This window comes from Pholis gunnellus (assembly GCF_910591455.1).
Source record: "Pholis gunnellus genome assembly, chromosome: 19".
NCBI lineage: Eukaryota > Metazoa > Chordata > Actinopteri > Perciformes > Pholidae > Pholis > Pholis gunnellus.
Genome location: NC_136546.1, coordinates 3,233,354 through 3,304,627, shown reverse-complemented (window position 1 = coordinate 3,304,627; position 71,274 = coordinate 3,233,354). Strand labels below are relative to the sequence as shown.

Genomic DNA, 71,274 nt, shown 5'->3' with positions numbered 1-71,274 from the left:
TTCATGAGAGATGTAACTTGGTGGAGGCATTTGTGTGCCCCAGTCACCCTGGGAGTTGTGTTTTCTGGGCAATAGCTCCTGTGCTTATGCACCGAACAGAAGTTTGGAGTACCCAGCCAGTCGTGGCGTCAACCTAAGAATGAGGAGGCTGTCAAGCTGAACTGGTACAGCTTGGCCAGAAGGGCTGCAGCTGTGGTTTCCAAAGCAGAAACCCTGTTGCGGTTGTAGTTCAGAGAGATAATGGAGAGGGACTTCCAGTTGGCCTCAAGGAAGTTCTTGCAAACCGTTGGATAACTCAGGAAGCGTAAGCAGAGCTTTGCACAGGCTGTGTTCAGCAGGGGAGGAGAACCACTGCCCTGGACTGGGGACTTTGCAGAGTGGTGGAAAGAGCACTTTGAGGAACTCCTGAACCAGACCAACATGTCCTCGGTGGAGGAGACAGAGTTTGAAGACTCGGGGGGAACACCCATCCATGTGCCTGGTAGAGGTTGCTGAGGGAGTGAAAAAGCTCCTCGGCTGAAGGGCGCCATGGGTAGATGAGATTCGCCCTCAGATGCTGAAAGCTCTGAACATTGTTGGGCTGTCTTAGTTGGCATGCATCTTCAGTGTCACATGGAGGTCAGGGACAGTGCCTGTGGAGTGGCAGACCTTGATGGTGGTTGCTCTTTTTAAAAAAGGGGACCAGGGATGTGCTTCAATTATCTGGGTATCACACTGTTCAGCCTATTGGTAAAGTGTATTGCAGTGTGCTGGAAAGGAAGCTCTGACTCATTGTTAAACCTCAGATCCACAAGGAGCAATGCGGATTCCGTCCTGGCCATGGAATAGTGGACCAGCTCTATACCCTTGCAGGTCTGTTGAAGGGGTCATGGGAGTTTGCCCATCCAGTCTACATGTGTATTGTACACATGAAGAATGCTTACGACCATGTTCCCCTGGGAGTCCTGTGGGGGATACTGTGGAAATACGGAGCACCGGGGTCGTTGCTACGAGCCATCTGGTCCTTGTATGCCCAAAATGAGAGCTGTGTCTGTAAACTTGGCACTAAGTACAATACATTTCCAGTGTGTGCTGAACTCCGCCAGGTTGTTGAGGAGAATGTCTGGTTTGGGGACCATAGAATTGCATCTCTGCTCTATGCAGATGATGTGGTGATGTTGGCTCTTTCAGAACGTCACCTTCAGCATGCACTGGGGCGCTTTGCAGCAGAGTGTGAAACGATCGGGATGAGAGTCAGTACCTCTTAGTCTGAGGTCATTGGTTCTTTGCGGGAAAAAGGTTGATTGCACCCTCTCGGTTGGGAGTGAGTCACTGTCCCAAGCAAGGGAGTTCAATTTTGTCATGGTCTTGTTCTTGAGTCAGGGTGTAATGGAGCATGAGATGGACAGGCGGTTTTGTGCAGTGCCAGGAGTGCCCTGGGCATTGTTATGCACTGTTGTGGTGAAAATGGAGCTGAGCCGGAAGGTAAAGCTCTAGATTTACCAGTCCATTTACATTCCGAACATCACCTATGGTCATTAGCTTTGGGTTGTAACCAAAAGTACGAGATTGCGGATACAAGTGGCCAAAATGAGCTTCCTTTGTAGGGTGGCTTTGCTCAGCATTTGAGATAGAAAAGGGACCTCAGACATCCGTTCGGATCAGAGCTACTGTTCCTGCACGTTAAAAGGGGCCAGCTGAGGTGTTTCGGGCATCTGATCAGGATGCCTTCTGGACACCTCTCTTTTGAGGTTGTCCGGGCACGACCAATTGATAAAAGGCCATGGGGTAGACCCAGAACACGCTAGAGCAGTGGTTCTTAAGCTGGGTTCGATCGAACCCCAGGGGTTCGGTGAGTCACTCTCCGGGTTTCGGCAGGGGTCAAGACACATACAGTATAGCCCGGTTCGCACTAGCAATGTCGGGCCGTTTTTGTCGGCCGTCAAATTGGCAATTGGCAACACACAATTTTTCTTCGCCGTGTTACGCCGGGTTTACACCGGACGCTGAAGCGCCGCTCAGCGCCATTCTCAAGCGTTGTGCGCCTGGCGCGCCTGCCTGGCTGTTCACATTGGATGCGCATTTCTCCGCGCCGGTCAGCCCGCGATTCTGCTTTCTCCACTTGTTGTTGTATGTAACCCGTTCAATGTAGGGGTTCGGGGGTAAATGATGATGGTCTTCATAGCCCCCCTGTCTGTTTGTAGTGGATGGGCAGATGGGGAAAGTTAATAATGAGAGGAGAAATATTGGGGAGATTGAAACTGCAGGACAACAGAAGGGGAATACAAAGTATGGGATGCATATTTGATCATTTATATAATATAAAATATGTCATTTATATCGTTTAAATAATTTTTCAGTGTGCTTCCTGGCGCGATACACTCGCGGCGAGCGGAAAAAATAGACTCAACGCCGAAACCATCGGTGCTTGGCGCGGTGCGGCGTGGCGCAGCCGATGTGAACAGCACATTTGTGTAACAGGGGGGCGGAAAGGAGGCGCCTGGCTTTCCTTGGGCGCTGCGCGGTGTGGCGCGGCGCTTCAGCGTCCGGTGTAAACCCGGCGTGAGATAAATTCAGTCCACTCGTATTATTTGTGACGTCACGCTCCAAGCTTCAACAGCAACTCTTCAGAACAACAATGCTCTCAATGTTTTGGTGTCACCAAATCGTACCATACCCTCTTATTGCTAAGAAAGCCCTTGAGATACTCACACCATTTGTTACAACGTATCTTTGCGAGCAATCTTTTTCGAGGATGGTAGACATAAAAACTAAGAAAAGGAACACTTTGTTGCGAAAATGATCTGAGAGTGGCACTTGCCAAGGTGAAGCCGCGCATTTCTGAACTTGTATCTGAAAGGCAACAGCAAAAGTCACATTGATTTGCAGTAAATATTCATTGAGTTATGTTTTTGTGTGAAATTCATGTTTTGTTGGTTTTGTTCTTTGAACACAGTGATTTTGTGTGCAACTGATGCATGGTTAATTTTGTGCACTAATAAAATATATACCTATGTTTTGAAGAAATCATATTTTATTTTTCCAATTACGAAGGGTTCGGTGAATGCACTGATGAAGCTTACAGGGTTCAGTACCTCCGATAAGAACCACTGCGCTAGAGGGACTCTATATATCTCGTCTGGCCTCGGAACGCCTTGGGGTTCCCCAGTAAGAGTTGGAAAGCCTTGCTGGGGAGAGGGACGTCATATATTAAACCTGCTGCACCCACGACCCATAAGCAGAAGACGATGGATGGAAGTAAAGTTATAAAGAATAAAGTTTTTGCAATCAGTTGACTGTCTTCTTTCTCTGAAGGTTTTAATGTAGCTGCATTGTTGGGCCACTTTCAGATGTGGTATTCATTCCTGAATCCAAAACGTTCTCAATGCATCATATATGTCAATGAGTTTGCTACAAACAAATGTATTCAAAATGGAATGAATTACAAGGGACTTGTTTTAAAATAGTTTGTATGAATTTTCAGCTGTTAAAAGTAAATAATGGAGATCATTACATTAAGTTTTCCACATACTGGGACAACAGACAAGGAGCCAGGAAAAATATTTGATGAAGCACATGGTGTGAAAGGTGCCATTTTTATTATGAAAGAAACATGTATTTCATAGCAGGGGTGCATGTAAGCAGTAGATTCTGGTTCCTTGCTCTTACATTCTCATTAACCAATAGTTCTTAGACAGGTTACAGGCTTTTCAAAACTGCCACACGGATTTACTTTTACCAGACAAAAAAAGTGATCAGTTTCATTCTGAAAAGTCTGCTTTTGAAAAACCAACATGGCTCTAGTTGGCATCCTCTACTTTTTCCTTCACTTCAAACAAAACTTCAATCAATTCTAGTTTATTCACTCCAAACCAGTTGATGGAAACATACCTGCTGTTTTTTTGTGTGAAAAAAGTTAGCTTCAAAATTGCTAGACAATTAAATTACAACACGGCTACTGTCAGAGGCAGGCTTTGGAAACACCTGCCTGAGAAGGTCTTTGGAACTTTGGAAAGGATTTTGCAAACCAATCTTTAATAAAGTTTTCAAAATCACATCCTTGTGTGTGTCATGTTGTACCAGTAATTAATCAACTTTTTAACGATAACAAAAGAAATGTTAACAACAGACTTTCATTGATTAAGTATTTCAAAGGATTTATGCAACGTAGTTTTTATACTTTTACATCAGGCACAGTACAATCTATAGAATAGTGTGTGTATATTGTGCATACATATTTGTGTATGTTTTTTCATGTGGATGTTCCATACATTTTCATCATAGACACTTCTACACAATACATACTGTGTTTCAGCACAGCTAACGACGAGTCAAAAGAGTTTTGAGTTTGTAAAATCACCCTGAATTATTTTTCCAGAAATGATCATTCTGAAAGCTGATCTAAACCAGCTGTAAAACATAGCATAAATAAACGGATTGAGCATAGAATTTGACAGTGCAAACCAATTAAGCAATTCAATCAAAGGAAGCGGCACGTAAACGTGACTGAAAGAAAGAACGGTAGTACAAAGAAAAAAAGGAAGCCAAGACAGCAAGAAAGTCCCCATCACAATAGCCAGAGTTTTGGTGGCCTTTCTCTCCATCTTACTGACAGTGGCCCCACACTTTGTTCTCTGACGGGTTGTGTTCTGGATGCTGCGTGCCTGTCTCTGTGCCACAAGGAAAATCTTTAGGTAGACAAACAGCATTACAATCGCTGGGAGGTAAAATGAGAAAATAAGTCCCAAAATGTTTGCCATTAAAGAAACGATTAAACATGTTCCGGCACATATTTCTTGGTTTATTCCTACAATTATGAAGCCGATTCCAATTACAGCAGAAACCCCCCAGCTCACCAAGATCATGATCACAACAACATAATTATTTATCTTAGCTCTGTATGTCAGAGGCTGACACACAGCATAATATCGGTCAATAGAAATACAACACAAGTTTAGAATAGAAGATGTGCACAGTAATACATCAAATGCACTCCGTACTTTACAAAATAGATCTTCATAATACAAACATGAGGTTATAGAGAATTCCATGGTAAGAGGAAAGACTAAAAGCCCAACCAGTAGGTCAGCCAAAGCAAGAGAGAGTATGAGGTAGTTTGTAGAAGTGTGGAGCTGTTTGAAGTAAGTGATGGAGATTATGACAAGAAGGTTTCCACATACAGTTATAGCAGATAATGAGCCAAGGAAAATATGAAACAATAAACATATTGCAGAAGGGTTGCTCGTTAGTACGTAAGAGACATCTATCTTATAGCAGGGATGTATCTCAGAAAGCACATTAGTCCTGTTGATGCTCATATCCATTTCCAAGCTAATGTGTTCATGTGTCATTCAGTTATCCACACATACAGTATGAAAAATAGAGAAATATTCAGTTCTAAGCATTTGATTGACAAAATCTTATGTTCAGTATTAATGCACATTTCAAACATTAGTTTTCTGTTATCCTAGCTCTTCATACATTTTCATACCATAGCTATTGAACCCTCCAGAAACACATCAGGATAGAAGTCCTTGATTATTGTGGCACTCTGCAGGAGTTAGACTTAATATTTATTAATTCCTGTCTCATTACTATAATTAATGCAAACCTCACTTGTCCAATCAAACTTAAGATACAGTGTCCTGTGAAACGCCAAACAACAAAAAAAGGTAACAACTTGCTGAATGTGTGTGTGTGTGTGTGTGTGTGTGTGTGTGTGTGTGTGTGTGTGTGTGTGTGTGTGTGTGTGTGTGTGTGTGTGTGTGTGTGTGTGTGTGTGATGGTGTGTGTGTGTGTGATGGTTTGTGTGTGTGTGTGTGTGTGTGTGATGGTGTGTGTGTGTGTGTGTGTGTGTGTGTGTGTGTGTGTGTGTGTGTGTGAAGAATGCGAAAGTCATTTTTGTATTGATGCAAAACAAAATACATTATCATGAACTTTCCCCTTTTCGATGGACCAAAACAGTCCATGGCTGAGCAAATATTCCATTTTCAGTCTGATTCCATCCTACGGTCAGATAACACAACCCAAAGGTTGGGGCCAAGTTGTATTGTACCATTTTCTTGATCATGTTTCATCCTACTTAAGTTTGACAGTGTTATGTCACCCTACATGGAAATTCATGATTCATCATAATTTAGTATGAAGATCTTACGTTTTTGCAAAACGTTGATTTCAGGCAGGGTATTCCTTGTTAAATGTCATTTTCTCATTTTGAATAATGTAGTATATTAGCATTTCCAAGTTTGAATTGAATTGCATCACATTAATGAAAATCCTATGGCATGCTCAAATTAAAACTGCACTGTAATGTATTCTGATCGCATCATTTGTAGGGTACTGAAGAGACTTATTGAATACTGAGTTTGGGACTGCACTAAATGATGTTCTGAAAGACAGACTGGTGTGTGGCAATAACAATGATATAGAAGCGGATGACAAAATGAAGCTTGAGCGTAACTTCAGTCAGAAAGACTATACTCTTGCATGCCTAAGCCCGTAGTCTATTTCTCATACATCTGCCATTCAATCGTCATGCATGCTCTCTCATTATTTCCTTGCTGTCATTTTTTGGGGCTGTCAAACATGATATCAGCTGTTTAGATCAGCTGGTCTCTTCTATCCAACAGCACAACGTAACAATGACATGGTTAGCCTATCATCTTGTTGCTGTCTCTTTTAAATATGATTGTCTCTCTACCTTCAGTACGTTCATGCTGCTGTTACGCACCCCTCCACCTCCCCATCATCGCCCAGTCTTTGCAGATTCATCCGCTTCATCAACTCATCATTGTATCAGTCTAATCAACAGAAGGAGGTACTTGGCAAGGAAATGCAGCAGCACCAGGCAGTCCAGACAGAGCCAATGAAACGAAACATAAGAGGTGCAACGCCTATAGACTATGATAGGAGAATCCAATGCTTATCCAGGGGTGCATACAATGACAACATTGGCATTAGTGGTGCGCAGATGACATGCATGTCAGTCCAATCAAGCCACCTCAGAAACAGCAGATGTTTACTCAAAGTAGATTGAGGCAAACCGAATGCAGTCTATAACTTCATCCATGACAGTGGAGAATTTGAGAAGCATCTCTGCCCCCCATGTACTCCCAGCAGTCCTATGATTGCAGTCAGTGATAATAGGCCCAGCCTGGTCAGTGCAGTGTTCAACACCTTCCTGAACAGGTGTACAGTGCGTGTTTTTAAGGATGGACGAATAAAGATGGGGGAGGCCAGTGTGGAACCAAAGCTAACCAGGTTCCCGGTCACGTACCGTTCAACCCCATGGACCACAACCGGAGCCATGTCTGTTGATCTGCTCATGAATCAAAGGATTTGGACCCAGCTAGATCTGGTGCATCCTTCACTACCTGGCAAGGTTGGGAAGAATCAAGCCAGACAAAACGAGTACCATGATAAGCATGCCAGAGACATAATGTTCACAGAGTCCAACTCAGTCTATGTTAAAGGGTACGCTGACCAGAAGTAGATTCCCACAACACTCATTGAGAGTACATGTGAGTATCTTGGACAGCAAAAACACACAGGACGGCTGGTGAGACGGCATCAGGATCAGATTTGTCCACATCATGACCAGCTCTACAGACTGAATGCAGCCACCAGGAGAAGAGTTTCCCTGTGGAATTGCACCACAAGAACCTGTCTATCCGGAGCCAGATAATTCAGCACAAGAAACAGTACGGGTTTACCCTTGAACTAGGTCTGGGCAACATTATCCAGTGAGAGTAAGCAAGGCACCCACTTATCTCAACGACTATGTTCCTGCAGGGGCAGAATAATCTCCCCAAATTCAGTGTTCACGGAGAAAAAATAGAACAATCTTTGTGGTTAGATGACCACCACAATTATCAGGTGGTGTCCTATGTTCAGAGCAGCCGAAAGCGAAGGGAGGTGAGCAGTGTTGGTACGGGGAGGTTTTTGAATGTCAATAAATGGAAATAACAGACATCAATAAACTTTTTAAATGGACATTATGGAGTATGTAGGATTTTGGGAACCCTTGACTTTATTACATATGCTGACATAGCAAAATAATGTGGGCCAGGTGTGGCAACCCTTACCTGCTGATGTACCAATTCAAACAGCAGCCCAAAGCTATGCTTTCAATGCTGATAACCTAGCACCACAACATCTGTCGGATGACAAAGGTACCCAATCAGGGAACCTCACACGGGATGGGGAGATACAAATCTCAAAACTTGGGCGACCTCCCTCTGGCCTCCTCCAGTAAAACAAAGCATTTCCCTGTCCTCTTGAAAAGTCAATCAACAAGGTGCTGCCCCCTTGTGAAGGGTAGAATCTTGTTACAGGACACTCTGACTAAGGCTAAATCCCAACTAATACGTTTTCGTTTTAAAACAAAAACGATCTCCGTCCACACAGCGTTTCAGCATCGTTTTCGAAATGATCTACATCCATACTAAAAAGCTTGAAAATGAATATCACTATTCAAGTACACTGGGCATGTGGGTGGGTGCTGGTGTAAACAGGAAGTAGATTGGTTGCTTAGTTAAAAATATACGACAGAGTATTAAAGTAGTCTTTAAGAATGAAAGGTCGGGTTTGATACTTAAAATCGTCCTCTATAAACTCAAACAGACAAATTTCGTGGAAAGTTTTAGAAGTTTTATTTCTCAGACTTAGTTACAGCGCTGCGGGTCTTGCTCTCTCGCTCGCTCTCTCTCTCCGTCTCCCATATCAAATTTACTTTAAAATTAACACTTACACATAATGGTTTACTAGATTATGGGTCAATAAATGTGGTCAACAAACGTCTCTCACTCGTTCCCTCTGTTTCGGTGTCTGTTCTCACTTGTAACTCTGCTGGAGGCTGAAGTCTCTGTCCTACTGGAGAACAATTGACGTTTTGTTCCTTTATAGTTTATGTGTGTGGACTTTACAATAATTGTGCAGAACAAAATAAACATTAACAAGGAAAGTCCTCCGTTTTGTGTCAGTCCTCCTCAAAGCCGCTAACCGTGACTTCAGACGTCCGCTCCGTAGCGCTGATAACGCCGCTGGACACGCCGCTGGACACGCCGCTCGCTAATCGCTCCAATAACAGCTGCTTCCTCCGCAAAAATGCAGACTTTAACTGAACAACAGCTGCTAGTAAAGACAACAAGATCAGCAACACCTGTAATCAGTTGTCCATGTTGAATTAACATCGTTTGTTATGGGAGGCACGCTACGCTAAACTAGCTTACCAGGAAAACCAACAGCAGCACACACGCTACTGTCGAGGCTGGAACTTCACGAGAGGAGGTAGGCTGCAAACTTTCGCCGCTGCTGACTTCCAGCAATGGAGACTAATCAAAAACGAACTGGATCCAATTAAAAGTCAAAAATAGTAATTTAATAAAAAGATAGCCGATACAACTGCAACCACGAAGGTAAACAATGCAAACTGATGCACTCAATTGCAACCTAATGTTTTACAAATGCAATCTGAAATACACCATGCATGGTAATGTTCTCGAGAACAGAGTCCACGTGCAATTTCACTCACAGATCCGACCTGGTCAGTTAGCTGAAAAACGAATATTGCCGAGAACTGAAACTTTTTCTCTCAAACATTCTTTTTATGTTCTTTGATGGCCGGAAAGCGCCCCAAGCCGTCGCAAAACATAAAGGCCGTCATCCGGGGTCAGTGATTGGTTTCCGATTGATCTGACCCCACCTCTATCGATCCGTTGCTCATATCAGTGGCTGGCTCCTTGTGACATCACCTCTGACATCACCTCTGACCTGGGACCGCATGGTCTTACCCAGGAGTCCTCTCTGTTGTTTTATGGCAGTCTGCTTCCCTTCAGTTGTCTCCGGTTCTCCTCCTCCTTTGTTGGCCATTTGTCCAGCACCTCTGTGTCCCCTTTGATGTCTCCTTTGGTGTCCCCTTTGATGTCTCTGAAAAGCCTTGCCTTGAATTCCCTAACTTTCCCTGATGGCTATTCTTTACAGTGTTTAAATCCTCCAGTGTTTATGCATTCATGATTTCAATACATTCAATATGTCAATACACTGTAACATGTAATATCCTTCATGTAAACATATTACAAACATAATTCATTCTTCAGTAAATATTTTGTGACTCTTACATATTTTACATTTTATTATTGTGACACTTCTATTCACCACTAAGGGTGCTACAAATTCTACTACTTCTACTTCTTAATACTGTAATTCTCCACACTACAAACTATCCCCGCAGAGTTTAGGCAGCTATTACCTACTGATTGGAACAGGGCTAAAGGTATATGTATAGCCGCAGATATGAGACCCTACTCTGGAGTGGAAAACACAGGCCGTACAAACATGCTTAATGTTATTGAGCCCTGTGACACTACTCCTTCACGAGCCCATTTTGCCAGACCATAATTCCTGCTTTGTGAAAGAAAACAAAAGCTCAAACAGAGAGTCAAATGACCGAAGCACCCGCTGTTTCTCTGACAACAGACGGACGTACATCACAAAGCTACCTGACTGTAACAACACATTACCTTACTACTGAATGGGAGATGAAGAGCCATGTTCTTCACACACGCCCCCTTGAGAGTCTCATCAGCGAGGATTTGGCCCAAGAGATGACAGAATCAGTGGAAGTTGGAGCAAGCTAATGTAACTATTCCTGGGACTACTGACAATACCAGGAATATAGTAAATGCTGTTAGAGCTGCTGGACTAGGACCACAAATAGGATGCTTTGCCCATGTCATTAATCTAGCATCTCAGAAAGCAACGGCAGTGCTGCAGATCTCTGGCCTCTTAGCCAAGATCAGAGAGAGTATGACCTTCTTTCACTGAAGCACAATGGCTGCCTATGTGCTGAAGACAAAACATGAGTTGCCATAGCTTCCTGTACACAAATGAATCCATCATTGTTCAAAGTTAAAAAAGAACTTACTGTATGATATTAGTTTAATGAATACAAATATTTTTAAATCAAGGAAATTTCTCTGTCATTTCTCTCTCTCTTTTTTGCTGTATTGAAAACGTACCGAACTGTGGTACCACTGTGTCATATCGAGAATTTTGTGAACCGTTACACCCTAATAAATACAGTAAAGTATGAAAATATAATTACAAATAAGCCAGATAAAATTACGATTAGAAGCTACAATCAACTAAATCAAGATCTGAAATGGGCCTTTGAACAGCTGCATTGGTGGCATAAAGTCCAAGCTATAGTCTATTTGCAGACTATTCCATGTACAAGGTGCACTGGAAGAGAGTGCACTATTGAGTAACAACCTATTCTGTGAGTGTGTAAGAATGTGTGAGTTCAGAACAAAAAAAGATTAAATATAGGGTTAAAGCATCTGTAATAAAGCTTTATAGATGAATAGATAGAGCTTTATAGAGCCTTTGGGCCCCACTTGGGTGTGTAACCCCCAGCCAATAAGTAGTATATATTTTGTGTTGGTAAAACACAACCATTTTGTGACGGCTCTCTGCATCTGATACCGAGGCACAATGCCCCCTTTGGCGTTTGTATAACACAAAGTGATGAAGAACGGGTTGTTATGTTTCCTCTGTTGTTTCTGCTATTGGTGTGTCAGTATGACCAAGGGGAGCCCCCCACCTCCACACACACAAAGCAGACACGCCACAGCGACAAGATGAAGCGTGTAGGCTGCATTCCTTCTAAATCCGGCACATTTCCTCAGGATTGTGCAGACATGTTGGTGTGTTTATTTGTGCTTTAGAACGTAAGAATGACACAATCAGAAAATAATATTTAATTCTCTGATATGCTGCTTTGTTCTTACTAATGTCAGTCCTTCTTTTTATTCACAGTCGCTCGCTCGACTACCGCTGCACTTTCTCTCTCTCTGGCTCGTTAAGCCGTGGAGAAAGGGCAAACTGACAATGCTACATGGTTTACCTTTGAGCTAAAACTTTGACAAACAATGCACCTCATCAAATGCTATACCAGTACCAGACTGTCACAGTCGGTTATTTTTGCTTTACTTAATCTAGTTTATGTTGTTGTTTTGTGTTAGTTACTATTGTTTCACATTGTTTCTTGGAACATTTATTTGAAACAAACCACTTCTAAAATGATTTTTATCACGTTTACAAAGATATGCCATTCTGAGTACAATGAAAAATAAAGTTATATGACAAAGTCTGAAGATAATCATCTTTATTGTGACAGATGAATCATAAGCCATTTCAGTAATTCATGTCAAGACAGTTTTGAGTTTGCAAAATCACCTTGAAATATTTTTCCAGAAATGATCATTTTAAAAGCTGATCTGAACCAGCTGTAAAAGAAAGCATAAATAAATGGATTGAGCATTGAATTTGAGAGTGTAAGCCAGTTTAGTGTTTCAATCACAGGAAGTGGTACTGACGTATTAATGAAAGGCAAAAGGGTGACACAAAGAACGATAGGAGTCCAACATAATAGGAAAACTCCTAAAACAGTAGCCAGAGTTTTGGTGGCCTTTCTCTCCATCTTACTGGCATTGGCCCCACACTTTTCTCTCTGACAGGTTGAGTTCCAGATGCTGCGTGCCTGTCTCTGTGCCACAAGGAAAATCTTTAGATAGATACAGAGCATTATGATTACTGGAAGATAAAATGACAATATAGGTCCAATAGTGTTTTCTATGAGTACATCAATTAAACACCTTTCATCACATGTTTCATTATTTAATCCAGCAATTATGATGTACTCATCTAGATCCATCAGATCTAGATGGATGTTGATCATGATCACAATAACGCGATAGCTTATTTTAGTTTTATAGGTCAGAGGCTGACATATTGCATAATATCTGTCAATAGAAATACAACATAGGTTCAGAATAGAAGCTGTGCTCAGTGATATATCAAAAGTGCTTCGTACTTTGCAAAATAAACCCTCGTGATACACACACGAGCTAAGTGAGAATGCCATGCTGAAAGGAAAGACTATGATCCCAACAAGCAGGTCAGCCACAGCCAGAGAGAGAATAAGGTAGTTAGTAGGAGTGTGGAGCTGTTGGAAATAAAAGACAGATATTATAACAAGAAGGTTTCCACATATTGTCACAACAGACAATAACATTAGGAACATATATAACAATACACAAATAATAGAAGGGGGTTTTGTCAATATGAAATAGAAATTATCTATTTCGTAGCAGGGATGTGTGGCAGTCACAACATTGGTCCAGTTGAAAGTGACTTCTGGTTCCATGTTTGAGTGTTCCTACAATTAAAGACATATTAGCAGTAAGCATTGATTTGATATATACCTATAGTACAGTATCTGGGCAATAGGCAGATCTGGTATTTTAACAATTCAATACATTTACATCCATGCATTTTTTTGTTACATTTTGTTTTGCAAAGTTAAGAAGGTAATGTGCAAGTCAAGCCCAATATGTTACCTGACACAAAAGAATGTATAAAAGAATATAAATACTGTATATATATATATATATATATATATATATATATATATATATATATATATTTGACAGTCAACACAAAAACAATTCTCTACATTTTCTACATCATACCTGTTTAACTCTCACGATTGTCCATGCATTAGTGCTGATGTGCAGAACCTTTATACTTATCAACATCCATCTAGATCCATCAGATCCTTGAATCCCGTTAACATAATTAGTTACACTAGGTTGAAAAACCATAGCCTAACAACCAGTATATTGGCACTGGAGGGCCTGCTGTCTGCAGACATTCACCTGTGTGCTACAGTATGTGGTACCACTGGTGGTCAAATCCTGTGCAATGCCAAAATGAGTAAAATATGAGAAAAGCTATCAGAAGGAGTGAGGAAATGACCTGGTCCAAGCCTTGAGTTGCACCTGTTCTGTGGTAAAAACTGTATTTATAAAACAGATAGTTCCCTTTTTTGATTATGATCGTCTGAGCTGCTTTCAAACCCGTTGTAAAATACTCCATTACCAGCTGAGACTTAATTACAGTATCACCGTGCCAATTAGTCACCTATCATAACAACTGAAATTAATGAGAGAGAAACTGAAAAGCTGGAAAAGTTAAGAAAGACGCAGGTGTTATGTCAAAGTCTGCCCCCCCATCGAACAGTGTTTCCCTCCTGTTAAAATGATAGCGCCCCCTCCTGGTGCTTCAGGTATAAACAGTATTCGAAACAACATTAGAACCTGATCATCCGCCTGGACCAGGGGTCGGCAACCTTTACTATCCAAAGAGCCATTTTGCCCTATATTCCACCAAATAAAATTCGTCTGGAGCCGCAAAAGCTATTTGATGTCAAATTTCTCACCACATATCAAGCATACAGGTAAGCCAGCATCGTTGGCAGTGAAAGCAAATGAATACATCCACGCAGAATTAAACTCTCCATTTTCCTCCGTGACCTGTCTTCTTTTGGATTTATCCATTGATAGTTTACCGAGGGTGGACCGAGGGCGGAGGTCTGCAAATCATGATCAGCCAAATACAAGGAAAGGCCCTTTATGTCGTAAGATGCAAGTGGCGGATCGCGTAGCGTGGCCATTTTTGAATATATTACCATTTTGCTCGACAGGGTTCGAATCCAGGTTGATACGATCTTTCCATAAATATATTTTCTTCAATGTATTTCTTTATACGTGGAATGCTTCACTATCATGATGCTCAAACCCCCCCCCCCCCCCCCCCCCCCCCCACACTGACCAACACTGTCATAAAAACCTGTCAGAAATGTTGCACCTGACAAACTGAACTGTTTGTATTACAGTCTACATAGTCCAATTTAACTTAATGCAAACGTGTCTATAACTTCTATAAGTACGATATAAGAATTATATAACTCAGTATAACTTGTGATGCGTGGACGTCGAGGGCAGAGAGACAGTTATGCGCTACACTCTCCCCATGAGCCTGGCTGCTGTTGGCAGATTTAACGCCCGTTGTGAGGCCAGATTGAGCGGGTGAGCGAAACACTTCACATGCAGGAATCCCACTAACTGAACGGCAACGCCCACGTCAGAAGCGTTGTCGGTTACAACCACCAGGTTTTTGTTGACAATCCCCCATTCATGTGCTGCATTTTACAGGAGGTCTGCAATGTTTGCCCCGGTGTGACTTACGTGTACTGCTCTAGTCTGGAGAACGAGAGACATCAGTCGCCAGTCCTCTGTGAGATATCGTGCTGTTATAGTCACATAGGAATCCACTGCGCTTGACGTCAACGCATTGCAAGTTAATGCAACTCTTACTGCTGTACTCAAAGATTCCTCCACTTTAAGCTTCACTTCTCTGTAGAGCTTGGGCACGGCTGTGTCTGTTAAAAAACCCAACGACGGCCATCCTTGTTAAAAAAAAATCCAAATAAGTCCAGACGTCTGATTCAAACGCGGACGGTGCATTTCTGATTTCTTTCTCCGATGTCTCTAACTTTGTTTTGACCAACTTCCTACCAATCACGCTGACCCGGGACCTCTGCTGACCTCACCAGAAAACAACTTAGCAACATCTAGGGGACTGAAAAAGCAATTGATTTTATTTTTCTAGTACCAAAAAGTTTCTAGTTTATATAATTAAAGATTGATACTTGGCTTCGGTGTATCGATACAATATCACCACTCAAAATATCGCGATACTATGCTGTATCGATTTTTTCCCCCACTCCTATTAGCTAGCTTGCATGACACAGGTGCTTTATGCTGCTCCAAAAGCCTCTGTAATTACAAACAGCAAATGGTCACCCATCTTTCTACTTGAACGAATTCCTGCACAGGGCTGCCGCTATCACCTTTACTCGTAGCATTAGCAATAGAGCCTCTTGCAGAGGCCATCCGTACTGATCCTGATGTTAGGGCTATTCAAACAGGGGCCGAGCGGAACAAAATATCATTGTATGCTGATGACATATTACTCTATGTAAGTCTCTTAATTGAGTTAAGAGACACAAGATTAACTACGAAAAATCGAAAGCAATATTTCTCTCCAAGCAGGATCCCTGTGCACCCACTGATGCTTCTACTTTCCGATGGTCCCCATCAAGATCTGCTTATTTATCCACATCACCATCTCTCTACCTGATTTGTACATGGTGACTTTCACATGATCATATATTCAGTTTGAAATGTAATAGGTGACTGATTTTGGTGAAGAAATTAAAGATAGGGTGGTATGATATGTGGCTGAACCTGTCTGTTTTACCACTAAAAGAAGAAAGGAACTTTAAGATAAATCATTGGCTACATATTGCCCTGCGATAGTCTGGCGACCTGTCCACAGTGAACCCTGCCTTCATCCCAATGTGATTGTTTCCGGACAATAACAGCAAAGCTCTGTGGTCTGGTGTGGGGGATGTTTTATTTTCACTGTACTGTGTTTGTACACTGCTGTTCTGTAATGTCACTAACTTTTTCATTTGTCAAATGACATGAACTGTAAACCTGACGATGTTTAATAAAAACGTATTTTTATTGTATTATTGTTAATTTCATTTGTATTAACCTGTAAAAAGTTGAATGTATGTTGATCCAAATGCTCACTTGTTTGTTATGATAATAGTGCCTCCAGTTAGATGATGTGATGCAACTGCCTTCAATTAGAGGTGTGAATGTATGTCGTGGTTGCTGGTCCCTGGGCCACACACACACACACACACACACACACACACACACACACACACACACACACACACACACACACACACACACACACATACACATACTCTCTCTCTCTCTCTCTCTCTCTCTCTCTCTTATTACACAGCATCATCTCACCTCTTCAACCTGGGGCCTTATTGTTTTCTAGCAATAACAATTGAGCAAAACTAATTTGTAGCCTCCTAATGATCTGAATAATGACATAATAAACCCAGTCCAATTAAATGAGGAACAAGAAACTCACTGAATACTGAATTTCAAGCCAAAAGTTTTCTTATGTGTAAAATGTATGTTTCAGAATACATTCAATGCTTCTATTTGCATCATGGTGTTATGTGACTGCATACCCAGATAACAGAAAAATAACAGATATATTAACAGTTCCCATATTGTTTATAATGGAGAACCTTTACTGAGGTAGAGGGTACTCTGGCAAAAAAGTTAACCCCCAACTTTGGAGCCTATATAGAAGCTATAATACTTCCTTTTAGATGGATACATTGTGTTCCAAAGTGTTTCAGGGGAGGCTCAGTGAATAGAAGTGAAAAAATATTACATTTGTAATTGAATTATCAAAAGAAGATCTCATAGAATAGCCTAAATGCGAGTGATGTTGTGAAAGAGACACCGTAGCTTTCGAGAATTTTACTGTTTCCCACTTTCCCAGAGTCAGAAACTAATAAATGTCTTAAGACAGACCTTTGTTATGTATTAAGTGTAGTCTGAAGTTACATCAAACACAATATTTGGCTATCTTGGCTCAATTGTTTGGTGTCTATGGGATCATATAATATAATCATGATGACATAGGCATCCAGGAATTGAGCAAAACTAAGTAAGTAATCTACAGTTGGGGGAGGGGGACTTCAGACTTTAAAAAAAAAAACCTGGTACCCGTTGGACCCTAGCCCCATTTTGAGGCCTCTGCTCGAAAATTGCATTCCCATACTAAAAAGACTGTAATTCTGGAACTACAAGGTCTATTTTAATACATTTTTTGAAGTTATATTAAAGGGAACACTTGTGAGATTTGTTCAGATGGGTAAATATTGTGTGTATGTTACTGGTTTATAGTAAGTGAAGATGGCACACAGCTCAAATTGAACATTTTCAGATTTGCCTGAAAAAAAACGTGAAGCGACGTGTTTCTGATGACGGCGGCTGATCACAGCTGGATCAGCTGTCAGTCGGCTTTAACAGCTGGAGAGACTTTTGAGAAGTTTGAGTCTGTTCACATGATCACTGTACTTAATAATAGTAACTAATAAAGACACACAGTAATCATGACTGTTGAGGTGTTTCTCTCTGTATCCTGTTAACAAACTGTGTCTGTGTTCTGTTTACAAGCGCAGGATAGATTTCTACCGGCAGAATGCGTTTGTCTTATTTATGCATTATTTGCGTCTGTACGTTTTGAAATTCAGATTGTGACATCGACATTAAAACCTCTTGGACCTTAGGCCTTTTTTTAGGCCTCTTCTCGAAAATTGTAACCCATACAAAAGAGACTACAATTCTGTAACTACAAGGTCTATTTTAAAAATGTTGATGCTTGAATAACACTAGGAATTGTGAGATTTGATGAGATGAGTAAATATTGTGTATATGTTACCGGTTAATAGTAGCTGAAGACTGAACACAGCAAACAGGGAAAATTCCCAGGTTCGCCTGAAGAAAAAGCACTGTAATTTATTAAATGAGGCCCTGGCTAGCCTAAAAACATTCCCAATTCATAGCACAAAGGGTGCAGGTGCCTCACAAAAAGTTTTGGTGGAAATAAAGTGAAGCAAACCCCAGTTATAGGTGTTTATCTAAAAACAAAATCTCATTTTCGAACCAGGATTTGCAGCTGTTCCATTGTACTTTTATATACTATATAACTATATATTTCACTTTGTTTATCACTCATATTGTACAATCTATCATAACAGAGCTGTTTGGCATCTGTTTGGCATCATTTTGACCCATTTTGACCTCTCATATCTCTCCTCCATGCATTTTCCTCATCTCTGTCTGTGTGTATTGAGCCCTTGCTCAGCCTATGGTTGGCGCATCTTGTCATGTGACCACTCGTTAGAAGTAGTATGTACAAAGGTACTTACTTTTTGTATTGTTGTGCTCTTTTTCAGTTTTACAAAAATATTATATATTTTACGCCATTAAATCCTGCCAAATACAACAACCTGTCTGTTCCTTGGAGAATACGGTGCTGGGAAATATATTGTCAAGCTGGCTGTATAGCTGAAAACCACGTTTCCTAAAACAACTTTTAGTGAGGACAGCATACTTATTGACTACCAAAAAATACGCTTTTCATGATGTTTACAAATAATACAGTAGAGGTGACACAGTCAATGTGTTCCTGAGAAGGGAGGAGCTTGACATTGTAAATTACTTCAAATACTTTCGGGTCACGTTGGACTCTACATTAACCTTTAAAAGTCATTTGAAAATGATACCGGCGAGTATCTTGGACAGCGAAAACACACAGGACGGCTGGTAAGACAGATTCAGGATCAGATTGGTCCACATCATGACCAGCTATACGGACTGAATGCAGTCACCAGGAGTTTCGCTGTGGACTAAGCACAATGAGAACCTGTCAATCTGTAGCCAGATAATTCAGCACAAGAAACAGGTTCAACATTATCCAGTGAGAGTAAGCAAGGCACCCACTTATCTCAAGGACTATGTTCGTGCAGGGGAAGAATAATCTCCCCAAGCTCAGTGTTCACGTAGAAAAAGAGGAATCATTTTTGTGGTTAGATGCCCACCACAAGGATCAGGTGGTGTCCTAGGTTCAGAGCAGTCAGAAGCGAACAGAAGTGAGCAGTGTTGGCACGGGGAGGTTTTTGGATGTCAATAAACTCATTAAATGGACATTATGGAGTATGTAGTGTTGAGGGAGGACCTTTTCAGGGGAGAGACAGGCCGCTGGACTTCTGCTGCTGCTAACTTTCTGCAGCAAAGTCTCACCAAAAATGAACTGGATCCATCTTACAATCAAAAAGTATTTAATTAACATGAGAAGCTAGAACAGTTGCAAACTGAATTACTCTATCAATATCAATATGTCCCTTGGGGCAGAATCCTCACTTGCCCCACCTAATAGGCCAGCTCAGCTGGTCAACTACAGAGTGGTAACGGCGCGAACAGAACCCAAAAATCTTTGGAACTATCCTATATTTAAAAGTCTCTGTCCGAAAGTTTAAATGTCCAGTATTAGCCTCTGTGATTGGCTGAAATACAATAAACCCCTATTGGCTTTGGCTGTTATCAGCTCAGTGTTTGGTTGAAGTCGTCCGGACTCCTCATGCTCTCTAGGTCATCTGTCCAGCTCCGCTGTGTCCCCTTTGATGTCCATGGTGATGTCTCTGGTTCTTGACCTATTCCCTTATATGGTCGTGAAGAGCCTGTCCTCTGGCATTCCTCACTGACCCTATCTCCCCTGATCTCTCTGCCTCATGGCTCAGAACCCCCATACCTATGTGACTGTACTTTGATTCAATACTTCCAATGATTATGTTTAAGACTCCTACAAGTAAACTTATTGTGAACATATAATATCTTCCATAAGTAAACATCCTGTAAACCTATAATACATTCCATAAGTAAATATATTGTGACTCTTAACATAATTTACATTCTTATCATTGTGACAATTTTATTCACCACTAGAGGTGTTATTAATTCTACTAAATAATGCTTTTAATAGTTAAATTCTTCACAGTAGGGTGTTGGGAACCCTTGACTTTATTACATATGCTGACATTGCAACAAAAATATGGGCCAGGTGTGGCAACCCTACCTGCTGATGTACCAAGTCAAATAGCAGCCCAAAACTATGCTTTCAATGCTGATAACCTAGCACCACAACATCTGTTGGATGAAAAAGTTACCCAATCAGGCAACCTAACGCAGGATGGGGAGATAAAAACCTCAAAACTTGGGCGACCTCCCTCTGGCCTCCTCCAGTAAAACAAAGCATTTCCCTGTCCTCTTGAAAAGTCAACCATCAAAGTGCTGACCAAATTCCTAATTTATGCTAAGGATTATATAATAAAATTGAAGATATTAATACAGTGAAGTATAAAAATATAATAAAAAATAAGCCAGATAAAATTATAATTAGAAGTTACAATCAATTTAATCAATATCTGAAATGGGCCTTTGAACAGCTGCATTGGTGGCATAAAGTCCAAGCTATAGTCTATTTGCAGACTATTCCATGTACAAGGTGCACTGCAAGAGAGTGCACTATTGAGTAACAACCTATTCTGTGAGTGTGTAAGAATGTGTGAGTTCAGAACAAAAAAAGATTAAATATAGGGTTAAAGCATCTGTAATAAAGCTTTATAGATGAATAGATAGAGCTTTATAGAGCCTTTGGGCCCCACTTGGGTGTGTAACCCCCAGCCAATAAGTAGTATATATTTTGTGTTTGTAAAACACAACCATTTTGTGACGGCTCTCTGCATCTGATACCGAGGCACAATGCCCCCTTTGGCGTTTGTATAACACAAAGTGATGAAGAACGGGTTGTTATGTTTCCTCTGTTGTTTCTGCTATTGGTGTGTCAGTATGACCAAGGGGAGCCCCCCACCTCCACACACACAAAGCAGACACGCCACAGCGACAAGATGAAGCGTGTAGGCTGCATTCCTTCTAAATCCGGCACATTTCCTCAGGATTGTGCAGACATGTTGGTGTGTTTATGTGTGCTTTAGAACGTAAGAATGACACAATCAGAAAATAATATTTAATTCTCTGATATGCTGCTTTGTTCTTACTAACGTCAGTCCTTCTTTTTATTCACAGTCACTCGCTCGACTACCGCTGCACTTTCTCTCTCTCTGGCTCGTTAAGCCGTGGAGAAAGGGCAAACTGACAATGCTACATGGTTTACCTTTGAGCTAAAACTTTGACAAACAATGCACCTCATCAAATGCTATACCAGTACCAGACTGTCACAGTCGGTTATTTTTGCTTTACTTAATCCAGTTTATGTTGTTGTTTTGTGTTAGTTACTATTGTTTCACATTGTTTCTTGGAACATTTATTTGAAACAAACCACTTCTAAAATGATTTTTATCACGTTTACAAAGATATGCCATTCTGAGTACAATGAAAAATAAAGTTATATGACAAAGTCTGAAGATAATCATCTTTATTGTGACAGATGAATCATAAGCCATTTCAGTAATTCATGTCAAGACAGTTTTGAGTTTGCAAAATCACCTTGAAATATTTTTCCAGAAATGATCATTTTAAAAGCTGATCTGAACCAGCTGTAAAAGAAAGCATAAATAAATGGATTGAGCATTGAATTTGAGAGTGCTAGCCAGTTTAGTGTTTCAATCACAGGAAGTGGTACTGACGTATTAATGAAAGGCAAAAGGGTGACACAAAGAACGATAGGAGTCCAACATAATAGGAAAACTCCTAAAACAGTAGCCAGAGTTTTGGTGGCCTTTCTCTCCATCTTACTGGCATTGGCCCCACACTTTGCTCTCTGACAGGTTGAGTTCCAGATGCTGCGTGCCTGTCTCTGTGCCACAAGGAAAATCTTTAGATAGATACAGAGCATTATGATTACTGGAAGATAAAATGACAATATAGGTCCAATAGTGTTTTCTATGAGTACATCAACTAAACACCTTTCATCACATGTTTCATTATTTAATCCAGCAATTATGATGCTAACTCCAATTAGAACAGAAACCCCCCAGCTCACCAGGATCATGATCACAATAACACGATAGCTTATTTTAGTTTTATAGGTCAGAGGCTGACATATTGCATAATATCTGTCAATAGAAATACAACATAGGTTCAGAATAGAAGCTGTGCTCAGTGATATATCAAAAGTGCTTCGTACTTTGCAAAATAAACCCTCGTGATACACACACGAGCTAAGTGAGAATGCCATGCTGAAAGGAAAGACTATGATCCCAACAAGCAGGTCAGCCACAGCCAGAGAGAGAATAAGGTAGTTAGTAGGAGTGTGGAGCTGCTGGAAATAAAAGACAGATATTATAACAAGAAGGTTTCCACATATTGTTTTGACGGACAAAAGCATGAAGAAAATATATAATAATATACATATAATGGAAGGGGTCTTTGTATGTATGAAATCGAAAATATTTATTTCGTAGCAGGATATGGCAGTCACAACGTCGGTCCAGTTGAAAGTGACTTCTGGTTTCATGTTTTATGGGTTCCTACAATTAAATAAAACACAATAAGCAAACATAATATATATTATATCAGATATCATTACTTTAATAAATAAATGGTAAATAGACTGTACTTGTACAGCGCTACATGTCATCATTCACCCATTCACACCCATTCATTCACTGATGACAGGGGCTACCATGCAAGGAGCCACCTGCCCATCAGGATGATCTAACATTCATACACACCGTAGGCACAGCTATGGGAGTAATTAGGGGTTAAGTGTCTTGCCCAAGGACACATCAACATGGACTAGCGGAGCATCTGATTGAAGGACGACCCTGCTCTTTCACTGAGCCACAGTCGCCCATATAACAATTCAGTACATTTATATATAGTTAAAGTTATAGTTAAGAAAGCAGTGTTTAAGTCAAGCCTGGTGTTACCTTACACATAAAAGCATGATCCCAGTCTCTTACACACAGTGAGGCATACAACTTATTAATTAAACACTGGTATCAAATTGGTACCCTGCATACATTTGTCATATCATACCTGTTAAGCCCTCATGATTCTCCATGCATTTGTGCTCATGTGCAGAACCTTCATTTTTATCAATATCTATCTCATCACCATATGTGTTGTCCAATCAGGAATGGTAATGCATCCTCTGCAAAAACTACGTAAGAACGTAGTTGACCAATGATGTGTGTGCTTATACTTTTATTACATATTACTTATTTTCTTGTGTATGCCAAAACACAATTTCATTTTCTATTTTTTTAACTTTGATTCCCAAACATACAGTTAAATTGTAGTGTTGGCAGCTTGAGTGGTAAACTGGCTGATTGGAGTAGTTTTCATTAGCTTGAATTGGAAAATAAAGTGTAGTGATTGAAAAATGGATATATGGCTTCACCTGATAGCAATCTCCCAGTGACTGACAATACTACTCTAGTGGTCCAGCTGGACTCTAGACTCACATCAGCCATTGCAGATCATCCATTGCAGATCAGCCATTGCAGACACTTCTGTCGTTCGTGACACGCAACCTGTGCAACAGCTTTTAGGTGAACTCACCGAAAAGGGCTCGTGAAATCAACTTGGCTATAACACTTGAACTGGTGTTGGCCTATGAGATTTATATCATTGTATTGTCTGCCGCGCTGTTCGACCAACTTAAAACAATAGCACAACAGTCAGGACATCTGCATCATTGTACACTGGACGTCCAGGCTTTGTCCACAGTAGGCCCCAAGCTGAACGTGTTAGCCCTCATATACTGGGCGATCAAACCAATGAAGCTTGTCCATCCAGTCTACGTGTCCCCTCTTGACTCGGCTCCCTTGCTCACTGGTAAGGATTTGCTTAATCGCTTCGATCTGCTAATAAAATTCAAGCAACCCAAAATATGGGCCAGGTGCATCAACCCTTACCTGACGATGTACCAAGTCAAACAGAAGCCCAATGCTATGGTTTAAATGCTTATAACCAAGCACCACAACCTCTTCCGGATGAACAAGGTACTCAATCAGGGAAACTCACTCAGGATGAGGAGATAAAGCCCTCAGAACATGGACGACCTCCCTTTGCCATCCTCCAGGAAAACAACGCATTTCCCTGCTGTCTTGAAACTTCAACCAACGAGGTATAATACTGCCCTTTTAATACTGCCCCGTTGTGAAGGCTGGACACTTGTGAAAGGACACTCTGCATCAGGACGCGGTCCTTGCCTTGCGGGCAAACAAATCTGCAATCAACTTGAACCTGGTTGAAGCTCTACTGTGCGACCAGTCTGAATCACAGTTGGTGGGAAAATCCTTTCAGTTCTCTTTGGGCACCAACCTACCAACCGTAGTCACAGGAGTAAGAAGGGGCACAATGCAAGGGGCACAATGCACCTGCAACTATAAGTATTCCAGGATTGTCGTTGGGCTAGCTGATGCTACCGTCCACCCGATCCCATTCAAGGACCTATCAGCTGTGCTTAATCTCAGACACCTCATAACAACCGTCCTCCTCAAGGTATCCAATGATCTCCTTTTAGCAGCCGACAGAGGGGATAGCTCGATTTGAATTGTTTTAGACCTAAGTGCAGCCTTTGACCCAGACGACGTTTCCGGACCAAAAGTGCCACTTTCGGTCCCTACTGCAGTCTCTGAGTTGTCTGGCCCCTTCATGGCGGTGCTTTGGTCCTTGGTGGAGCACCCTTTTGGTTCCTGGGGGGTCTTAGCCCATTCCTCATGGGCGGTGGCCTCCGGCTCTCTGTTGTTCTTGGGTGTGTGTGCTGATACCGCCTTCGGATCCTGCTGGGGATTACCTGTGGGGTTCAGGTCGGGCAACTGTGGTAGTCACTCAGGTTTTTTTTGCAACCTGCCTCCTCAGAAATCTGGTGGCAGCCGTTGGTGGCTTCCGCTTCCTGCCACGTCCAGGTATTGTAGCTAGTGTTCCTCTAACTTTGAGCATGGGGTCCATCAGGGGTTGGTTTCAGAAGGGGTTGTGGAGGGCTCTGGAGTGGCTGTCACGGTCGCCTGACTTGGGCCCCGTCGGGGGTCTCTGGTTGGATTCCGCGGACCCAGGAGTGTCAGGTGCTGGGGCCATTGCCCATGAGGGGTGGACTGAGATTCCTCGGGGTGCTGTTGGGGACTGATGTCTGGCTGTGCGTCGCGTTTGCATCGGGTCGTGGCAGCGGAGGGGTGACCTGCCGGGTACTGGTGGTGCTTGTCATGGGGGGGCATTGGTTGTGTGTTGATCTATTTGGGTTGTCCTTGTTTGGTTTGTTTATTGGGAGCAGCTGGGGGTTTGTAGATTTTGCGGATGGACCTGATTTGCATGGGGGTTGAAGCATTTTGAGTGCAACTGTATATGTGAATATGTATGTATGTGTGTATGTATATGTGTGTATATGTATATACAGTATGTGTCATGGTTTTGGGTTTTTGTTTAGTTGTTTCTTCCGTTTTATTTTGACTTTCCCTGCCTCTTGTGTCCTGTGTTAACTTCACTTCCAGTCCTTTCCACCTCTGTGATCGTCTGCCCCGCCTTTAATTGAACCCTGCTGTGTCTCATCACCTGCACCTTCCCTGTGTATTTAAACCCTGTGTGTCTTCTGTCTCATTGTCGGTTCATCTGTGGTGTATCCTGGTCTGTGATGATTCCTGTTGTATTACCTGGTCTGCTGTTCTCCCCTGTTATGCTCATCCATGGTATGTTCCCAGTGTTGGTCCTTGTCCTGTTGTCTTTAGTTAAGTGGGTTTCCCTCTTGATTGTTTTTTTGATAGCCATATCCCGTTTTTTGAGTTTTGCCTGTTCCTGTTCCTTGGGTCTATCCCCTACCAGTCTTTCCCATAATCCTGACTCTGTCTGTCTGTCTGTCTGTGGTGGAGAGCGTGGTGGTGGACAGCGTGGTGGGTTTGGCTAAAGGTTTGGTAATTTTTCTCAAACAGTTTTTCTATTTTCTTCATAGTTCACTGTTATTGAGTTGTAGTGGTTTATGGTTGTTGTCGGTGTGATTAGTGGTGTTTTGGCAGACAGAGAACTGTGTTTCTTGTCGGGGATGGCCTCCTCTGAGATGCTGTCCCTGTCTTTGAGGCATGGAATTCGGGTTCAGCCTGACCCGTCTGTTCCGGTAGAGGCGGTTCTCCTGGCTGTGGGAGACCGTGTGGGACAAGTTCCTGTCCTATGCCTCCAGGATGAACAGAGGTGTGATGGGTTTTTTTGAAAGAGGAGCGTTAGGTGGCGGATTTAATATCATGCGGCGTCTTGCTAAACAGCATTTTTCTGCAGGTTTCCCCGCTCGCAGTGCCCTCCACCCGGGTCACCGTCTCTGGTCTTCCCCCGTTCATCCCCAGGAGTTGGAATGGGAGCTGCAGTGCTTCGGGAAGCTGGCGTGCAGCTTCAGGACTAGGTCTGGGTTGTAAGAGCAATAAGCTGAAACTTGTCCAGTCCTTCAGGAGACAGGTGTTCATGTTCCTTACCTGTCCTTCACAGACGCTGAAGGTCTCCTTTAGGGTGAAACATGGGGAGGTACACGGTGAACCACCAGATCCTCCTCTCCAACCTCGAGGGGATGGGCATCTGCACTCTCCCTGTTTGCATCCTACCAGGTGACATGGAGGGGGGCTGTGTCAGAAACAAGTATGTTGACTACGGGGGTTCCACAAGTTTCAGTCCTGGGCCCCCTTCTCTTCTCGCTCTACACAACATCTCTGGGTTCTGTTATTCGCTCGCATGTCTTTTCTTACCATACTAAAGAGAGTTTAAATCTCTTACTACAAGGTCTATTTTAATAATGTTGATGTTCTAATAACTGAAACACTTGTGAGATTTGAGCAGATGTGTAAATATCAGTGTATATGTTACTGGTTAATACAAAATAATAATACAAAAGGTTCGCCTGGAAAAAAAGCACTTTTATTGATATTTATTTGAAATAATGCAGCTGAAAGTCTAAAAACTCTCCCAAATCATAGCACAACATGTCAGTAGTCTCACAAAAAAGATTTGGCTTTGATAAAGTGAAGCAAGCCAACGATAGAGGTTTCAGTACGAATAGTCAAGCCAATTTCTCATTTTGGAACCAGCTGTTGCAGCTGTTCTATTCTAATTTTATATAACTATATATTTCACTTGTTTTTTCACTAATAGTGTTCAATCTAACCTAATGCAGCAGTTTGGCATCATTTTGAGAGCCAGAATCCTCTGTAAAGCTGTAAACCATGGATGATTCTCGTCTGAGCTCCAGTCTTCATGTGTGTGTTGGGAGCTCAGGAAGCCTATGATTGGTCAATTTTAGAAAATGACACCATTTTAGATGCGTCAGAGTCTTACGAATGCGGTAATGAAAGCCTGGTGTTGATTGACAGTCTTTAGCCAGTCAAAATCAAAAAAATGCGCCGCACCCCCGAGCCTAAAATTCCATTAGCCAAAAGTCTGACCCCTTCCCCCCGGGTCCCACAAGTTAGGTTGACCCCCCCCTTTCACCAGGAAAAAGAGGAGAGAGACACAGGACATACGTAGGAGAAGTGTTTAGCCGGCAAATGGGGGATTATGCCTGTATTTTTGTGATTCTTCATAAAGGTAAGGTCCTGCTTGGATTTTTTTTTGGGATAAGCGGTTTGTTGTTCTGGCGTTTGTTTGCTCACAGCTCTGCACTCTCTCTGGCTTCTGTGTTGAATTATCATGCTCTGCGATGTATTGCTCGGCCGTGTAGCCATTAGCTTTGTGATGGAAAATCGAAGTGGAGTGCATAGCTCGCCGACTCGTGGCGACAAATACGTGATATTGTGGTACATCTTCTAGTTGCTTATATTAGTTGTGTATAATTGTGTTTGGAGTGTGTAAAAAATGACTTGCATGATAATGTTGCCCAGATGTTGCTGTTTAATCTGGTATATATCATGTATACATGCATTTTTTTATCTCTCGTTATGTACATTTTTTCAACGGTATGTGCTACACGACGCCCCCAAATTTGGGGGCGTCGTGCGCAGGAGGTTAGCACCTTTGTCTGTTTAAGGAAGTTCTCAGCAAGGACATGGACGGCCATTCTATCCTATCGAAAGCTTGACCTGCATGATACGACCAATGTCTTGTCTTTTACTCTAACACCATATTGTAGTATATTTAATAACAGCCTTTTTATGTTATTTAATGAATTACAATTTAATAAATATTTCTCTAGCAATTGACATGCCTATAGAAACGTGAGCATTTTGGGCTACAAATAAAAACATACAAGCTAGCTAACGCTACATTGTTATCTTAACCAAGATTGTTTGTGAAGTTTCTTGAGATAAAATGCCAACGTAGCGACAGGACACAGTGTTGGTTCCCTGGCGGCTCTTTTTTTTTGGGGGTGGGGGGTTTTTGAACATCATTGAATGATAGCGAAGCATTCTCCTGACTATTATCGTCCAGGCGGATGATCAGGTTCTAATGTTGTTTCGAATACTGTTTATACCTGAAGCACCAGGAGGGGGCGCTATCATTTTAACAGGAGGGAAACACACTATTCGATGGGGTAGCAGACTTTGACATAACACCTGCTTCTTTCTTAGCTTTTCAGTTTCTCTCTCATTAATTTCAGTTGTTATGATAGGTGACTAATTGGCACGGTGATACTGTAATTAAGTCTCAGCTGGTAATGGAGTATTTTACAACGGGTTTGAAAGCAGCTCAGACGATCATAATCAAAAAAGGGAACTATCTGTTTTATAAATATAGTTTTTACCACAGAACAGGTGCAACTCAAGGCTTGGATCAGGCTCATTTCCTCACTCCTTCTGATAGCTTTTCTCATATTTTACTCATTTTGGCATTGCACAGGATTTGACCACCAGTGGTACCACATACTGTAGCACACAGGTGAATGTCTGCAGGCCCTCCAGTGCCAATATACTGGTTGTTAGGCTATGGTTTTTGAACCTAGTGTAACTAATTATGTTAACGGATTTCAAGGATCTGCAGTGTTATATTATGTTATGTGTATAATGACCATAAAAATGCAGGATTGTTCTGTATACTAATCTGTCAAAACTTTGCCCGATTCTTAAAGGCCACCCACTACACTTCTTTCCAGCTCAAGCTGATGAAAACAAGCCCAATCGGCCAGTTTACCACCCAACCTGGCAACACTGCAATTTAGTGAAATCTGCCAAGTGGTGCTATTGAGGTTTGGATAACAATCCAAGTAAAAAAACAAAACAAATGGAATTGTATTGAGGCATAGCAAAAAAACAGAAGAGTAGACGCTCACACATCATTGGTCAACTATGTCCTTTTATTGTATCTTCGATGACTCATGCAAACAAACTGCAGTCCCATTCCTGACTGGACAAGAACAATTATAGTGATTAGATGGATGTTGATAAGTATAAAGGTTCTGCACATCAGTACTAATGCATGGACAATCGTGAGAGTTAAACAGGTATGATGTAGAAAATGTAGAGAATTGTTGTGTTGACTGTCAAATATATATATATATATATATATATATATATATATATATATATATATATATATATATACAGTATTTATATTCTTTTATACATTCTTTTGTGTTAGGTAACATATTGGGCTTGACTTGCACATTACCTTCTTAACTTTGCAAAACTAAATGTAACAAATAAATGCATGGATGTAAATGTATTGAATTGTTAAATTATCAGATACCAGATCTGCCTATTGCCCAGATACTGTACTATAGGTATATATCAAATCAATGCTTACTGCTAATATGTCTTTAATTGTAGGAACACTCAAACATGGAACCAGAAGTCACTTTCAACTGGACCGACGTTGTGACTGCCACACATCCCTGCTACGAAATAGATAATTTCTATTTCATATTGACAAAACCCCCTTCTATTATTTGTGTATTGTTATATATGTTCCTAATGTTATTGTCTGTTGTGACAATATGTGGAAACCTTCTTGTTATAATATCTGTCTTTTATTTCCAGCAGCTCCACACTCCTACTAACTACCTTATTCTCTCTCTGGCTGTGGCTGACCTGCTTGTTGGGATCATAGTCTTTCCTTTCAGCATGGCATTCTCACTTAGCTCGTGTGTGTATCACGAGGGTTTATTTTGCAAAGTACGAAGCACTTTTGATATATCACTGAGCACAGCTTCTATTCTGAACCTATGTTGTATTTCTATTGACAGATATTATGCAATATGTCAGCCTCTGACCTATAAAACTAAAATAAGCTATCGTGTTATTGTGATCATGATCCTGGTGAGCTGGGGGGTTTCTGTTCTAATTGGAGTTAGCATCATAATTGCTGGATTAAATAATGAAACATGTGATGAAAGGTGTTTAATTGATGTACTCATAGAAAACACTATTGGACCTATATTGTCATTTTATCTTCCAGTGATCGTAATACTCTGTATCTATCTAAAGATTTTCCTTGTGGCACAGAGACAGGCACGCAGCATCTGGAACTCAACCTGTCAGAGAGCAAAGTGTGGGGCCAATGCCAGTAAGATGGAGAGAAAGGCCACCAAAACTCTGGCTACTGTTTTAGGAGTTTTTCTATTATGTTGGACTCCTTTCTTTCTTTGTGTCACCCTTTTGCCTTTCATTAATAATTCGGTACCTGTTCCTGTGATTGAAACACTAAACTGGCTTACACTCTCAAATTCAATGCTCAATCCATTTATTTATGCTTTCTTTTACAGCTGGTTCAGATCAGCTTTTAAAATGATCATTTCTGGAAAAATATTTCAAGGTGATTTTACAAACTCAAAACTGTCTTGACATGAATTCCTGAAATGGTTAATGATTTGGTTGGCACATTAAAGATGATCATCTTCACACAACTGTACTATACATTTTACTCAGAATTGCATATTTCTGCAAACATGACAAAAAAAATTTGGAAATTTGTTGTTTCAAATACATTTTCCAACCACTGATGAGAAACAAAAGTAACTTATGCAAATGACAAAATAATTTGGAATAATACAATTTAGAATCTTTAAAAGTAAAGACACGTTGAAGTACTTGACTATGGCAGTCTGGTACTGGTGTGGGGCCCAAAGGCTCTGTTCGGTTCCACACAAACATCCCAAGCATGATAAAATAAGAAACAAATGAGGAAAATACAGGAAGAGGGCAGGGTCTCTCTAGATTCAGGCACCGCTAGACATTTCTAGTGGGTCACATGTGATATTGAGAAGCTTTATTTTTGTATCAGTCTTTACATTGTTTTTAAGAAAAAAGCTGCATATTGTACCTTCAACACACTAATTACTAAATTGACAGCAATACTTGGTTTTCTGTCCAGAAATAACAATTGAATCCCTATTTGCCATAGAATTAAAATATTGTAGAATAAATATTTATTTCTGTTTTGTATTATGGGGATGTTGTATGTGCCACCATTATGAAATAATTCCATACTGCCTACAACTCAGCCCATAAGTAGGAATCCTTACGCCCGGGCCACACTGCCTGTGTGAGCAGCGCGGATGGCTTAACATAACATATATGATGAACATGTATTCTTGAGTGAGGTCACAATTACCTTTGACTGAATCAGTCCATTCTTAATCTAAGTGATTGTTTGTATAAATATTGAATAAACAGGAATTACAGCAATAATTGATTCACTCCAGAGGTGCTGATAGGTAGATTATGTTACTTTTGGAAAGATAGCTGCGTGCAGCTGTTTTCAGTCATTATGCAAGCTAAGCTAAAAAGCTGCTGGCTGTGAATTCCATATTAAAATTGAAAGACATGAATGGTATTGAGTTGTGAGTGGTCCTCAGAGTCATACACAAGGAGGTCAATGACAACTGCTATAATAATAATTTATTTATATAGCACCTTTAAAAACAGAGTTCACAAAGTGCTTTAACAGTCAAAGCAGCAAAAACAAGGCAATAACAGAAAGCTCAGTGAGACAGTTGGATACGTGTCACACACAGAGAGAGAGATTTTTTTTACTAAATCTTTCATTGTATCTTTATTTTTTTTTAATATTTGTATTTATTGCAAGACAAGAGACAATACACAGACATAACAGACATAACAACAAGAAGATGACAAGAACAATGGGATACAAGCCAGCAAACATCATATAGTCAGTACATGGGAGAACGGTGCATGTGTGTGTGTGCGTGAGTGTGTGTCCTTGAGCCTTTTGAGATGGGAAAACAAAAACAAAAAAGAAAAACAAACAGGAAAGTACATAAATAAGGGCAAATTACATAAATTATAAAATAATAACGTCCGGAAAAAGAAAAGGCTTTTAACGTAAACAAAGTCAGGGGCAGTATCGCCCCGACCACTGGCAGCAAACCACGACCCATAAATCAAGAATAATAATACTAAATATATAAAAATATATATATACTTATACAAATTCTATATTAATAGGATAGGTGGTGTCACGTTTGTAAAAAGTAGTGATGGATGAGCAGATGGAGTGGTGTTCTGTTGTATTGTATATGATGGAGGAGGTTAGATTTTCCATTGAAATATACTCTGTCATTAAATTTCTCCAGTGTGTGATGTGTGTGTTATTCCTTGATTTCCAGTTCATGAGGATAGTTTTCTTGGCGATAGTTAGGGCCACGAGGAGTAATCGGCGGTTTGTTTTGCTCAGATTTATTGTTGAGATGTCTCCTAGTAAGCACAGTGAAGGGGATAGTGGGACGAGGCAGCACAGGAAGACAGACTGTGACTCAGTTATTTCCTTCCAAAAGTGATTAACTGGTGTGCAGTGCCAGGTGGCGTGAACATCGCTATCCGGGGTATTTTGAGTGCAATATGGACAGATGTCTGACTTGAATCCCATTTTCAAAAATGTTTGCCCAGTGTAATGAATTCTGTGAAGTATTTTGTACTGTATTAGTTGTAAATTGGCATTTTTAGTCATGAAGTAAATAGTATTGCAAATTTGGTTCCAGAAGTCAGCATCAGGAGTGATGGACAGGTCTGATTCTGATTATGATCCTGATGGTATGGATGATGTTTTGTCAGACTGTGATATTACTCTACATATTGATGAGATTAACTTTTTTGAAGAGGGGATATTAATTAATTCTGAAGTTGAGGGGGGTAGTTCTAGGTTAGTGGCCTTAGTGTTAATTTTGGATTGGACGGATGATTTGAGTTGCAGATATTCCAAAAATGGATTGCTCTTCATGCCGTACTTCTGAACCAGGTGGGGGAATGAAACCATGGTGTTATTATTGAAGATGTGTTTCAGATGAGTGATGCCTTTGGCGGACCATGTGTGGAGATTTAGAGGTGACTTGTGACTTAGAAAATCAGGATTGTTCCATATGGGAGTCAAATTTGAAGGTGCAACAGTAATGTTAGTCATTTTGTGGAATTTCCACCAGGCTGTCAGAGTTTCTGCTATTGTTAGTATTTTAAAACGAGGATGGCGTTTGATAGATTGCCTGAAAAATGGTAAGTCAGAAATTTGAATGTCCTTACAAACTGTCTGTTCTATATCTAACCGTGTGTTGTCTGATTGATTGGGGTGGATCCATTTAAGAATGTATTGAAGTTGATTTGCTAGAGAGTAGTGAAATAAATGTGGAGCTTCAAGTCCTCCTTGTGTTTTTGGTTTTTGTAAAGTGGCCAGTTTAATTCTTGGTGTCTTATTTTTCCAGTAGAATTGAGTAATGATTGAGTCAAGCGATTTGAACCAGGAGTGGGTGGGTTGAGATGGTATCATTGTGAATAGGTAATTTATTTTAGGAAGTATTGTCATTTTAATAGGGCTGCAAATAACGATTATTTTAATAATCGATTAATCTGTCGATTATTTCTTCGATTAATTGATGAATCGGATAAAAAAACAAAGCATTAATTTCCAACTGAAAAAAATCGCGTGACGCTGTGGCGCAATAATTGAATCTGTTTGGGCTGTTTTCATTTACAAAGCAAGAATTATGGTCTAGAGCAGTGGTCGCCAACCCGTCGATCGCGATCGACAGGTCGATCTCGGAGACTTTCCCTGTCTCTCTCCAAAATAAAATAAAAATAAATTCAAGAAAAAAAAATCATGTGTTTTTATTTTGAAGGGGATTTTGTCTGCAGCCTGTCTGCTCATCATCTCCACTTGTGTGCACGTCTCAGAACGTGCAACTGGTGGCCCCACCGAGGTGGGTCTATGAAGCAGTTTAGCCAATTGCTTATTAAAGATATAAATGAGTGACATACAATTTAGCCAATCAGCGTCCTCAAATATATTCAGAGTGGGGCATAAACGATTTGGCCCCAAGCTGCGCGTTCTCGTCAGGAGAAGTCTCTACAGGCGAGCATGAGCGCCAGCGCGAGCACTACTCCTCCAAGACCCGTTTGAGAGGAGAAGTTTGGCGGAGATTCTGCAGTTAAAGAGCTGATCCCAGATCAGCCTGACCTCACAATCAGACAGCAGACTAGCGGGAAAGGGAAGCAGAACATGAAGCTTCTCTACTAGCTGTACCAGACAGGTTTGGCTAGCTGGATGCAGTCATGCTAATAACTTATTTAGCTTTTTAAAACAATGGGGACAGATCCAGCACGGACAGTTAGTGAGTGAGGGAGGAGGAGGTAAGGAAACATGAGAACACCAGGGTAGGGAGTGAGGGATGAGGAGGTAAGGAAACATGAGAACACCAGGGTAGGGAGTGAGGGATGAGGAGGTAAGGAGACAGACACCTCACAGACTGCCTCAGACTGGCTGTCTGTGCTTATGAGCTGAACTACAAGGCACTCACAGACAGTGTTCAGTCACAGCCATAACACTGACTTGAGTCACATGACTTCTGATGGCATTGTGATGGGACACAGAGCTGAACTGCACTTACATTAGTTGCACTGACTGAGAATTGTGTCAGTGTTGTGTTGTAACGTAATTGTCAAATGTGTTTTTTCTTGTTCATATTGTGTGCAGTTAACAAATAATTTCCTTTTTATGTTGCACTGAAATTAAGTCATTTAGTGTGTTCTTGGTCACATCAATTTGAAAGCTGGACCAAAGTGTTTGATTTCATTCAATTACAATTAGGCCAAATAAAAAGCCTCAAGTTGTAAGTACAGTCTGGACAGTCTTTTTCTCTCAACGCCTCAATAAGTAGATCTTGCCTGTCACCAAGGCAGAGGTCAGGGATCTTGGGCTTAAAATGGTTGGTGACCACTGGTCTAGAGAAATGGGGATTGTGTGGCGATTGCTTAGCCTAGTTTGAATCAGTAGGAACAGCTGCCTAAACGCTGTGGGGAGAATGTAGCACGAGTTTGTGCGTGTTGTTTTCCTTACTAAACTAGTTTAGCATAGCCTCGCAGAACACACAGTTGTGTTTTGGTTTGCTTCCGGGTCGGAAACTAAACAGACAGGCAGACCGTTGTCTCCACCGAAAACATTATATTTACCACAATTTAAGCTTCTGCATTTTCCAAATGCACTTGTATTATTCAAACGTATTGTTCGGTTTGTAAGCCTCGTACCGAACGGTTTAATACGAATACGTGATGTTACACCCTTAGAAACAAATAACCGTAGCTGTGGCGCCATCATGAGGTTATTAGGTGGTAAGACAGCAGTGAAGGCCCAGGCATAAAATGCACTGCCTGCCACTGGTAGACTGTAATACAAACAGTTCAGTTTGTCAGGTGCAACATTTATGATAGGTTTTTATGACAGTGTTGGTCAGTCTGTCAGCTTGACAATCCCATTTTGCTGCAATAAAAATGATTGAAGTGAGATGAACAGACTGAAAACTTTATCTTATTAGATAAAACATGTTGACACAGTTTTCCTTTGGGGACATCATTTGCGGTTGAAAAAAGTAATAAGTCGCAATATATGTTATCGCAATACTCAGCATATCGCAGTATCGTGATAATATCGCAGTATCGTGATAATATCATATCGTGACAATATCGTATTGCGGGATCTCTGGTGATTTCCATCCCTAATGTAAACCCTGTCCAGCCTGGCTGCCCTAATGTTCCCATCCAACACCTTCACCCATGTGTACTGTCTAGCCTGGGGATGTTTGACCTTCCATACATCCACCACACCTGACTCTGCAGTCACCTGTGATAAGGTGGCAGATGACTGTAGATGAGGCTCTTCTCCTGTTCTATCCAATGAGAAATTGATGGTGCAAATCCAGTCCTCCCCCATCACTACACACTCGTTCTGATCACACTGCTGCAGGACATCTTTGAGTTTGTGGAAGATGTACGTTCTGTGTGAGCCCTGGTTTGGAGCATAGATGTTAATAAAAACAAATGTAATGTTTGGTATTGATGCTCTGACCACTAAAGCCCTGCCTGTCACTATCTCTGTGGAGGAGATGATATTAACATCTAGCCCAGGTGAGAACAGAACTGCTACACCTGCCGACAGGTTGGTCCCATGAGACAGGACATGCTGGCCCTTCCACCACAAATCCCAGGCTATCTCATTATGTGGGTCGCTGTGCGTTTCCTGCAGGAAAACGATGTCTAGTCGTTTCTGTGTGATCATTTCTGCAGTGACCACTCTCGTCTGTCGGTAACTTCCACCGTAAATATTTAAAGAGCCAACCCTCACCTTGTGCATTGAGAAATGTCAAAGAGTGGTGATGTACACAGCTAGAGGAAACAGTAACAGAAAGATTAAGTGCAACACATCCATCATAGACTCAGTTACTCGTTCTTAACCTTTTGGGACCTTTCCCTTCATTCCTCTTCATTATCTTCCTGAGACTCGTCATGTGCTTTTTTAGACGGAAACGTTTCTTTTTATCTAATAAATCCACACTAACCACTTTCTGTAATGTCAAAACACTTTTAATAAATTGGTCTGCATCTGGAAAATACTCAAACACTTTTACGAATTTTCCAAACGTTTCCTCCAGGAAGTTATTAATTTCCTCCAGCGTGTACAGATCTCCACTGTAAGACTGGGAGTCTGTGACAGAGAGACAGTCAGAGTCAGTGTCGTACTCCATCTCCTCCTTATCCACAACACATGCCCCCCCATTCACCTTTGGACCAGCAGCCTAACGTTGGTCAGCTTCAGCTGTCGGCCCTTTACTGCTGCCTCCTCCACTTTCCCTGATACCTCTCTCTGCTCCTGCTGTCAGTGCTTCCTCTGCTCCTTTCCTTTCCTCTACTCCTTTCCTCTGCTCCCTTCCTTCCCTCTGTTGTGAAAGTCTCAGCTGAGTTCTCATCAATAATTTGAACTCCGCCTGAATCAGCTCTCTGTTCCCCGTCCTGACTGTCTGTCTGCCCGCTGTGTCCTTCTTCAGCTTCGGTCTTGGTCGGCGGGTCATCGCGTCCCCGCAGAGCAGCGACCTCCGCCGGCTCATCATTCAGCGGAGCCTCAGTGGGATTGAGCTCCTCCGCCGGTACGGACCCCAGCTCGGGGTGCCCTTCGGCCAGCCTGTGAGGACAAGTGGTCCGCTTGTGACCCACATCCGCACACTTAAAACACCTGATGCTACCTGTGCTAGCATACACCATGTACATTACATTACAGTCATTTAGCAGACGCTTTTATCCAAAGAGACTTACAGTAAGTGTATTCAACATAGGTATTCAAGAGAACTACTAGTCACCAGAAGTCATAAGTGCATCTCCATTTTTAAACAAGCATTTAAGATCATAAATCGGAGCACAACCCCGAAAAGTACAGTGCAGAAACAAACTAATACAAATACAATAAGTGCAACAAACTAATATGAATACTATAAGTGCTGAGTGGAAGGCTCAGGGTAGTACTTCTTGAAGAGGTGAATTTTCAGCCTGCGCCGAAAGATGGGCCCAGGAGCTGGAGCTGTTCCTTTCACTACCCTGTAGGCTAGCACCAGAGTATTAAACTGGATGTGAGCTGTTACAGGTAGCCAGTGTAGAGAAGGGAAGTTGTGTGGGAGAACTTGGGGCGATTGAACACAAGGCAAGCTGCAGCTTTCTGAACAAGCTCCAGAGGTCTGATGGCCGACGCCGGGGCTCCGGCAAGTACTGAGTTGCAGTAGTCCATGCATGAACCTGAGCATGAGCCTGTACGAGCACCTGCGCCGTCTCGTGAGGAAGGGGTGAATCCTCCTGATGTTGTAGAGCAGGAATCTGCAGGAGCGTGTAACCGATGCAATGTTTGCTGAGAATGACAGTTCATCCAGTGTCATACCCAGGTTCCTCGCAGTCCGAGTTGGCGTCACCACGGTATCATCAATGGTGATGGACAGGTCTCCGTGCGGGCAACCCTTCCCCGGGGGGAACAGTAGCTCGGTTTTGTCCAGGTTGAGCTTCAGGTGGTGTGTCGCCATCCACTTCGAGATGTCAGCCAAGCACGCAGCGATGCGTGCCTCCACTTGAGTGTCACCGGGGGGAAATGACAAGACCAGCTGGGCGTCATCGGCATAACAATGGGTATGAAACCTTCGAGCAGAGGCCTAAAAATAGGGCTTGTGTTTAAGAGGTTGCTCCAAAAGCATCTGTAATTACAAACGTCAAATGGTCACCCATCTTTCCACTTGAACGAAGCCCTGCACAAGGCTGCCGCTATGACCTTTACTCGTAGCATTAGCAATAGAGCCTCTTGCAGAGGCCATCCGTACTGATCCTGATGTTAGGGCTATTCAAACAGGGGCCAAGTGGCACTAAATAGCATTGTATGCTGATGACATATTACTCTATGTAAGTCTCTTAAATGAGTTAAGAGATACAAGATTAACTACGCAAAATCGAAAGCAATATTTCTCTCCAAGCAGGATCCCTGTGCACCCACTGATGCTTCTACTTTCCGATGGTCTCCATCAAGATCTGCTTATTTATCCACATCACCATCTCTCTACCTGATTTGTACATGGTGACTTTCACATGATCATATATTCCATTTTAAATGGGAAACTGATTTTGGTGTAGAAATTAAAGACAGGATGGTATGATATGTGGCTGAACCTGTCTGGCTGTTTTACCACTAATAGAAGAAAGGAATTTGAGCCAGAGAGCCCCCCAGGTGGGGGCGACAGAGTACACACATGTAGTACAAAGTACTTCTGAGAACGAATAAAATTATATTTTATGATATATCATATACCTACGTAACGAAAAAATTCTGGGCAAATGGACCATGGAAGCTATTTTACTCACTCAAAAACACATTTATACACAAAGTAATACAAAAAACTACAAGTGGTACCACAATTTCACGTATTTTTCGCCAGGACACAGTGAGCTATGTACTCCGTTACTGATACCAACCAAAAGCTACGGCACTTTCACGGACAATCCGCACATCACAGAGCATGAGCATTCCACATTGAATCCAACCATAGTTTCCAAATTTCTCTCCTTGAAACCATTAAAAAGTTACACTCCATAAGCCACAGAAGAATACACAGCCAAACAGCAAAAAATTGTAAACGCTTCGCACCTTGAGATGGTTTTCTGGAAAAAAATCGCCAAAAATCCCAGATTAATCCTTTCAGCAATGTGCTGCCGGTCTTTGTCTGCCCTTCTGTGAAAAAACTGACGTGCACGCATGATGAAGGGGTAGTCGGCGAATGGGTTTTACGCTTGGGGGCGAGCGCCACGGTTTTGGATTTTTAGTGGCTACAAATTCTGTCAATCAACTCAAAGATCGTCCCACTACCTTCTTGACACTCTTCCGCATTCAACGAGGATCATAGGCGACAATCCGCCAATCATAGGCTGTCTGTAAAACTGGAATACAGACGAGGGTTAGCCATGTTTTACAGGTTTATATAGGGCCCAGGCTCTCAAAATGATGCCAAACTGCTGTTTTGGATAGATTGAACACTATTAGTGATAAAACAAGTGAAATATATAGTTATATAGTATATACAATTAGAATAGAACAGCTGCAACAGCTGGTTCCAAAATGAGAATTTGGGTCGACCCCGCCTGAATTCTCCCTGAATTCTCCGTACTGAAACCTCTATTGCTGGCATGCTTCACTTTATCAAAGCCAAAATTATTTTTAAAAGACTGCTGACATGTTGTGCTATGATGTGGGAGAGTTTAGGCTTTCATCTGCATTATTTCAAATAAATAATATAAAGTTCATTTTCAATTGGAGCTATGTGCCATCTTCATTTAGTATTAACCAGTAACGTATACACTGAAATTAACACATCTGACAAAATCTCACGAGCAAATCTCACAAGTGTTTCTGTTATTATACCATCAAAATTATTCAAATAGACCTTGTAGTTAGAGATCTACACTCTCTTTAGTATGGGTATGCATTTTTCGAGCAGAGGCTAGTTTCCAAAGGGTTAAGATAAATCATTGGCTACATATTGCCCTGTGATAGTCTGGCTACCTGTCCACAGTGAACCCTGCCTTCGTCCCAATGTCACCCTCCCCCAGTTTTGGTTAATGGATGGATGGATAGACTACATATCCCAGGGAGATGCAATGAAATGAACCCAGATCTATCAATGTGCAAGATAACTGAAGGCTCATATGCTAACCGTTTTATGAGAATGTATATATAAAAAATACTTAGGACCTGATTGTTTCTGGACAATAACAGCAAGGCTCTGTGGTCTGGTGTGGGGAATGTTTTATTTTCAATGTACTGTGTTTGTACACCGCTGTTCTGTAATGTCACTAACTTTTGACATGAACCGTAAACCTGACGATGTTTAATAAAAACGTATTTTTATTGTATTATTGTTAATTTCATTTGTATTAACCTGTAAAAAGTTGAATGTATGTTGATCCAAATGCTCACTTGTTTGTTATGATAATAGTGCCTCCAGTTAGATGATGTGATGCAACAGCCTTCAATTAGAGGTGTGAATGTATGTCGTGGTTGCTGGTCCCTGGGCCACACACACACACACACACACACACACACACACACACACACACACACACACTCTCGATATCTTATTACACAGCATCATCTCACCTCTTCAACCTGGGGCCTTATTGTTTTCTAGCAATAACAAAACTAATTGAGCAAAACACATTTGTGGCCTCCTAATGATCTGAATAATGACATAATAAACCCAGTCCAATTAACTGAGGAACAAGAAACTCACTGAATACTGAATTTCAAGCCAAAAGTTTTCTTATGTGTAAAATGTATGTTTCAGAATACATTCAATGCTTCTATTTGCATCATGGTGTTATGTGACTGCATACCCAGATAACAGAAAAATAACAGATATATTAACAGTTCCCATATTGTTTATAATGGAGAACCTTTACTGAGGTAGAGGGTACTCTGGCAAAAAAGTTAACCCCCAACTTTGGAGCCTATATAGAAGCTATAATACTTCCTTATAGATGGATACATTGTGTTCCAAAGTGTTTCAGGGGAGGCTCAGTGAATGGAAGTGAAAAAATATTACATTTGTAATTGAATTATCAAAAGAAGATCTCATAGAATAGCCTAAATGCGAGTGATGTTGTGAAAGAGACACCGTAGCTTTCGGGAATTTTACTGTTTCCCACTTTCCCAGAGTCAGCAACTAGCGCTGGGCAGCAATTAAAATTTGTAATCGCGTTTAATCGCATGATTTTGTTATGCGCAAAATTCAACAATGAATTCAAAAGTAGGGTATTGCGCACTTTTATTCTAAAAGTACTGCTATATGAACAAAAGTGCAATAACATTTGGTTTGCAAACACTTTATTACAAATAAGGTTCTTTTTAACAGCAGTATTCTCTTTACACAGTAGCAGTTAAAATACAGTTATAATGATTCTGATAATAGATATTCAGCCGGTGTTCACAACTTTATCTTCATGTGTGTCATGTCATGTTTTTTCATTTATTTTTTATGTTTGTTAAATTCTCAGTAGCGATAACTAACTGATATACTTATTATACATACTACAAACAAAACACTTTGAAAACTGTAAAAAAAACAATTTAAATGAATCATTGCTTTTTTGGGGTATTTTTTGTCAGACACATATGTAACGCTGATTACCGTAATATGTGTGGTATTTGTTATAAATGTATGTTGGTACATAGAGGGTGATAAGAAGCTGTATTGGGAGGGACTTAGGACCCAGGGGAATGTAGGTGCAGGAAACAGGAAGAGACGGAAGAGACGCCACACAAACAGCTGATCAACCGGTTCTTGTGTTAAAAATGTACGCTTAATAATAAAAAGAAAACTGCATTAACGCGCGATAAAATAATTGTTTGCGTTAATTAATTAATGCGATAACTTGCCCAGCACTATCAGAGACTAATAAATGTCTTAAGACAGACCTTTGTTATGTATTAAGTGTAGTCTGAAGTTACGTCAAACACAATATTGGGCTATCTTGGCTCAATTGCTTGGTGTCTATGGGATCATTTAATATAATCATGATGACATAGGCATCCAGGAATTGAGCAAAACTAATCAAGTTATCTAAGGTGTGTGGGGTGTGTGTGTGTGTGTGTGTGTGTGTGTGTGTGTGTGTGTGTGTGTGTGGCGGGACTTCAGACTTTTCAAATAAAAAACTTTTTTTTTTAAGTGCTTGGTGAAGGTTGTGGAAAGATTGCCTTCATTGATCAAAGAAACCAACATTAATCACATTTCTATCCTAATGTAGTTACATTTTTTAGGCTTTGCAGGGGCTTCCTCCACTGCCTTTAAATTAATTCAATAAACAGAGGACTGACCATGGCATTGGCACCAGGGCCATCATTAGAGGACTGTGAGTTGCCACATATATAAACCACATTTGGGCAAACTGTACTGTCAGTAAAGGGAAGTATATATGGGAATGGCTTACCATGTGCAATAAGGGAATGTCCACAAATTCCACTTTTAAGAACATCTCAAACAATGACGTAAGGCAAACCAGAACTAACTTGAATTGTAGTACAATGCTTTTTGTCCTGTTCACTTGTATTATACTTGTATTGCATATTCGTATCTGTATATCTTCACCTGTAATGTCTCTGTTTTTGTTACCTGCCTCGGGACTACAGATCTAAATTAGCATTTTTGCTAACTCAGGCATGTTTACATCTTTTATTTTGTATTGATATTCATTAACATGCTCTGTCCTATCAAATAAATACATAGATAAATACATTTTACTTTAATTGATATACCAACTTTTCCTGTTCAGCCAAGCATACTGTTTTGTAATATTTTAACTTTTCTTTTAATTATTGGAGTCCCTATAAGAATAAATAAACTTAGGAGTCTTCTGGTTAAAGTAATGTCAATCTTCAGTTGTCTTTGATGGACCATCACACGCTCCCCGTTATATATAACTCCTTTTACAGATGCATATCCCATTGTCAGCACAATTGCTGAAAGTGGTTCAGTCGTTCCTAAAGCCTGCACACCTCATTCTAACTTTTTTTTTCCAGTGATATAACATCACAGACTTTACTACTTGAACATGAACATATGTCCTTTTGACTGCCGTACAATGCTGTGTTGTTTCTGGAGAGGATATTGTTTGCAAGACCACAAGAGGGTGCTGCCGATAGCACCTTGGAAAAAATGACTTACGCTATCGATTTCTTATGAATGCACTTTCCTGTAGGCATAGAGTGACATTAAGTAATGTCTTAGTACATGTAAATGTGAGGTGTAAGGTTAAAAGAATAATCACAATATCAGCATATATGATACATATAACATATGAGATAGGCATGTTGTCCTAATTTCTACCACTGTACAGTAATACAGATTACCTACAGGCCACTGGAGGAAGACTGGAGCTCAATGTTCAAGGAGTAAAAGGAAATAAACTCCTCTTTAAAGCTGTTGCATGAATAGGCATCTCTTTGAGGCCTAAGAATGCATAAAATGGGTGCTTTTGTTTCATGACTCAGCCGGGTACACATATTTAGGCCTTTTCCACTACTTATTTATTAACTGAGAAACTAATGTGTGTGGTCGACCTCGCTGTAGAATTAATGTAAACACTTAAATCTAGGGTTGTTAATGTTGCTCTAGATTTGGATAAATATCCAACTAGAAAAAAACATCCCAGTGTTGCCATCTCTTTCCCAATGAAGGTAACCATCAGCACTAGCTCCAACAGTCCCTAAATCTTGGGAGAAAGTTGCCAAGTCTGCAACAGTGGCATAGATAAGGAGGTAGGGAGGCAGGTAGGCCATCCAATCATTTCATTTGGGCAGAATGATTATAAGAGCAATTTCCCTCCCCTTTAATTTAGCAGCCGTCTAAAACGCTTTCAAAACTGCCATTCCTCAAACGGCAGTTGTTCCTTTCTCGAATGCCTTTGGACAAACCGTAAAGAGACAGGAACAAAAAAAAAAAGCCGTAAGAGCAGACATGAAAAAAAAATTCCAGTCATCCGATCTGACACACTGAAATGCATCTGACACAGCTGACAACAACGTCTGTGTGAAACAATTTGGAACATTTTCACATTCATATAACGCTAAAAGAAAATTGTAAAAGCCACTTTATCCAAGGGTCAAATTTGTTAACAGGAGTATATATCATAAAGAAATAAAAACAGTGTTTCATATGTGGTCTTTATTTTAAATGGAGATCCTTTTTACCCAAAACAAATGGGGTTCAACCATTTGAAAGCCCGCACCCCGCCACCTCCACCAGTCCGCCACTTTTCAATGGTCTGACACATAAATCTTTCTATGCAAAAGATAAACTCATCATATCACATTGCTCCACTGTACAATCAACCAGTGTTTCTAGGCCAAGAACAAACTCACTTAACTTGCCAGACAGGTGTGTGACTCACATAGTATTCCAGGAAGTTGTCTGATGGCCATTCCATCATTTATCTGGAGAGGTACAGTAAAATCTGCCTCCCCTCCTGACGAGTCTTTCTTTTGGAAGCTAGAAGACAATGAGAGGTAAACAAATACAATTACCCTATTTTCTTGCATACATAGGTGGTTATTATGCTTTCAGGGCTCTGTAGCCGCTTATTACAGAAAAAGGCATCGGTTTGACGTAGCTTGGATAGTACTTTTAAACTTAAACTTAACTAAATTCTTCAACTAAATTTACATTATTCCTAATATCAAGTGTTTGAATCAAATATATCTTCTGTAACTGTAATTACAAATTAGGTTTACCAGAGTCAGACGTCTAGTGACAAATGCAACTTATTCCTGGGCCAGTCGCCAGACGGAATAAATCAGGAATAGTTGTAGACTTCAGTCTTTAAAAGGCAATCATGTCATAAAAAGTGTTCTCAAATTCTTCTGAATTAATTTTGATTATTAGTAAGAGCGTGAGGCTTTTCATAAAAGATAAAAGGTGAAGGAAGTTTCACAAAAATGACTGCGTGAATAAAGAAAATAGAAATGGTAAAAAAAAAAGTTTTCATACGCAACAAATTTAAAATAGCAATATTTATTTTCAAGCAGTGTGTTATTAACTGACAATAATAATATAAAAATGAAAGCGGGTTTACAAAGTGCTTAACGAACAGAAACAAATGCTGATAAGAAGATACAAGAACTGTAATTAAATAGTGAAAAAATAAATAGAACCATAATGTGATGTACGCAAAATAGGAGCGGGCTACAAATAGTGTTTAATGCAAAGATTTAAAAGGTGCAATAAACAAGATTCAGAGCATTAGTAAGTCAGCAAACATCTATCATCTATGTCAGGGGTATTCAATTCAAATTCCAAAAGGTCCAGATTGAGAAAATCTCCTCGTGCAAAGGTCCAGATCATTACAATAATATCTCATTTGCTCTATTTAGTGCCATATATATATATTAACAAGGTATGTTTGTAGTCAACAACTGTCAAGTCAAATAAAGAAAGTACACGTCAATTCTATTTTAACTATTATTATTCTCAGTTTTCAAATTGAACTGGATGGATTATAAATAATACATAGAAATGCATAAATAATGTTCTCTCATTTCAAGTAAAATAATGGCTCCATCTAAAAATAAAATACACAAAAGAGAACTTTTGAAAAACTTGCATCTTAAAAAAAAGTGCTTGATTTTAGATAAATTAATGAAAATGAAAGAGTTTGGCTGGAGTTAACTTATTTCTTCTCTTTTCTTAACTCCATTTCACATCATAACGGTCTCAGTCAACTTTATAATAAACAATCTACACATCTCAACATCTTGCCCTCAGTTCAGATTGGAGTGTTTGCTCAAAAGATGTATGTTTGGTCTCGTGGTGGCGTTACACATCAGTGCGTTTAATATTGGCCACGGTATCTGAACATATGAGGCAGAGCGGTTTTGTAGCGCCAGCAGGAAGAATGAACAAATATGAGTCCGTCCATTCTTTGTTAAAAACTCTGTTTTCGAGGTGCACTTTTCTCTTTTTAGAGCACGCCGTGTGAAACTGCTTCTTCCACTGCTCTCTCTCTCCCCGTCTCTCGACTCACGATGCATTTTGGAATACACATATTCCATTGGCTGAGTAGCGTCACGTGAGATGATTTACAACTCATGTAGCCTAATTGGTCGGTGCGTTTCCTGGACTGCTGAACGAGTGCCGTAAAGGCCAGAAAAGCTGCGCAGGTTAAAATAGAAGCGCTCCGCCAAAATGTATAATTCTCAATTATCCATCAGTTATATGTCCGGGTAGGATAGGACAGCGTCTGGTTCCGGATCCGGACCGTGGTCCGCCTATTAGTGACCCCTGATCTATGAAATGATATGGAGGAGTAATGTCTACCTGAGCAAAGAATGAAGTCACTGTCCCTCTGTGTGTTGTTATCGGAGCTTCTCAGCTCTTTGTTGACATAGCTGGAGCAGTCGTGCATGATGTTAGTGTTTGTGAGCGTGCCCCACTGGTTAGCTCTAGCTCATGAACACGGTTGACTCTGTCAGCGCTTTTGTAACTTTTGAGCTTAATGCCTTGTAATGTTAATAGACACCCACCATTTCAAAGTATAGAAGAAGACCCACAAAGTTTGTTTTCATGTGCTAATTGAGCGAAACGCAAGTACGACACCGACTACATGAGATATGGATTTTCTTACATCGAGGACAAAAGAGGCAAAAACCTCAGTGTGTTTTGTGCAGCAAGGTTCTGGCACAAGAAAGCATGAAGCCGTTTTACTCGTTTACGTGAAACATGTGAGGGACGGGGACTGACAGGAACAATTTTTCTGCACAAGCGAGCTCCCTACACTATGACTGCAGAGGACATGTTCAGCTCAGGTTCAAACTGCACCATCTTTTCATTAAATACATTTGAGAAGTTGAAAATTCGGGTCGCGGCTTGTCATTGAGTGGTGATGGTGGGTCCCGCAGCCAGACCAGTGGAAAACCACTGGTCTACATCACCCCAAAAAACATAAAGGCTAAGATCATAAAATCTATTTTACGACTCCCACCCACTCATAGGCTAAGAGCATCTTAAGAAGCTCCAGAACCTGAAGGAGGCCCCAAATAATGAGTTAAAATTCCACCCAGTTACTTTAAAATGTCAGCTGTGAATTCCCTCATCATTTCTAAAATGTACAGGCAGTCAGTGTAATGAAGCTAACATCTACTAAGTAATAAGTATAAAGTGTTAAACAAGGTGGAGTTGATTTATTACCAGAGAAATGTGAGCGTCTAACAAGGAAGTTAATCTCTCATAAGGAAGCATGACTAAACAAATACACTTTAGGAGGAAACTAAGTACCTTATTTTCGTTGGCCTTTAACTGCAGGAAGTTTTCGTCTGTCACGAAGGCAGTCATGAAGAACTGATCATTAGGATTAGAATGGTGACACCTTCTCATACTGTGTTGTTGCAGAAAAAATTTAGCAATTTTTCAACCAATTTGTACTAGTGAACTAAATATAACAAGACCACACTCGTGTTGCCTTGAGCAAAATTTGCTGAAAAATAAAACAAAACAAAAAAGTCTGTATTTTCAGTTTACATGTTCAGTAGACTATATATTCCATAAACCACACTTATAACTGTCCAAAAAATAAGTTTCATGTGAAGAAAAGCTGGATAGAAAGTTTCTTCCCTCTATATGACAACGCATGAAGAAATCCCTGCACTTTATTATTAGCCTCCTGGTAACAAAATGCTTATGCACCAGCACAATCTCACATTATGTCTTGCAGTTTTAAGCATCTACTGTATGCTATCATCGGCTATACTTCATGGAATGTTAAACATGACATCTATTGCACTTCTGTCCATCATGGGAGAGGGATCCCTCCTCTGTTGCTCTATGTCTCTTCCTCTTTTTTCCCCCGTTAAAGGGGAGTGTTCCGGGACAAGAGGATGTCAAATGTGTACATATTGTAAAGCCCTCTGAGGCAAATTTGTAATTTGTGATTTTGGGCTATACAAAAATAAATTGAATTGAATTGAATGGAATACATGTATACGTGTCCTCTGACCGATTTGGTAATGAGAAATCATTGTGTTGCTTGTATTCGCTCTCTAGTTGGGATGGCGTTGTCAACGGCCATGGGATTCTTGGTGGTTCTTCTGGTTATATACCACAGTCTGCAGAATCAGGGATACAGAGAGTCTCTGAATGTATTCTTTGAGGTAAGAATAACAATTAATAAGGAACAAAACTCAACTGTCACTAAAGATGTGAGATATCTCAATGTGGTGTGTAGTTATGCCAGTATTCATTTACAGTTATTATTTTATGTCGACAAACAAGTATAATTGTAATAATAATAATCAAGAGGACATTGATTTTTTTTTTCCAGGAATTGGTGGGTACAAAAGCATCACACACTCATGCCAGAGAGAAAAGAGTGGGTGAGTTACATTTTGATATTATCAACAGAATAAAGTAATCCTGTCCTTATCTGGTCACTGAAATGTGGACTATTAATTGAACATCTGATTATGTGCGTCCCATGTCTTCACAGCTTCTTTGAGTTCGTCTAATTACGTATTCCAAGTTGTTATCAACACCTCTGACCTCGCGAGCCTCCAAATGCTTTTGAGCAACCTCAGTTTACCTCAACTGATCAACACAACCTCTGTAATTACCAGCATTAACACCACAACAGGTAAGACGTCCTTAAATTGTGTTGCCACATTGTTTATCAAATTAAAATATATTTTAATGTCACCGGTGAACATGTCATTGAACCTTGATGTCGTGCGCTGCTGTTCCTTCTCGTGCTGTAGTGTGTTCACTAACCGGGGCTGCATACCAGTGCAGATGTGAGGAGAGCTACGCCTGGTCATATAACAACTGCATTAACCGTGACGCCTGCGATGACATCGTCGGTGACACGTGTGGATGCATTAGTGTCCTTCCAGCTGATGACCAGTACTGTCAGCCGAACGTCAGTCGAGCTGGTAGGCCGCATGTGACACTCACTCACTACATAGTGTCATCACGCACAGAGATGTGTATCATCTGGACAAAAAAACATATGTTGATTATAGACGTGGGCCATTTTGAAATCCCGGCAGTATGATTTTCAATACTGTCATAAATACAAGCTCCGCTTTCTATTCATCTGTATTGATGTGGTGTATTGTGCCATCAGAGGTCGGTCTCTACGGTGTGACCATAGACTGTATATTAGGGCTGCAACTAACGATTATTTTAATAATCGTTTAATCTGTCGATTATTTCTTTGATTAATCGATGAATCGGATAAAAAAACAAAGCATTAATTTCCAACGGAAAAAATGGTGTGACGCTGTGGCGCGATAGCCTATCAGCGTTGAGATGTTTCTCCTGTCATCACTGACGTCCTGCCGTTGTTGAATCAGAGATCTACGATCCCTCATAGCTGTAGAGACCGGACCAAACTATGTGTATACATGTGTGTGTGTAAACCATATAGTGTAAACAATGAATCGACGCTGCCGTATTTACGTCTATACGTATTTACGTTCTATTGTGAGTGTTGATGGAGCGGCTACAATGTTAGCATAGCCTAGCACTGATCGATCCGAGCTCCATTGAGAAGTACAAATGGGCATCATTACGTAGTTATTTCGGAGTCCCTTTTTGTCGGTTTATTGCCGTTAAATCACAGCCAAATCAGTTTATTTTGTGTTCATACAGCTGTAGTAAACAGCCGGTGTGGCTTGCTAGACACAGTGAGCTCGATGAAATCCACGGAGCTCCTCCGGACTATGTTATGAACCAGACATGACGGCGTTTAGTTTCCCGTGATACCTGGGACTTCCACAACACGTACTAGGCAGAAATACAGGTTATTTTTCCATGGTTGATGGCGGACAGTTGAACGGCTTTCAGGCCGATAAGCCGCGCCCCCTCTCCTGTGCGTCCAGCGCGATTCACGCGAATGAACACAAAAAGTCCCCGGAGAGACCGGCGGCGCGAATGACGTGATTCACGCCGCGTTCATCGCGTTTGGTGTGAACACGGCATTATTGAGTGGCGTAATAATCGCGCGACACAATGAATCAATAATGAAATTCGTTGCCAACTCTTTTAATAATCGATTTTATCGATTCGTTGTTGCAGCCCTACTGTATATAACAGTGTATTCAATTAAAGTTCAGTGAGGTCCATTTAGAGAGTTTCCTCATGCAAAGCTCTGGAACATCACACTAATGTCTAACTTGCGCTATGATTTAGTCCAATATATATTGAAGTATTCTAGCAGTTGTATCCACTGACTGTCAAATCAAATATAGAAAGTTCAATTGAATAATATCTCAATATTTATTGTCAGTTTTCAAATTGAACTGGATGAATTATAAATAATACATAATAATAAAGAAATGATCTTCTCTCATTTGAACTACAATAAAGGCTAGATTAAAAAATGTAAAAACATTACAGAAAGCTTTTGAAAAATGTTTATCTTAAAATAAAGTACCTACTTATATTCTGTTAATTCAGGTGTGAAATGATGTCACCCAATAAACAGACGATATATTCTTCTCATCTTCTAACAAGAATGGCGTTCTCCACTTTTCTTTTTGGAGAACGCCATGTGAAATAACTTCTCTGAATCACGTACTATTCCGACTGTTCGGCCTCCTGTCCAGTCTCTTCCATGTGTTTATATCTCACTCAAGCCGCGATGCTTATTGGAATACACATATTTGATTGGCGAAGTAGCATCATGTGATACAATTTACAACGCATATAAGAAGTGGACATAGTCACCGGGAAGTCACCCATTGGTCCGTGGACTGCTGTTTTAAAAACATAGAGACGCCGTGTACAGTTCCGGCGGTAGCGACCTATCAATCACTAGGTAGCCCCGCCCTAAAGCCTACTCTGTTCTATTTGACTCTAAATGGACCATAATTTACTAAATTAACATCATGCTGTATTGAAGAAGACTTGAAACTAGAGATTGAGATCATAAACTCATGTTTACTGAGGTAATAAATCAAGAGAGGAGTAGAGTCATTTTCTCATAGACTTCTATACAACCAGAGGAGTCAGGGTTAGACTTCTTTATTAGAAAGAATGCAGGTTTAAGACACTTCCACATTGGCTTCACTTTTCAGAACCGGAGCTTGCCGACAGGGTGTAACAGGCAGCTGAGTGGTGAAAGATGGTGACTGTGCGGCGTAGAAATGAAATATACTGTGGTAAAATAAGATGGCGTGTCCTCAATGCCGAGGAGGATTTGTTAATAACTGTACACTCGTATCTCATATTTATGGACTATTTTATCACCCTTATACATACCCTATAAAAATTACGAAGTAAAGTATTAAATGTATTATAATGAAATAATGATGCTTCGGTGCCTGCTGTGTGCGGCGTTAAAGTCCCGACACCCCCAAATGGTACAACACATGAAATGTAGAGATTGAACATCTGTGTGTGTTTGTGGTTCTGAAGATTGGCGCAATAAAATCAAAAAGATTGCATCACTCTTGGGAGCGTCCGTTGTAGCTATCCAGCTTTCAATGGTTTGGAAATTCATACTGCATGTCCGCCTCTAGGCTCGTACAACATACGCAGACGTGAAATGTCCCAATTCAGGCAAAAATGCTTGCTGAAAAATAATGAACAGTGCACTAAGGTCAACATTATGTCATGGTTACAGCATACTGTATAATAAAAAGTGTTGTGAATATGGTTGTGTATGACGGTGATAGATTTCCAAGATAGATTTTGTTGTCCTGTTCTCCTCCACAGACCCAGTGGGCATTGATATAGTCCTGGACTTGCGCATCCCAGTCTCCAGTGTTCCATCAAATTTCATTCAGCATTTTAGGAACACTCTGACACGTTTGTCGTTACCCCACACCATCAATCACTCTTTAAAAGTAATAGGCTTGAATTTCACCACAGGTAAGAACTTTTGCTGCTTATTTGTTTCCTTATGTAAGTTGTATGGTTGGCATAGTGCTGTTTTATCAAGTAGTGTCTGATCTATGGCTCAAAGATTCTTTTTTCTTTTTCTTTCTTTTGTTCTCTAAAAGGGTGCTTTCCAAACTCCCCTGGAGAACTGCAGTGTGAGTGTGAGGAACAGTTTGCTTGGTCATGTGACAAGTGTTACATCTACGGTGCGTGCAATAATGCGTCCAATCAAAACTGTGGGTGCATAAATGGACTTCCCTCTGACGGAGAGTTCTGTGAACCAATCACAAGTAAGCATTGCTATTTCCTAGCCGTTCCAATAAAACGATGCCGTCTGCATAAAAGGTGGAATGGATAAATATGGACTGTATCTGTCTGGCTGTTCTAAATGTGTTGAAATAAACATGCTTTGGGTTGAAAAAAAAAATATGTTGTTATAATTGAACCTCCAATGTTGCTCTGCAGATGTGTCTCAATGTTCAGCCCTAACAGGTATGGGATTTTTCTGTCACTTTGTTTTGCATGGATAAAGTTCAACAAAGTATTTCAAAATAGGAAAGCATACATTGACAAGGATTGTGCTACAGAATACATTTTTATTTTTTACAGAGACAAAAATGGCAACAACCCCAATGACGACAACCACACCAATGAACTCAACAACAATGACAACCACAACAACACCAATGAACTCAACAACAATGACAAACACAACACCAATGAACTCAACAACAATGACAAACACAACACCAATGAACTCAACAACAATGACAAACACAACACCAATGAACTCAACAACAATGACAAACACAACACAAATGAACTCAACCACAATACCACCAATGAACTCAACAACAATGGCAACCACAACACCAATGAACTCAACAACAATGACAAACACAACACCAATGAACTCAACAACAATGACAAACACAACACCAATGAACTCAACCACAATACCACCAATGAACTCAACAACAATGACAAACACAACACCAATGAACTCAACCACAATACCACCAATGAACTCAACAATGGCAACCACAACACCAATGAACTCAACAACAATTGCAACCACAACGACACCAACAACAATAACAGAAGGTAGGAAAATGAAGAGAATCAAATGGCATGTATCTCATGAAATAGCTTCATTGTGTTAACAACTGTTTCTGTTGTAGTGAGGAACCTCTCATTCACCATGGACTTGACTTTTGATTTTTCATACAATAACCCAACCCATAGCGTTTACCAAAACGTTTTTAAGTCTGTGAGTCTTAATTTGTCTTCTGCCTCCTTGATTCAGTTTTCTCACACTGTTGATGCAATGAATGTATGTGATGTTTGACCCTGATTTTTGTGGATCGGATAAAAAGCAGAAAATGTCCCTGTCTCAAACAGATTGAAAAACAAAGTCGAACGCACATCTCAACCTTTAAAGCAGTACAGTCAATTAAGTTCCGGTAAGTAAAATTGTTATTCTTTTGATATTACTCTTCTTAAATCAGGAACGGGTCAGATTGCAGCCGCCATGGTTGATTATTGGTTTACGCAGGACAGGAACGTCTAGTGGCCAGAACAGGAAAGCCCAGTAGACCGTGCCTTTGCTTGAGATGCACTGCCAGTAGCTGGTATACTGACTTTTCTTTTTTGTTTGCTCAGTAACTTTACTGTCTTGTTCATGTCATTCGGTTCTAAGTATGATTTAACCAAACTCTTAAATCACCATTATTTGTGACTTTGATAAAACATGTTGGACAAACAAAGCTAACTAATTGCTTAGTGTTACAGCAACATCAGTTATTTGTACCAACTCGATTTAAACTAAGATAGCTTTGAGGCAGTTCAAAATCCACTGATGCTAATAATGTAACAATGCCCTCACATGGCCGGCACAAGACAACTATTAACATAAATCATAACATGTGAAAAAAGCTCATTTTGGTTTGTTGTCTGGTGTGTCTTTACGGTGAAGTATGTATGGTACATGGATGTACTGATGTACCGTTTAATAGACCCCAAATGAGGCAGACCACATATCCAGCCATAATCACAATACACATGCACAAAGTAATCACAGACAGCTGCTCTTTAAAGTATAACAGCGTTTATTAAGTTCCAATAATAATGATCTAATCAACTAATATCTAAAACTAACAACAAACTATACATCTATGATCTAAAATCAACAAACTGTGGTAAGAGGGAAAGTGTGTGTGTGTGTGTGTGTGTAGGGGGGAGGGGCAAGAGAACAGCTCAGACAACGTATGATGTAATTTAAAACGTGGCGACGTCGCCACAACCCCGGAGCTACATTAGCTTAAAGCTCTATGTGTGTATGGGTTAGTAAAAGAAAAGAGAAATTTAACAAAACAAACTAAACCCTACAAAAACAAAATGAGATCCTCCTGAGTACGGAAGGTTGTTCTCTCATCTACAGAAACACAGCTGACGACTGATTCGCACAGCTACGGTTCTGACCTTTCAACCAATGAAACAGAAACTTCCGGTCTCACCAGTAGTGAAACATCTCAACACGATTGCAGCAGTATTGACATACACAGCATTAACGATCTTGGTCGTTAATCTCGGCGTTTGTTGAGTATACACACCACATTATAAAAATGACACAGTAACTTAAGCAACACAAACAAGATAATAAACACCATAGACTAAATCTGCCCAGACTATTTGCCTTACTATGAGTCGATTTCGTGGCGGTCGATGCGGTCCTTCTGAGTTTCTCTGCTGACTCAGGCTACGCAGCCCCGTGCTGCGCGATGACGAAACTCTCTGTGTCAGAGATATTTCCTTCGGTTCGTTAAAGGAATTTCCCGTCCTTGTAACCGGCATGGATAGACTTAGATGGGAAATAGAAGTCGTCCTCTTTCTCTGAAGAAGTCAGTTTCTTCACTTCTGCAGGAAAATTGTCCGCTTCCTCTTCCAGGATACGAACAAAATCAAAACAAACAAACAGTCCAGTAGATTCGTCCAGCGAATGTATAACTGTTTAACCTAGGATTTTCTTTTTAAACACAGCAACGTTGTGTGCCTCCTACATGTGAATTGAATCACACCGAATGGCATAGAGATGGGGGAGCAAGGCTGTTTTATGGAAACAGGACTGATCCACAGGGCACCTGGGGTGTCTGTGGGCCTTGGCCAATGGGAGGACAGCATTGTATTTTGGTGAAAACTTCTTTCTGGTGGGGGTTTGGATGCTATCTACCCAAATTAGGATGGGCCTTGCCTGCAGAATTGGCAGGCCCAGATCTCTTTGTCTCAAGAGCACATGGCGAAGCCAAGTACAGTCCCAACATAGCATACTATGTTAGCAATTTTTGTGTGAATTGTTATGAAATTGACAACATTTTACCTACCTGCTTGTGATTGAATTTTCATTGGGATTCAATTCTGCATTACAGGAGCGGTAGCACCATCTGCAACTATGCTTTAGGAGCAACGTCTTTTCAAGACACGGAAATAAATGCTGTAAAGGCAGGAATATTTACAGAGCTGTCAGAAAACTACACAATGTTTTATGACAGTAAGACCCTTTTACACATTTTGGAAATAACAAACACTGTTTGTTATATCAGGAATGCCTGATCATTTTGTCTGGTAATTCACTGGCCTGTGTGTCTGTTTTTCTCAAAGGCCCTACCGCCTTAGTGTTTGATCCAATTCAAGTACTTTTTAGGAGAAAAGTAACTGTGACATGTGGCCCACCACCATTGGATCTCAATTTTGGCACTAACTGGACTGCAGAGTGGAAACGTGACAACGACGTAATTCGCAAAGATGATCTACACGAGTTCACAAATGGAGGAGCAACGCTTACTGTGTTACAGTTTTTTAGCACAGACAATGGTAAGAAATAGATCCAGTATGGCGCAGTCAATAAATGATTTGTATATTTGGCTCAGGTGACACTTCCAAGTCATGCACATTTACAACATAGGCCTAGGTGCCTTCCAGGACTGACCTGTGTGAATTGATTGGCTTAAGGGGAATTAGAATTACAATGCAAAACCAACACCTACACTGTCATTTGCTTAGCCTGACCCACCAATTTAAAAAATATTAATCTGGTGATGGTTGATTCCATTTTACCAAAATATAAAAAATGTAGACGTGGTTTTACTCCGCACAGCTACATTTATGTATTTGGCTGAAATTTTTACCTAAAATAGTAAAAACATTTTTCTACTGAGGAGGCCTCAGTATTTTTTTTTCATCAACAAATGAAGTGTGGAAAATCTCTTTGTCGAAAAATCTGAATATTCCTTTTACCCCTCAGCCTCTAGGGGGGTCATGTCTGTTTGAATGACAGGGTGAGCTCCGGCAGTGGGCCGAGACCAAAAAGTAAACAAAGCTGCATCGTAGCCATAGTTGAAGTCATGGGTAGACAGCGTGAGAAAGAAGTATTAACGATTTAGGACCACACCAGCATCTAAACAGACCAAAGTTACCAGCTGCAATGACGGGCTGCAGCTGAACAGCTAATTGGCTTTTTAGCTTGCAAGCTGATGTTAGCAGCTTAGCGCACTTTTCCATACTGAATGTTTGTTTGGTCACTCGTCGAATGAGCTAAGGACAAGTGTTCATGTTTTTAAGTTGGATCTAAAGGACACTTTAGCTAATCTTGGTTGTTGCTCTTGTGCTGTGTAGCAGGTTTTTTCCTGACTGTCTGCCCAAAGAACACTAACGTTACTGCTTTTTGCAAATAGGGTGTTTAAAATGATGCGATAAAAAACAAATGTTTATTGAGTTATTCCAAATAACATGACATATAAAAACATGCAGTTTACTATGGATATAAAGGCACTCCTGAACAAAACACAAAGGCACGTTTGCTTCGTCGTACTTGCTGACAAGGTACTGAAATCTATGAAAAAGAAACCATCCGACACTTAATAAAAACACCACTCAAAAGTCAAAAATGAAAATAGAAATTAAATATTGATAGTAGGTAACTACACAACTTCAGCAAAATCTTCCCCCTGAGAAATGTCATAACTGAGCCCCAAAACTTATGAAAAGTGTTGTATTTCTCTTTAATTTACAGCTACGTTTTTCCACGGCCAGACAATGAACTAATCCATCAACCCAGCTATGCTTGCCTGATCATGGGTTCCATGACAGAGCAATTTTATGCTTAGCTTCAAGTAAACAGAATATGACCATAATTTGTTTTATTTAATTTGTTTACTGGGAGACATCCAAAAATACTGAGGTTAGGTCTAGTGGAAGCAACTCTTTTGTGGTTAAGAACAAAGTTATTAATATTATCTCCTTCCAATTCCCCTGTATGGCTGGGCATTCCCAAAAGCAATGGAACAAGTTGAGCTTGTGTATACCACATTTGATAGAGAAAACAGGTGTATTAGGGTTGATGCGGTGTTGTAAAACCTCTGTAATTTATACTCATTATCCATTTGCACTGAAGCAACCTGACCGGAGTATATTTAGTTTGGTCTCGAGATTGTAAACAACTATCTCGTCATTCCTCTAGTGTAATTTCTTCATCATGAATATTTATTTGATTAGCTGTTTGGAAGCAAGAGAACCAACCGTATTATTGATTAATGAATGCAAAAGTAGGGGACGCCATCATGAAACTGAAAACACAAGACATGTCATTTTCAGCTAAGATATGTGTGCTGTGCTATTTATTTTTTTAGTTAGACTTTAAAAAGGTATCCATGGATACCATTCAGATCTCTTAAATCAAAGCTTTCAGCACAAAATAGTTGGAAATTGTGGAAGAATATTGCTTCCACTATATCTAAATCTTTATCGCTATACATAAATGCTGCTTTAGGTTGTGGCCCCCCCTTGTAACCTAGTGGTGGTGTCATCCCTAACATTGTTAGATTTGTTTGGCAACACTTTGATTTCACTTGAACTGATGATCGCCTTCAATTTCAGGACGTTATGAATGTACGTTGAGAAGAGGAGACAAATCAGCCTTCAGACAGAGATCCAACGGAGAATACAAACACAAACCGAGACCCATGATCGAAGTGTCACCAGTCAGAAGAACTGTTCAATGTCAGAAAGAAAAGGAAGTGCTACTGAATTGCTCTGTCAACAGCCCATTTGAGGTTGAGATTAAAGACATACCCACCGAAGGTAAGCCTGAAACCAAAAAAAAGCACCAAGAGGAAAATCTGCTTTTGGGACATTTTTACATATTTATGTAGTTCTCAGACAACTATTTGAGCTGTATACATATATTTCAACCAAAGAATGCTGGTTGTCTAGTCCAAGTTCAGTGTTGTTTTTTGTACGTTTAGGCACAAACAAGCTCACCCATCGCTTTCCAATCAACTGTGCAAACAGAGAAGAGATCATCACCTGTCAAGTGAAAGGCTATACAGACTTTAGTAAAGCTATAACATTGGTGTTAACCACACAGAGTAAGTATTGATCCAGACATTACAGAGCATTGAAATAACATCCAGGCCAAGATGTGTTTTCCTGTAATTAGCAGTACTGAGGTCAAAACCTATTCTGTTCTCTCTAGCTTCATTTCAATGCGAGGATGATGTCTTTGGTGTTGGAAATGAAGGCGACGTGACCGAAGCTCCCTGCGAAGAGGACGAGGTGGGAGAAAAGACAGTAGTTTGTGGGGCAGATGGTTTGTGGAGAGTACAGAGAGACGACTGCATCCTAGGAGCACTTCAGGAGCTGCTCGAGCAGTTGGAGGTTAGTTACTTCTCCAGCTGTTTGACACCAAAATCGCATTGACCGGCAGATTCAGTGAAATGGTTAACTCAGGCATGGGGCCTCTATCGTGCCTGTGTCACGGTCTTGGCCGTAGTAGTAGAATTATTGCGATAAAGAGCATAGCGTTTAGGGGGATCCATCTATATATAAATATGTTTTCTTAAGTGTGCAAGAACCTGAAAATAAGAATCGTTTTTTTGTGACCTTACACGGAGAGCTTCCTCTTCTCGGAGGCGACCGCCATATTTCTACCATAGACATAAAAATAAGAAATAAGAAGTGGACGTAGTCGTCGTCACCCATTGTTTTGTGGACTACAGTTTTGAAGCCCTGAGTTCAGCATTTTGGCCATAGATATCTTAGATTTTGGCCGTTGCCATCTCGTTTTTTTGCAAACATTGAATGGAAGTGACCATATTTGGACTGCGGAGGAATCAAGCCATGACAGAGATGCTGTTAGCGACCTGTTAATCACACCCTAAAGCAGGGGTAAGCAACCCGCGGCTACGGAGCTGCATGCAGCTATTCAGCCCCTCCGAGGCTACATCCACACTAATATGTTTTAAAACGAAAACGATCTCCGTCCACATGGTGTTTCAGCATCGTTTTCTAGATGATCTCCGTCCAGACTAAAACGCCTGAAAATTAATATCACCTGACTATTCACGTACAGTGGGCATGCGGCTGCCGGTGTAAACAAGATTGCACTAGTGACAAAGTTCTGTTTAGCAAGCTGTTTTAGCTTTTAATATCTGACGTTTCGCACTTCCACACACCACTGTGAACGCAGCATAGTATCCTTGCGATGGCGTCCGCGATAAAGGCTCAAAATGTGGCAGCGGCAGCTAGTAGAGGCACTTCCTGCTGCTAGCTCAGCTGCCGTGTGTGTGAGGAGCCGCGGCAGTTTAGCCTTTATTTGTCGTCATTTGACAATATGCAACAATACATTAAGGTCCTTGAAGGTATGACTGTTGGTAGTTGTAATTGGTTTAGTAAAAAAAGTAGAGGCTAAAACAGCTTGCTAAACAGAACTTTGTCACTAGTGAAATTCTTTTTACTTGCAATCACGTGAATATGGTGTATGGAAAGTGTTGAATCATAATTCTCGCGGTGCCCACGTTACCTGAAGGCAACATGGTTGAGGACGGCCTTCTTTGTTATGCTGTCACTCATGATGACACGCCCCTCTCAGTTGATACCACGCCCCCCACGCTAGATCAGGGTCAAAAGTCTGAACTGAAAAAAAAGATCTGAAAGTGAAAAAAAGATTTGAAACCAAATAAAAAAAGAAGATTTGAATCTGAAAATATAAGAACTAAAATATGTGAAAGTGAAAAACGAAAAAGAAAAAATGTATTCAAAATAATTCCAGAGCTGAATCAAAATTATATTCAACCTAAATAAAAATAAGTGAATGAAATTTTTTTTTTTTTAATACATTGCTGTATTGTTGTTATGTTATGTTCAAGACCACAACTTCAACTTTCAGGTTCAGATTTGTTTTTCAAATGAACAAAACTTTTCACCTGGATTTAGCTCCATAATTTTCTCAAAGACTTTAATATTATCTGACTTTTTTGCAACCGAAGGAGTCGCCCCCTGATGGCCAGTAGAGATAATGCACATTTAAGGCACTTCTGCATTGGTTTCAATTTACAGAACCAGAGGTTACCACCATGTTTCCTACAGTAGCTCAGAACGGACAAATCATTCACTGGCTCTAGATAGGGACATTTGCATTTTCATGGTGGCCACTACAATCTACAACATCACCTCTAGATGGAGCCAAATTCCACACATTGCACCTTTAGGTAAAACTCTTACAGTAATACCACACAGTAAAAGTTAACCTTCACATTCAAAATATTTTCAGGGTAAATGTAGTAGAATGACAGTGTTTCCTCTGAAATAGAGGGGACTGAATCCCTCCTAGAATGGAATAGAAGTATAAACATAAAGTGGAGGGCACATTTGACAGTCATTTAAAAAAACCAACTTTTTTAGTTATAGCAGTCTAAATATGAGTTAGAATAGTAAAATAATTGTATATGTTTTTTTTTATTTATCTTATCATAATCATAGATCTAGACACAAAGTAATTACATGACTTTGTCAGCCAACTAGCTAATTGTTGAGTCCAGAACCTCTCGGTACTGTGGAAGACTGCACGTCTCTCAGCCGTGAACTGTGGACGGCCCTTCTGTGTGAGGTTGGATGTTCTCTCTGCATCAGCTCGGTTTTTTTCTTGGTTCTCCAGCTTCCTCCCACAGTCCAAAGACATGCAATTGAGGACTCTAAATTAAATGTGAATGGTGTCTCTATGTGTGATAGCCGATCCCAGTGTCAGCAGGGATCGACTCCAGCCACTCAGTCACCCTGAATAAGATAAACTGTTACGGATAATGGGTGGATGAATGTGTAATATCTGCCATCATGCTCCAAAGAAATAGGGAGCAGCATTTCACAGCAGGGCAAGAATATGCAATATTTGACCAGACTACTGAAGTTCTTCACACATATTTACAGGCGTCTGCCTATAGTTTATGTCAGCCATCTGTGTGATTATGCCACTAATCTGGGCTGCATGGCCTGTGCTTTGATAGTTTATTTATTGGACTAAATACAAAGTGGAGGAAATGGTTTCATCCTCCCCGCCACCAGGAGACCACCCCACCAGGACTAGAGCATGCAGCGACCCCAGCAAACCTGTGCAGCAGCAGCAACAGAAGGTTCGCTGATCCGGCGAGTTGAACAGTGCCCCTGGATCAAACCCCCACTAACAGCTAACTGGAAGTCCGTTTTCCCTGAGCTGCGCCCTTCTCTCCTCTTCCAGCGAAGCAGCCTCCCAGCGGTTGGGAGGACGAAACGCAAAGATTGTTCTCATTTCTGTCACTTTAGATTTAATCTAATAAACAAACTATCGAAGCGTAACTTCACTGGACTAACTAGCCTGTGGGGCAGCTGTACTCTTTCATCCTCGCATGTTGGATTTATGACAGACTGGGTGCTTTTAAACAAAAATTCGAGCCAGGTCCTACACATTGCACCTTCAAAGGGGATGAGAGGAGCTTAACAAGTTGGTCATTATTCAGGCTTGCATCTACTCCACCAGCTGATACTGTATTCCACCTCATAATGATGTATTTCTTCACTGCACTACTGCCAATTGTCAAAATTGCAAAATGTTGGTCTCACCCACATGCACAAGAAAGACTGTTGGATTTTTCTACAAATAAAAACTCATCGGTATAATTTCAAATATGCTCTAAGTGAATAAAAATCCTACACATTGTAACTTTGATTCGATGCTTGAGATACCGTTAAAAGTTAACACTTTTTTTCCATTTTGAATCTTACAGTTCTTGAATAACAATTCATTGCCAGCATTCTTGAAACAACTCAGCAACGTCAATCTCAACTCCACCGAGAAAGTGGTTGAATCTCCTGCAAACATTAACGCCGTTGTTGTCATACTTGACAACGTAGCCAACTTGAGTATCCCAATAACTAATACTTCGATGAGGGTATGTGAATAGGTCTGCTGGTTTACACAATAACTAATTTACTAAACAATATTGCATTTCGCATGATCTAATAGCTTCTTTCTTTTCCATCTAGGATATCCTGTTAACCACAGGTGTCCTCACCACAAATGGATCAACGGAATCATGGGACATTCTAAACACTGATAATGCCAGAAACATCTCAGTATCAGGACCTAAAGGCGTCAGTTCAACATTGTTATTGGCTATTGAGACGTTAACAAGTAGAATTACCAATGACTCCTTTGACATCAACACGCCTCATATTCTCCTGAACAAAACTACATTCACTGACGATTTCAAGGCCGAGTTTAATTCTTCGGTAGCGATAAATGTACTGGGGTCTGATGGAGGAAATAAGTCCATCACCGTGATAACATTTGCCTCAATGGATAACGTGCTCCCTGTAAGAGATGAGGACAATTCACCCTTCAACGTCATCAACGGTAGAGTCGTGCTTGTTCAGTCCAGTGGCGCCATCAATAATGTTTCCTTCACTTTCGATATTTTTGATGAAGCTCTCGGGAACCCCAAGTGTGTTTTCTGGAACTTCAGCCTCTTTGAGGGCATCGGGGGATGGGACGACGAGGGCTGTGAGTTGGTACACCACCCCAACAAAACGGTCACCTGCAACTGCAACCACCTGACCTCGTTCTCTATTCTCATGTCACCCTACCTTCCAGATGACCCTGCTTTGTTGTTTTTGTTGAAATATATAACCTACATTGGAGTTGGCATATCTATAGCTTCCTTGGTCATATGCCTCATAATTGAAGCTGTCATATGGAGGAAAATAAGGAAGAACACCACATCTTACTTGCGACATGTTTCCATTGTTAACATTGCCGTGTCTCTCCTGATTGCAAACGTATGGTTTATTATCGGGGCATTCATTTCAGATGCAGATGAGAAAGACCCACCAGCATGCATTACGGCCACTTTTTTTATCCATTTTTTCTACCTGGCCCTGTTCTTCTGGATGTTAGCCTCAGGTCTGCTGTTGCTCTACCGCACGGTTAATGTCTTCGACGGGGGATTGTCCAAAAAATCTATGTTGGCTATTGGGTTCACTCTAGGCTATGGGGCGCCTCTTGTCACCGCAATCATAACTATAGCTGTAACACAACCCAAAGAGGCATACATCCGATATACTGGCTGCTGGCTCAACTGGGACCAGTCCAAAGCTCTGCTGGCCTTTGTGGTCCCTGTGCTGTTAATAGTGGTGATAAACCTTATAATCCTGTTGGTAGTGATATACAAAATGTTAAGAAGAAGGGTAGTGGCGAACGCTGCACAAGCAGCTGAGAGGCACGTTCTGGTAGTTATTATCAGGAGTTTGGCTGTCCTCACACCATTTTTCGGATTAACTTGGGGTCTGGGAGTCGGAACAATGGCCAAACCAAACAATAGAGGAATCCATGTTTCATTCGCATTCTTCAATTCACTGCAGGTACAAACAAGAGTAATAATACTGATCAACATATAACTGTATACTGTGGTACCTAAATGTTCTCTATAGATTCTGAATAGTGCATTTGCTTTTTGTCAGTGAAACTTTCATAGCTACTCTTTGTGTCTTTCTGTAAAGGGTTTCTTCATATTGGTGTTTGGAACGCTTTTGGACAAAAAGGTTTGTGTCTAAATATTAAAATTTTGAATCAACTGCTCAAATAATTAAAAGGGAAATCCACTTACTGCTAGAATCCACATACGTTATGTTTTATATACGAATTTGCTTCCAAGCACTAGGCAAAGAGATGAATCTCTAGAGAGTAAATAATGAGACAGATTCAAGGACATGTTATAGCAACCATTGTGATTGTACTAGGTATAATTTCTTCATTTAATACTACTAATACTATTATAATAAACTCAGAGTTAGCAGGCATTCAGACTGAACATGGCACTACATTTGAAAAACATTGGTGTGGATGTGTTGTCACAGGAACTAGTGGTGATTGATTGTGATAAGATTTAGAAAGTCCAGTTTGAATAATCCATCCATGAGTTTGAAGGTTTATGAGACGCAAAACTCTGCCTAACAGTTTAGGGAACTACATAAAATCATACTTGTCGACCCTTGTAAAATTGTTTCAATTTAAACAAATGTGTTTGAGTTTTCTATCAATGTGCTAATTTTTGAAAATGATCTTTTCAGGTGCGGTCAGAAATAGCAATAATGTCACAAAGTTCCAGAACTTGGACAAAGGTAAGAACTGTTTGCTACATCATGTCACTTTTTTGTTCATGGACTCAGATTTTTTGCAGATTTATAATTTTGCTTTTATTCTTGTTTTAGAGCACTAGCGCTGGAAGCTCATCATCGGGTGGATTGGGCTTTTTCCGGAACAGGAGAAGAGCAAGAGGTATAGCAACAATTTAGAAAAGAAAGAAACAAAAGAGCACATGCTGTATTTCTTAATTCTAGTGTAGCGGTTGTGTAAGCTCTGTAATGACTGGATGGATTGCCATGGAATTCAAAGTTTGTAAAATATCTCAACATTTTGATAGAGACTTTAATGTTTCCCAGAGTATCTTAAATGTAATGTAAAGTGGTGTTCTACAAATGTCACTTTGTCTAATACTTCTTCATGTGCTAATTAGCAAATGGTAGCATACACCCTAAACCAAGATTGTGACTTTGCTAAATGTTAACATCGAATGCCACTGATATCATTCAGACTGACATAACTAGCAACCATATGGGAAAAACTATTAATGATATCCTTTGAGTTTTAATTCGGCATTGGAGATACCGGCTATGATATCTCCCACTTGGCAGAAAGAATTACTGTGTAAACATAGGGATTGTGTAAACATAATTGTGAGCATGTTAGTATGCTGACCTTAGCATTCAGCTCAAAGTTCAAACTCCCAGAGCCACAAGCATGGCTGTAGATTCTCAGGGGAAAAATTCACAAAAAGGGTTGTGCGGCTTTTGCAGCACTTAAACCTACACTTTGTGAGTCAGGACCTGTATCTAGCACTTTTTCTTCAACAAGAACTGTGTTCTTGTCGCAAAGGCAATATTTACACTTTGCCACATGAATAATTGCACTCAGCTGCAAAGCTTTATGGGCTTGTTTGCGCTGGCGCAATATCCTTTGTGAATCGGACCTTGGGACGGGGCAGATAGCAGTTAACGACGATGGGCAATTCACCCTTCTCTGAGTCCCCTCAAACGCAAACTGGCCAATCATGGCATGGCATCGGCTATACGGCTCTGCTCCATAGACTGTCATGCAATCGTTTCTTCACGTTCAGGCTGGTTGAGTGGATTTGGAGCTAGTCATAGGGAAACGTTATGATACGTTGTGATACCCTACCCCCGGAGAGGCTGAAAGGAGATACGAGTTTCTAAAATGTTACGTTTCTGTGAAAGACCTGTGGAGCTAACATTAGCAGAGTAAATCAGCACATCATTAACTAGCGTTAGCACTTCTACTTCAACTACTAAAGGCATACTGAATGTATACACATGCTGCTTTTGCTTTTTAATGATGGTGACAGTGACTATGACCTATCCAGCTTTACAGGACCAGTGTTCCTAAATGTCATTGTCTTCTGTCTCAATCTGCTGAATCAGTTTCAGATCCTGGACATCCTGGATATATCCTTCAAACTCATTGCAGACCCTTACGAAAATTTGATATTATTTATTCAGTGAGTGCAGTTAGTGACAGTTTGGGCTCCATGGTAGTACCGTCAGATTGGCGGCTACAATCCGGTCTTTGTGAATTCGCCCATTAAGTCTTGTGTTGCTAGCAGTTGTCATAGTGTTTTGCCACAGACTTAATCACTTTCTTTTGTTTTTGCAGATGTTTTCCATGTGTCATCTAGTGACTCCGGCTCATCTCACTCTCAACACTTTACGACCTTAGCAGACAGCTCTGGTCAGTCAGGATGACAACCAACCCAGCAAACCAATGTGTAAAGGAAGTCACATACAGTCTATGAAGAGATTCCACTTTGGCACTTAATTAGAGTAAAACCAAAAAAGTATGACATTTAAAAGTATTCAGCACATCGTGATGTAAGGAGATGCAAAATGGCTCTGGGTTTTGGTTTACTTTGCAAATCAAATCAGTTAGACCAGGCCAGGCTGTCTTACACAGATCATTGAACTTGTTTGCTCAAGTTGTGGCAGCACAATGACAAATTGACTTGGACAGGACTATCAGTCAAATATAATTCCAAACTGGTAAAGGGAGTGACATGAATTACACCCAAAAAATGTAAAAAGCTGTATTTTTGATATGGAACCTTTGCTGCTATTTTAGCATGCTCAGTGACAGGACGATAGCCACTTTCCACTCTTCTCCTCCCAGATCTCGATAACGTTCTGTCACACTGCATGTGAAGTATACATCAACACACAAACCAGTTTAACATCATTGGCTGCTTTTGGCGGTATTATTTTTGCATATCCATGATGCAAATATAACTAGATATCCATTTATGCTTGTGTGTGCGTCTGTACGACAAATGCTATGTTGATAACCAGCGTGTATTTTGCTTGTATCATTTTTATAGTTTTGTGTTTGATATGGATGTTACCAAATGGCCTCACTGGGCTTTATTAAGGCTCCAACACATTAGTGTTTCAGAAAGAGCAGAATTTGTAATGCTGATGTTTTAGAAGAAATGGTAGTATTCGCTCCAGCAGTTCAGGAGTTTACTACCAGTTTGATGAAGTGTTAAAAATGGATAAAAGCTTAGTGCAAGTATGTCCAGAACTGCAGAGGTTAATATTACCAAATGAGTCTTAAAACTCTTGAAAAAAAGAGATGAGGGGAATTCTTATTTAGAGAGACAGAGAAAGAGAGGCCGCAATCTTATCTTTGTATGTGCGAGATGCATGTGTGTCGTTTGGATGTAATTATCTGTGCAACGTGGGCCTGGACTTCACTTCACTTAAGATGAACGACGACTCAGCAGTAGTGGTGATCTGATTACAGGAAGGTGACATGAAGTCCAAACAATGAGGCACAGTGAAATAAGTCATTGTGGTTTCAGCTGATAGAAGCATGGTCACTTGGATTCAGACTTTGTTTGCAAGCAAAGCTACTCTATCAGAAAATGTCATTATACTGCCCCCTATTACTGTGTCTAGCCTTAAAGGTGCAATGTGTAACTTGTGGGCTAAATTTGTGTTTGAATCGTTTATAAAAACTGAACTGACATTATCGACAGAATGTGAAGAAGTTACCATGGTTACTATGTATTGTTTTGCAGAGATGTTCACATGCTAAACAGCTAGCTGTGGCCCGTTCGATAGTGAGTCACTGTATTGGATTAAATCCAAAATGGCAGAAACGAGAAAACGTGTCCGTTTGTTTCGTCCTCCCCGCTAGCAGGAGGCTGCTTCGCCAGGAGAAGAGCAGGGCTGAGCTCTGGGAGATGGACCAGTTAGTAGTTAAGCTCAAATTCAGCCGGCGAACACCCCAGCATCGGGGGTGTGATCCAGGGCCACTGCTCGTCGTGACTCCTGGGCCTCGGGTTTGCGCTGGCTGAGCGGGGAGGACGAGACACTTTCTGCCACTTTGGATTTAGTCCAACAAACAAAACTACGGGCCATACAGCCCCTGGTTAGTGCCACGGTAAACACACAAAGAACTAACATAAACTATGGGCTGACGCCACACGTGAAGATCATAAAGATAGCAGTGTAATTTTAACCAGCTCTCTGAGTTTCAGCAGTTTGGTTGAATGTTGCGTATACATGCCCTGCTGTCAGTTAAGAGCGAGCTTTATATGCACCTTTAAATAATTTCTCAGGTTATAGTACATAGTAAACTGTGAATGAACATGATTAAAAAGGACTGTGTGCTATGGCTAGTGTAGACTGAGGTGGTTTCGACAGCCCTGCGAGTATTTGTGTGCACAAGGACTGGGCGATTGTATTTTATTGCTTTATCATACTTTGTGTTGTCCAAATTAAGGTTTTCAAGCAAATTATATATAAACCTTTCAAATGAGCTCCATGTAAGACATGTGGAGGGATTTATTTCATGTAATACATAAATGATGCATGATTATTATATTTTGATTGTTTAATTAACCTGTGATTTTGTTTTCAATATTAGAAAATATCAAAATCGACATCATGATTGGTGTAAAACATAGATGTTATGTAGCCGATGTATATAGTTCTGGGTTTTTTTAGCTTTGGAGTAAATAACAAAGCAGCACAGTGAAAGTAGCAAATAAGTTCATTGGAGTTCAGTACACATATGCAAAACACAAAATCCACAATCGACTGGCACACGCACATCATAGTCACGCCACCACAGGCTACAGATAATATCAAACAGACTGAAGGTATTTATTGCTGAAATGCGTTTGTGTTTTTTTTCTAAAATTGATGAGTTTGTGATTAATGGGAATGAATTAGATAACAAAATAAAACCCTTTCAAAAACACATCTGACTTTGAATGTCAGTTCCTGCTTTATTGTTAGTCTGGCACATTCTTTTGCCCCAACCTGTCTAGACTACGCCTTCAATCTTACATACAGAGTTACATCTCCGTGGTTTTAGGTTATGATCAGTATGTAGGTGTCATTGAGGTATTTTAACCTGAGACCAAGTAACAGTGGATCGTGGCAAGATGCATTACAGTCACATCACATACACATTGAAATAACTCACATTCTACATGTAGAAATAGACGTGGTTAGGGGTATAAAAACAGCAGAGCTTGATACTGACAGACCCACTCCTGTACATAAATACAAATGTCACTAATTCATTTTCTACTCTTTCAAACAAAGCACAGTATAGCAGACTGGGTTGTTGACATCACACTGACTGTAGCTGTCCTATTCAGCCTGTGGTTATTTGTGTGCTGTTTGTACGGCTGGTGAGTGATTTGCATTGCCTGATATTGAACTCCGTGCCAACAATGCTACTTGCTTTACAGTGCATAGCATTATACGCTGCTGCACCAAAATGGCCACAAAATGTTGACTGAGATTAACTTGTGCTATGTTCCCTATACATTCAGTCTGGGTCTCCACATGGCCTGACACACAATGAAATTGTTTGCTATGCTTCAAATACCGGCTGTAGAGAGGGCCTTTTGCATTGGGCAGCATAGTTTCAGTTGGTTGCACTTGGCAACCTCACCACTAGATGCCGCTAAATCCTTCATGTATTTATTCCGTTAAAGACTTCATGACACAGGATTTCCACAAGCCGTAACTCAGTGTTTATCAACCTTTCCTGAGTCGCGGTACATTTTTTACAATAAAAAGATCCCACGGCACACCAACAACCGAAAAAGTTATAAAATGACACATTGTAGCATAATTTAATGACAAGTCTCTCAATTTGTTGATCCTTAGTCAGAGTGAAACCTGGGCCTGTTTATATGAACACAACGCTGATATCCTGGCAGAAACTGAAGAAAGGCACACATAGCTCTTCCTCAACAGCTCTCAGTCTCTCTCTGATTTTAGTTTTGTTGTCCAGGGCCTAGTTCAGAGTCTGCATTTTTTCCTTTTCAAATATTTCTCCTTCGCTGTTCGTCTTGTCACAGCAACCTCTCCCGAGCATCATTTAAATTCTACGGTCTTAAATTAACACGGTCATTATTGCGCTACTTACTGCCACCCACTGGCATGGAAGACTATTTAATTACTCAGACGCTCAACATTGGCAAATTATTTGCAGCAACGAAATAATACTTTTTGGACCATTTAAGTGAACACTGGTGTGCCATTGCACATTGGTTGAAAATGACTGCCATAACTTACTCTACCAGCTTACATCACAAAAACAGCAAGTTATTTCAGGTTCCAAAACAAAAACTGCCAAAACATCCATGTAGAAGTAGTTTTACGAGAGAGGCGACACAACTCTAAACTAGGGCTGCAACAACGAATCGATAAAATCGATAAAAATCGATTATTAAAAGAGTTGGCGTTCGTTGTGTCGAGCAATTATTACGCCACTCAATAAGTCGCGGAGATGTTTGAATGTTCAAAGCAGGCCCGGTCGCCTGAATACCGCAGCTAGGAATAATGGAATAGGACTCCGGTTCTATTTTGTGGGTTTTTCTCTGAACGGGGGCCATGATTAAGAGGGACGGCCGGGGGAAACGTCCCCCGGCCCGGACACGGAAAGGATTGCCAGATTGATGCTCTTTCTCGATTCTGTGGGTGGTGGTGCATGGCCGTTCTTAGTTGGTGGAGCGATTTGTCTGGTTAATTCCGATAACGAACGAGACTCCGGCATGCTAACTAGTTACGTGGCTCCGTGCGGTCGGCGTCCAGCTTCTTAGAGGGACGAGTGGCGTTCAGCCGCACGAGATTGAGCAATAACAGGTCTGTGATGCCCTTAGATGTCCGGATTCCTGTGTTTGATACATCAAAAACCATTGACCGTTATATAAACCTGTTCATTTGGATTTTACACTTTCAAGAAAGATGTCACAGTGCAAGGATATAGCATTTTCAGCCTTCAGTAGGTTTATGCATCCTTTTAACATTTCTGCCTTCTTGAAAATATATGCCACTCCTTTTTTATTGGACAAAAATGCACAGGCCTACCTAAAGACACAGCTGCTTGTAACAGTG

The 71,274-nt window shown here is 40.7% G+C and overlaps 5 protein-coding genes across 5 annotated transcripts; 2 read left to right on the top strand and 3 right to left on the bottom strand.

Moving 5' to 3' along the window:
• Positions 1–4,310: 4,310 nt before the first annotated feature.
• Positions 4,311–5,303, bottom strand: LOC306711636 (trace amine-associated receptor 1-like; the record flags this gene model as incomplete). The annotated part of the gene is made up of 1 exon (XM_079180652.1): positions 4,311–5,303. One exon carries the CDS (start codon positions 5,301–5,303, stop codon positions 4,311–4,313), a length of 993 nt encoding a protein of 330 aa, XP_079036778.1.
• Positions 5,304–12,187: 6,884 nt separating this feature from the next.
• LOC306711038 (trace amine-associated receptor 1-like) lies at positions 12,188–13,186 on the bottom strand (the record flags this gene model as incomplete). The annotated part of the gene is made up of 1 exon (XM_079179808.1): positions 12,188–13,186. One exon carries the CDS (start codon positions 13,184–13,186, stop codon positions 12,188–12,190), a length of 999 nt encoding a protein of 332 aa, XP_079035934.1.
• An 8,621-nt stretch (positions 13,187–21,807) lies between these two features.
• Positions 21,808–22,806, bottom strand: LOC306711439 (trace amine-associated receptor 1-like; the record flags this gene model as incomplete). Its single annotated transcript, XM_079180396.1, has 1 exon — positions 21,808–22,806. The coding sequence occupies one exon, from the start codon at positions 22,804–22,806 to the stop codon at positions 21,808–21,810; it is 999 nt and encodes a 332-aa protein (XP_079036522.1).
• A 7,234-nt stretch (positions 22,807–30,040) lies between these two features.
• LOC306711105 (trace amine-associated receptor 1-like) lies at positions 30,041–31,042 on the top strand (the record flags this gene model as incomplete). Its single annotated transcript, XM_079179898.1, has 1 exon — positions 30,041–31,042. One exon carries the CDS (start codon positions 30,041–30,043, stop codon positions 31,040–31,042), a length of 1,002 nt encoding a protein of 333 aa, XP_079036024.1.
• Positions 31,043–33,677: 2,635 nt separating this feature from the next.
• LOC306711635 (adhesion G-protein coupled receptor F1-like) lies at positions 33,678–66,603 on the top strand (the record flags this gene model as incomplete). The annotated part of the gene is made up of 6 exons (XM_079180651.1): positions 33,678–33,706; positions 37,525–37,660; positions 62,773–64,146; positions 64,285–64,326; positions 64,996–65,062; positions 66,515–66,603. The coding sequence occupies 6 exons, from the start codon at positions 33,678–33,680 to the stop codon at positions 66,601–66,603; spliced, it is 1,737 nt and encodes a 578-aa protein (XP_079036777.1).
• Between the last annotated feature and the right edge of the window lie 4,671 nt (positions 66,604–71,274).